Source organism: Choristoneura fumiferana, chromosome 14 (assembly GCF_025370935.1).
Source record: "Choristoneura fumiferana chromosome 14, NRCan_CFum_1, whole genome shotgun sequence".
Taxonomy (NCBI): Eukaryota; Metazoa; Arthropoda; class Insecta; order Lepidoptera; family Tortricidae; genus Choristoneura; species Choristoneura fumiferana.
This window is the reverse complement of record NC_133485.1, coordinates 10,759,576-10,831,664: the sequence shown is the minus strand read 5'-3', so window position 1 is coordinate 10,831,664 and position 72,089 is coordinate 10,759,576. Positions and strand designations below refer to the sequence as shown.

General features: G+C 37.4%; 3 protein-coding genes across 6 annotated transcripts; 2 read left to right on the top strand and 1 right to left on the bottom strand.

The window, feature by feature from the left end:
* Positions 1-27,555: 27,555 nt before the first annotated feature.
* LOC141435121 (actin-related protein 3) lies at positions 27,556-30,154 on the top strand. The gene has a single exon (XM_074097696.1). The coding sequence runs from the start codon at positions 27,688-27,690 to the stop codon at positions 28,942-28,944; it is 1,257 nt and encodes a 418-aa protein (XP_073953797.1). The 5' UTR covers positions 27,556-27,687; the 3' UTR covers positions 28,945-30,154.
* Positions 30,155-34,894: 4,740 nt separating this feature from the next.
* LOC141435120 (leptin receptor gene-related protein-like) lies at positions 34,895-51,078 on the bottom strand. Of its 4 annotated transcripts, none has more exons than XM_074097691.1 (4): positions 50,973-51,078; positions 46,735-46,810; positions 36,361-36,547; positions 34,895-35,760 (listed from the first exon to the last, which is right to left on the bottom strand). In XM_074097691.1, exons 1-4 carry the CDS (start codon positions 51,061-51,063, stop codon positions 35,647-35,649), a joined length of 468 nt encoding a protein of 155 aa, XP_073953792.1. In that variant the 5' UTR covers positions 51,064-51,078; the 3' UTR covers positions 34,895-35,646. The 4 variants fall into 4 exon arrangements, with proteins under 4 accessions (XP_073953792.1, XP_073953795.1, XP_073953796.1 ...); XM_074097694.1 differs by lacking the exon at positions 50,973-51,078 and adding an exon at positions 47,751-47,911; XM_074097695.1 differs by lacking the exon at positions 50,973-51,078 and adding an exon at positions 47,517-47,545 and having other exon boundaries at positions 46,735-46,809.
* On the top strand, positions 49,844-55,223 carry LOC141435119 (DNA-directed RNA polymerases I, II, and III subunit RPABC1-like). Its single transcript, XM_074097690.1, has 6 exons — positions 49,844-50,104; positions 50,248-50,336; positions 51,608-51,786; positions 52,224-52,386; positions 54,024-54,102; positions 55,129-55,223. Exons 1-6 carry the CDS (start codon positions 50,048-50,050, stop codon positions 55,192-55,194), a joined length of 633 nt encoding a protein of 210 aa, XP_073953791.1. The 5' UTR covers positions 49,844-50,047; the 3' UTR covers positions 55,195-55,223.
* Positions 55,224-72,089: the final 16,866 nt, after the last annotated feature.

Genomic DNA, 72,089 nt, shown 5'->3' with positions numbered 1-72,089 from the left:
AAACAGAGTCTGGAGCAACGAATGTCACTGACGGATCGCGTTTTTTGGCTCTCGGTCGTTATTACATATTTATGTTACCCAGATAGTGAATAAGGAAGTAGAGGGTTTAATACGTAGAGTGTTTTGATTTGGAGTGTAAGCCGCTGTCACGTTGCGCGCCGAGCGGCGTCGCCCCGGCGCCATGTTGAAACGTGACGCCTGACGAGCACTCGTTGACGCTTCCCTATTTAAATTCGCCCTCTTTATTCACCAGCTATTTTATTTAAGAAACGGCGGATCTAATTTATTGGAGGACCTATTGTTGGTGCATTGTAATGGACGACGGCGTATATTTTTTTGTTCAACATTAACGAGGGCACAAGAGCGGGTAAGGAATTCTACGAAAGCTTCAATTGCATTTTTCACACGGCTGCCTCAAGCTCGTTTACAATTTTATTACGGGAAAAGAAAGCGACGAATTTTGTGACTTTTTAACTGAGTTAAAGACTCGCTTGTCGGCGACAGAAAGATGTTTTGCCCGTTTTTACACATTATACGAATCCTGAAACTTTTAATGCGAATCGCTTATTCTGTGTAAATAATTCAGGGTGGATAGCACTCGGAACTGATTGCTAGCAATTTAGACTGTTTCTTTGGTTACGGATAAAATCTATCTATATATATAATAATCAATTGCTGTTCGTTTCGGACCGACTTGACTAATTTTTGTTTTGAATTATTTGTGGAAGTAAAAAAAGGTGAAAAAAAGGTAAAAGGTTTAAAAGGTGAGTAAATATGAAAAAAAAATGAGGCGGAAAGAAGTTTGCTGGGTCAGCTAGATAAAATTAAATATAATAGCTAAGTATATTTATTATCGCTAACTTAGTACCAATTTTCGCGTGTTTCAGGACATGGAACTCAAGATACACAGTAATAAGTTTACGCTAAGCTACAAGGAAAACAGACTGTGTCGTGTCGGCACCCATGAACCCTTACTTACTTTTCAATACCTTTTCTATCATATTTTACTTATTTACTTTAAATTTAAATTCCAGTCCATTCTATTTTTACTTTGCACTGACTCTGGTCCATGATTCATTCATCTTCAATCCCAAACAGCAGGCTAAAGCTAAGTAGGTCATCTGTCTACCGTCAGTCCAAACATATTTCCTCGAAACAAACGTACGTAGGTACTTTTCTATTCCGAAATTGCTACTCATCGCAGACAGGGAAAGGGTGAACCGAAGGGATAATAAATTCCAGTCAAGGACGGTGATTTACTGCCCTCAAGTCAGATTATTTTCCTTGGTATGACTTACAGACGTTTAATTATGTTCTCTTTATGTTCTTTTGTTTATTATTCTGTGACAATGGCTTGAGCTCGAGAGCTTTCAAAGAGTAATTTGTTGGGATTGCTCGGTCTAGGCGGGCTCGTTACAGACATACTTAGATGTTTATCTAGAGTCTGTAGAGCACTTCGGGATCCTGAAGGTTAAATAAATTGAGAGTGGGTACAGTATCGGACATTTCATAAATAATTATACTGATCAACAATACGCGATTTCAAAAATTAAATAGGTATTTATTTATGACTGTTTGAAAATCAAATTAAATTCGCGGAGGTGCAAGTAAATCTTGATTCAGTTTTTTTTTTGCTTATTTTCTAATTAGGTTTGCGGCTGTTGTTCTTGTTCATTTTACTAACCGACTTCAAAAAAAAGAGGAGGTTATCAATTCGGTTGTATTATGAAATATACTTGTAGAAAACCAACAAAGTCAATATCACTAAAAGTAATGCTTATTATAAAGTTTAAAACTATCTTTCAATAACAATTAGTCAAAGTTTACCACACTCTCTAACCAGGTCAATCTAAGTAAAATAAAAACCCAATCAGATTCATATATCATTTGTTGATTAACTTACCACGTTGACAGTTCTCTGAACCAGTTAGAATTAGAACCGCAACTAAAGCGGTCACAAAAAACTTTTCCTTTCGTCCGCCTTAATCCTCAAAGCTGGCCAGTCCTAATTGATAGCTTATCATTAGCCCAGCCTACACAAAATTCACCCGATGCGTAAGGGTTGATTGTCATACAATAGTTTCGACGCACATCCGTTGTGAAAACAGTACAAAAGCGTCAAAGGAAAAGATTGAAATTAATACTCAAGAGAATACGCTTCTAATGGTCAGTGGCTGCGATTCACTCAGGGTCTTTCAAGTTCATTTTGACAAGATCAGTGGAGCCATCCAAACAACAAAGTTACTAGGTATTTTAACAGACTATGGCAAATAGCTTAAGTGCCTCCTTATTAAATTTAACTATGCTTCAAAAAAATATAACAAACAACATATAAGCAAAGTAAGAAAACATGTGCGTCACACACATAGACAAAACCGTCTTACATGTGTGGTTACGGATTTGAAAGGTACAATTCAAAGTTAAAGTCAACATATACAATATCTTAATATTAAATTTAGGCTACATCAAACCGAACTCATGATAATTCATGTCGAACTACCATCGGTTCGGAAAAAACCTCTATTGAGCAGAATCCAGTAAGAAAATTCAACAAGGTATAGTACAACTACAATGTTAATGTAATGGTCACTGGAGACTTGTCGGTTTTCTTCGTTTTCCTGAAAATTCAAATGAGAAAGAAAAAGAAAATCCATCTTTTATTTCGAGTTCCAAAAGACATTAAGTAAACTATTTTAACTGTAGTTCACAGATTGTTGTGATGTGATGTATTAATTTTCATGAAACACGCTCAAAATCCATGAAATTCCTCGGAAAATAAGAAGATTACTGTTCCTAAGAGGTCGACTGTAACCTTAAAGGATAATTGGTCGGCATTAGCGCTCCCGCCTGCCTCGGACGTTGACTTAGTGCGCCGACTCAGCAGCCCCGGCCTTCTGGAGCCTCGTCAGATTCCCTTACAATAGCCCTTAGCAGGAACCGTTGACAACACTTCAGTTGCGAAACTATTCGATATAGATTAACATTGTTTGAGGATTTTAGTTGCGAATTGAGTTGTTAGTACGCACAGTTGTCCAGTTTTCGTAGTCAGTTTACAATCGATTTTAGAAATTGAGGTTTTATGTTTGTCTGTGCGTATATTTCCTTTTTAAGCCGTCTTAGCCTAGAGGTTCAACCAATGGCCTGCCAAGCATAAGATCGTGAGTATAAATCCCGGGCTCGCAGTTTTGACTTTATCCCATCTTCCTAAATCCCATTGACTCCTCCTACACAAACCGGGCACCCGCCGGCGAGGCCGGACGACCAGCACCCAGTAGGTAAAATGTAAAGAGAGGAAATGGAAGGGGTTGTGCCGGCTCGCCGAGTACGCCCTCCAAAGCCAGGGCGAAGCTGTGACGGTGAAGAACACCAACAGAATTTTCAATGTCAAAAAAAGTCTGACTTTATCAGAATTTACATTTGAAATTTGAACCTGCACAAGTGCACAATGTTTGCGAAGTTATTCAATAGTGTCGTGAGTTCTCAGCGCACTGTGTCCACGCGGGAAATACAGCCTCAGCTCTAACTATCATTCTGATAGCAGGCCTGTGCCCAGCTGAGAACCGTATATAGGCCTAGAAGAAGAATATAGGTATGATATGGCATTACGTTACAATAAAGCACTGTACAAAGAAAAGCAGTTTGAATCACAATCACTTTCGCGGCATCTTTCTCCCAAATCCCGCTTTATATAGATAGGTCCAAGACAAAAAATACCAGTCCACCCAAAGCCACTCACTACATCACAACTCTCAATTACATTGAGCACACTTTGCCTTATTAATTATTAAAATAAACAGTCCGTTTCGGCATGTTTCGTGTACCTACTCAGCGCCAATTATTTTCCCATCATGTTTGTTGAGGCAGTATTTTGAATTCGGTCCCAGGAGAAAGTGGTAAAGCTAAATGAATTAGGATGGGCTACAGACTTAATGTTCTTATTATTTTAGGTCCTAAGCTAGCATTCGCTATTGATTTAGCTTAGAAATTTATTACGGTTTCTGTTACCTACACTTAAATTATACATAATATTAGTTATTGCCCGCACCGCAACTTAGTCTTAGATAATTATCGCAATAATTACGGACCGATTGTCTATAGTGTCTTCATAACGCGGGTAATAGATATACCTACCTCGTGCGTCTTTTTTTGCGTCATGTAGGTTGTGTTATCAGAACACAAGAAATTTAACAAAAATATATTTTTATTAGGTATATACTTGAATGTTATATTTTTGAGTAACAACTGAATAATTATCATTTCATTTATTTATTTGAAGGCGAAGTCGCGGACAGAATCTAGAAACACCATAAATATAGTTTGATTGGCCATATTATATGAATTTTCATAGATAAGTTGAAACTCATGCGATCTCGACTTATTTTGTTACATACACTTGTAGGTTCTACGTGTAGACTAAGTACTTCTGCATCCTAATTAAAAGACACGCTCTAATTTTATCAGCCCCTATTTAATAAAAGTTACAAGGGCTACACAATTCTACATAATTGTCACTTTTTTGTATGAGAAAATTCACAATTAAGTATGTAGAACTAGCTTTTGCCCGCGGCTTCGTCCGCGTGGAATTCGCGCTGTTCCCTCGGGGACTGTGCATTTTTCGGGATAAAAAGTGCCACTTTCTGGCACGTAAACTATCTCTATGCCAAAAATCACGTCAATCCGTCGCTCCGTTTCGACGTGAAAGACGGACAAACATACAAACACACACACTCACATTTATAATATTAGTATGTATTGTAGCACTTGTAACTTTTATTAAATAGGGGCCCGTAGGTAGATATCTGTTTTGAAGCTCATAAATACTTATATTTTTTTAAAAACATCTTCATCACATATCCACATGCATCGAAAATTAAAAAATAGATATTGATCAATTGAATAACAAATTTCATATTAAGGAGATTTAGTAGTCACCAACCCTGAGTTTATGAAATTTAAGCCTACATACCTAACATCGCAGTTATATACGAGTATATCCAGTAACATCATTTCATATTAATTCGATACTGGACTGATATATCTATAAAAATATCATTTTCACGATATCAAACACACTTCACAAGTTTACCATTAGTAACAAATATATGGAATCCACTATGTCATAAAATTCCAAGGCGCGCTCCATGCAGTCTAATATTTATTACATTTATTTATGTTTAAGCTGTCTTGCCTCCTGGCGTCTAGATGAAAAACGTAATTCACTCATAAATAAGTTACCCGTATCCAAGGCAAAAACTTGTTAAAACAGAAGATAATATAAAGTTAATGACGCAGACAAGAAGAAAAGCAAATTACGTGGTTATTTGTTTCATAAAACCTAAGGGAAATCTCAGGGGATAGGTATTTAGTGAAAATCCGGGCGCTGTTTTTACGAGGCAGTATTTTTTGGAGCGAGCCCGACGTTTGTTCATCTTCCATATTTCGTGTCCTTCATAACAATTTTCTTTTATATTTTCACTTTGAATCCTTGTGCTTGCTGCGTGCATGTAAAACTTAGATGTGCACCTGTATTATTGGGTAAATAATCCTTAAACACCATTACGAGGTACAATCAACGAAACTGAATCGCGTACCAGGGTGGAACAGTTTTGCTACTAATTTCACAATTGACTTTACACACATCTGCCAAAAAATTATAACGAAATTGGTTATGAAAAGGTACCATCAACCAAATAAGTGGTCTACCAATTTTTAAACAAGTTCCTATCAAATGAATATGTCGCTAAAGTCGAACTTTGAAGTTGACAGACACGTCTAATGGCATTATTGTTTTATGACATGCAAACGATTATCAGCTTTAGGGTGGTAGACCACATATTTGGCTGATGGTACCACCCAGAGGCCATATTGCAATGAAATAACAAATTTCGCATACAAAAACTGTCATTTGGTTACGGTTGAAACATTAGGCAACACGGCCTTTGGTTCGCCATTCAATTTCTTCGACTGTAATCACACCTAATATTACACAAAAATCCTCATGATAGTCGATTGTCATGGGAGCTGGATCTTTTTGTGATTGTATACTACAATTCATACGAGGGTACTCAACAGGGCATACATTCCGTCATTATGTACTATTTACCTGGCTGTCTACTCAACCGACATTTAAGAATGAACACGTTAATTCCATCAATATATAAACAATCACCACCTTGATAGGTGTAGATGGTGCACTGGCTGATCATTATTCGTTATAAAAATGACACGACGAAAGAGAAAATTTATAAAATTACCGACTGCCAATGTTGTAACCATTAAGTAAGGAACCGAGAGGCGGCGAATTCTAACTTCCACTTATCCGTTAGGACAAGATTGCAAACTCAATACGCAGGAAAACTTTGAATAATTAAATTCTAGAATTTAATTAGGGCAAAATTAAATCTTCTTGAAAACAAATATACCTACCTATTCCACGCTAACAAATCCGTGGATAAGATTTGTTGACATGTACAGTAGTACATTCTGATGTATATGGATGATGTTATCAAATTCAGATTAAATAACTATACGTAGTAAAATAAATGATAGACTTCTTTAGACAGACTACCTCTATAAGCAAGTTTTGAAAAAAAAAGTTAACCCTTTAACCGCCATTGTCTGAATTATGAAACAAAAATTATCCAGCTCATTTCGCCGCAGTCTTATAATTAAGAAAAATGTCATATAGTTTCGGTGTAGGTGGCTATACGGGCACGTATGAATGAAAACGTATTGGCGGTTAAAAGGTTAATAAGTACACGCTTTTTGAACAATGTACTGTCAGTGTCCAAACAACAATACAAACAGCTCACCACACACCACAAGATTTGACCGAAACAATCAAACATTGTAAGATAAAATCTTGTTATAAATTCTCTAAAGCGTGAAAACCTAGGTTCTACTAGAGCCTTACATTAGAATCTTTAAATATCCCATTACTAAAATGTACATAGCACACCAAAACACTTTTAACTCTGACTCTACATCATAATAAGCCCCTTTTCTAAGCATTCACAAACACATTTACGAGAGTAATAAAGACATCAACGCCTACTCTCTATTTATACCTCGTTAAGTTCCCTAGGAGAAACATAGTTATGTACATTATACCAGCCGTAAAGCATAATTAAATATTTTGCTACATAAAGTATAACTAAGCATTAAGAGTAGAGGTTAATTAAGGCTTAGGTCTGCGGAGATAACTGAAGCTTAGATTTGGTTTATGAAATTGTGCAGAAGTGGATACCTAGTCCAGCAGAGATAGAGAATATAAATTACGTGTATTTAATAAGTATTGCACTTTTAAATAAATGCTGATTTGCAATGCAAATGCATAGGGATTTAATTCAGGAGTTGATATTAACGTCTACTTTAAAGAACATAAATAGACGAATCGATTCGTGATTTAAACGTATTTGGACTGTATTTTTGTTCATGTAGTTTTGATTTAATATTAAAGTTGGTTCAGAATTGAATTTAAAATGAAAACTTAAAGGTTTTGTTTCATGTTAAACCGTACTTAAGACAAATAATGTAACTATTTATCGATGACAATCAACATCGACAGTAAACATTAGTCAGACTGAGGGAGGAAGTATAGTTTAACAGCCTATATTCCATATTTTGTAACAAATTTCTAGTGAAAACAAACTCACCTATAACGAGATGTCGCGTACACCGCCATCCGAGTCAATCACAAGTCATGCTGCTTATAACATCACAAACGTAGTACACGCCGGGCGCGTCGGCCCGCCGGTCAACTGTTTTGCGTCACTTACCAAGTCCACTGTTCTCCCAATTAGTAACCAAAGTATTGGTGCAAATATTTATAGGTTATCACGGGTTTCGGCGGGGCATTTGAAAAAGGTACCGAAGCGGGCGGCCCCGCCGCGCGCGCCTCCACACTAATCAGTAATCGTTGCCGGGAAGGGAGGCTGCGTCGCCCCCCCCCCTTGCGCCTTCCCCGCAAGCGTAGCGTACCATAGGGGTGTAGACGCTGAAAAAGGTAGAAAACGGGGTGCAGTTTGGGTGATGCTGGGAGTGCTTACATGCGGAGGCTTTGGTGAGTTGGCGGAGCGTGGAAATTAAGAAATAATTATGTCTACTTGATTGATTCAGGCATGTTTTGGGGTAAGCTCCATATTAATTATCATACGCATAGAATAGTTCATTTAAATAATATCTTACATACAATGTCCACGTGAATTTATGGCACATTATCGCCTTCTAGTGAAATAAATTGTAAAACGTCAAGACTAACTGCCATTTCGGTTTTCTAGTTTTTTTTAGCGTACAACGGCAAAACCTACAGACACTGGCAAATTGTCCTTCAATGGACTGACCCATATTTTATTATTATTAATAATAATAATAACTGCCATTAAAATTTGTCTAGGTTTTTTTAATAGATCAAGCTACTCTACTATGATCTGAGGTTATTACTAAGAGTTCGAATAAGTCTTTTCAGATATGGCTGTTTAAAAATGGTTCATAATGGTTTTGCCAAGAAAGATCGACAGCAATCTATTTTCATGAAACCAATTAACATAATCGTAATTGGAGAGGCAGACTATTTGAAGTTTTAAGAAAATTATGCAGATAACCCTTGAATAAGTTCTACCATTCACAAAATTACCAGGACCTTAACCGTCATCTTCATTATGACAGCCCTCGTAACACAGGCTCTCCGTCTACCACGTACTTAATCACCTCTTAATCTATGACCGTAATAGGAGGAGCCGAATTTTCAGGGGTGACACACTCTTATTAAATATTCATTCTCGAATTGTAAATTAGTGAATTCTGGGAGATAACAGGGTGCTTGGGTGATAAGGGAACCGTAGAATTACCGGGTTAACCGAGCGGAGATCGGGTTGAGTCCCCTAGGTACTGCCGGATGATGAGGACTTGTAAACAAAGCGCACAGTCTAACAAGGTCTGTACGAGGTGTTATAAGATTAATACTGAATATTCCAGCAAGTGATCCGACAAGCTTGAACAAATGCCATAGTAAATAAGGTAAATGTACGAGTGCTCGGTACTGTCGCAATAGTTCGCATCTTTAATTTTATGTCATTAGCAATAGAGTTGACAGCAGGGTGTCATCTATAAGCGTGTCGGGCGCAAGGACGTTTACCTTATTTCACCAAAAAATTTCATCGAATAAATTGTAGTACCTACACTTGTCAATGTCAATGAAAATCCTTAAAAAACTTCTACAAGGGTATTCAATCGAAGTTACACAACTGTGTAAAATAATCTGGATTCATTTTATACCGCTGTGATTTTATTAGTGTTTTTCTTTAATTATGACCTCCGTTCTGACTAATCGATATGTGATCAATTTCAAATGTGTAATGAAAATATATTGTAAAGTCTTATTAGAAAATGTGGGTAATAAAGTACCAAGAAAATTGAATGGTCATTTCATTCATTGTAAGTTATTATTTTTTTATTCCATAGATATTTGCGGCAGCTTTTTTTATTAAGCATCTGTTTTTTTATAATAATAAGGGCAAGCAATTCACTATATCTATGTCCATTTTGGAATCACAAGTTGTTTGTCAAGCTGTGGCAGCTCGCGTGTATCAGCCATTATGTTACAAGCACGACCGACAAATCAAACGACGTTGGTTACTTCACCGATTAAAATTTATAGGGATTTTTTTGGAATCGGAATTTTAAAAGAAAAAGAAAGAAAGAAAGAAAATACATTTATTTAACGCCATAAAAACAAACATAGAACAAAACGAACATAATGATACATAATGACTAAACAGATCCCCAATCCAATATGAGTTATAACTGTTGACTTTAGGAAAATGACTAATCGATATTGATCAATTTCAAACCATTTAAAGAAATGTGGGTAATAAAGTACCAAAAAAATTGAATGGTCATTTCATTAATTGTAAGTTATTATTTTTTTATTCCATTTATCTTATAATCACTATATCTATGTCCATTTTGAAATTGTCAAGCTGTGGCAGCTCGTGTGTACCAGCCATTATGTTACAAGCACGACCGACAAATCATACGACGTTGGTTACTTCACCGAAATAGGGATTTTTTTGGAATCGGAATTTTAAAAGAAAAAGAAAGAAAGAAAGAAAATACATTTATTTAACGCCATAAAAACAAACATAGAACAAATACGAAACATACATGACGCTAAACAGATCCCCAATCCAATATGAGTTATAACTGTTGACTTTAGGAAAATGACGGTTTATCAACCATTTTGAATGTCGTTCAATGAAAAAAATACATGATTTCAATTATCAGCCCATTAATTTCTTCGCTAAACATTGGCTCTATATACATTTTTGTAACTAACTATGTAATGGAATCTAAGGTAACTAATTTAACCATCTTCCAAGGGTCGTAGCGTAATGAAAATTGGCAGCTGTATGTAGTTCTGATGACAATACAATAATATGTTACTGTCAAACTGATCTGATGATGGAGCCGGAAGATATGAACTGGAACTTCATGATGGAAAATCGTATCATAGCTATTTTGGACTTTGATGACGATTAGGTTTCAAGGTCTAATGATGAAGCCGAAAGATAGGCACTGCCATTCCATGATGGAATATCGTATCATAGTCGTGTTTGCACTTGTGAGAAAGGCCACGTAATAAGCTGACAGATAAAACACCATGCAATACAGACGCACTGGCGGAGATGGAGAGGATGCGGGCTCATTAGCCTACTTAAAATAAATGTATAAATGTTAAAAATATTTCGCTATTAAAGATCAAAAAGTATAAAATAAATTAATAGTTTAAAAAACACTAGAAAAACACTCTTTTATAAATGCACGTAAAAACAAAAAAATAATTATGGATCGTTCAAGTTGTCTCTATTTCTGGGCTGAAGTGTAAACTATGTGCTTTTAATTATAATATTTGATTGTAAAAGCGTGTGGCGCTGGAACAGGAAATACTTTCTTGCTAACAAATATTTTTCAACAAGTTAAACAAGAACGTCTTTCCTGTTCCAGCGCCCCACGCTTTTACAATCAAATATTATAATTATAAGCACATAGTTTACACTTCAGCCCAGAAATAGAGACAACTTGAACGATCCATAATTTATTTTTTGTTTTTACGTGCATTTATAAAAGCGTGTTTTTCTAGTGTTTTTTAATTATAAGTATATATAGGATATGGGAAATTCAGGAGTTGTCAAACATCATATTAGTCTATGAAGAGAAGAATATCATTGTTGGAAATAATAGGTAAAAATATGTACCTAAACTTTTACCGAAACCATCCTAAATCCATACTAATCCATATAAAATGCGAAAGTGTGTGTGTGTTGTATGTTTGTGTGTATGTTTGTACGTCTTTCACGTCAAAACGGAGCGACGGATTGACTTGATTTTTGGCATAGAGATAGTTTATGGGCCAGAGAGTGACATAGGCTACTTTTTATTCCGGAAAAATGCACACGCGCGATAACCGAATTTCACGGGCAAAAGCTAGTAACAAATATTAATCTGCAGCTCATCAATTTCTATAAAGCATCTTAATGTAAGTACATTGTGAAACTTGAAAATTGTTGAACAAAGTTAATCAACGCCGCGCGTGCGCGCTGACGTAGCAGAAAGTGCCGACCTTCAGATGTTTTAAAATACACCGACGCGCCGCGTTCCAATCTGGACATTTAGATGACCAACGTGATCCCCAACTAACAACAAATTGCCAAGTGCGAGGTGGACTCGAGCTAGGGTTGCGTGATTTGAAATCGAGAAAAAAAATGTGGAAGTGCTTCGTAGCATTTTTACAGTAAATTATGTTATTTGGTGCGGATCAGTGATTTTTGGATCTTTAACTGGAAGTACCCCAATTTTGATATTACCCACGATTTTCAAATGAACTTTAAAATGTTGCATATTTTGATTACTTGAACTTTATTCAATTTAATGGTAGGAAAGAATAAACACTCATGTTACGACAAAATTTTAGGTGGTTTATAAAAAAGTGAAATCGTTTGTCTGAAAAGTGTTGAAGTTTTTTTGTGGTAAGACTTATATATTACCTTCATTAAAAGTCAAAAGTCAGTTACCACCGTTCTTGCTGTAGCTTTACTTGCGTGCTATCGCGCTACGGTTTATGATAACTCATTATGTACCGACGTAGCCTGTCGCAGCAGCTGTTGCTGCTCTTTATTATTAATCTGCTCAAGTTGTAGGTACGAGTTTTGCAAGTTAACGAAGAGTTCTGCTTAAGACAATGAGAACCGTAATAGAGCTATTACGCTGTACAGTAACGAACACACAACAGGATTTTTAAAGTAATTTTGTAGCATAATCATAATTGGCCTATTTCATCTGTAAAAAGATGGTTTAAGCAGCGTTTGGGAAAAGGAGTCAGAGAATCGGGACTATTGAACTTACCTTAGTTGAGGGTATGTTGCATATGGCAACATGTGATTCGACGACCTGACCGTGAAGCGTGTTCCGAGACATTAGCGCGCTGCTCTCCCTCCTACGTCGCTGGGCACGACTGGACTTATTGCCTGCTTATTCAACACCATTAAGCGGTCGTAGCAGTCGCTCCTGAATCGAATTAACAAGCCACGTGCGTAAATGCCGCACAACAATACGTAATACTGACTTTTTACTGAATATACTGAATATAAACAAACTATTTATTAAATAGGGTTCTTAAAAGAAATATGAAATAATAATATCCCATTAGCGTTCCCTAAAGTATTCATAAACTTCGCTCAAATAATTTGAAACAAAACCTCCACTTGTCTGAATTAGGTCAACGTACAAAAAATCGGCTGAAAACCTGAGCCGCTGCATCAAAATTTCACCTCTGAAGCCTACCGGCGACACAGTTGCATGCCGACACTAGGGTTTCCTTCCCCCCTTTAGTGTTGCCATATGGTTCAATTTCTGAAATTCTTATTAATATTATAAATGCGACGGTGATTTTGTTTTGCTTTCACGTATTTCTACTATACCGCCATGTAATAAATAAGCCATGGAAATTTGTATGTTATTTAACACGCATTGACCTAAAAACAATGGCTGCTCTCTGAACTGGTATTCCTAATCTTAGAGAGAGGTAAGCCCAGGGCTAGGTAAGACCAGAACCAAGCGTCCTGACAAGTCCGTAATAATTATTTTGTGGTCCCTGACCATGGTCTCATTAACCTCTTCACCGCCAGAATCATCAAGTCGTGACAGCCAATGGAATGGCTCACATGCCATGGTCATCTATACATAACCAACATTCAACTCGAAATTAATCCTTCTGGAATGAAAGTAAAAATCAAGTTGATTTGTTGCTGGTTTTTCTGTGGCTTACAGCGCACGTTCGTTTGTTTTGTGGCGGTGAAGACGTTAACAGTTTTTAATTTATTCACGGTTAATTTCAAAGAGTCTACCTGCCTATTGCATGCAGCTACATCGATATCGACGATACGATACCCATAGCTATTATAATGTCGCGGGCTATGAAGTCGCTGGTGAGCAAAGTGATTGTTTATGGTTCAAAATATTTGTGGCGTTTATTGACTTGAGCCAGCTCTACAGTCGCTCCTGGCCTGGCCCTGTACTACAAAATACAAAATTCAGACTTCGTAGGTATTTGCCACCCCGCTGGCGCTATATTATTCAATACGAGAGTGAGAGGGATGGTACTATACATACTTCGATTTTCGAATTTCGTAGTAGCCCCCAGAGTATGATTCCAGGTAGACTACTTTTCACAGAAATGTGGTAGCGTTGTGCAAGCCTGGCAACACTACCCCCCTCGCCAGGGAGCGTCATTGTGCTGTCACAGGTGAGGTGAGAGCAGACGGGTCGCGGAGGCCTATTCTGCGCGGGACAACGACCGCGAAAAGTGCTTTGAAAAATAGACTGTCATTAATTTTACAGCGCTTTATGCCTCGTTTTAGTTTTAATCCTTTAAGTTTAAGTATAACGAAAATATTCTTAATGTAATCTCTAGTTGAGATTTTAGTTTTTTTTGTTTATTTCAGGTTTCGGCTACTTTTTATTTTTTGTTTTTATTGTGACTGGCAAAACGAGATTGCCCAGACATTGTAAGGCATAGCGAACAGTTATGTCACTTGTTTCCTAACTCAATTGGCCAAGTTTTTTTCAGAGTAAGTAACTAAAAATCAAATTTTAAATAAAAATAAATCTAAAAACCGCACCGACATCGGTTCGTCCGTGTGAAAAGCTACGATGCGACAGACGACAGACACACACACACAGAGATAACTTATAACACTCTTCTTTTTGCGTCGAGGTTAAAATAGGTATTTAATAAAAATACTTGAGTTACGTTTTGAAATCATGATTTTTATACTTAGTTAAATATCATTAGCGGGACTTACCACGCTTAACTTATACTCATAACCGCGGCCACCTGTAGGTAATGTGGTCGAAACGTCGAGGTAAATATTACTCGTGTGTTTAGCGTGAAAGTCCCGTTTATGATATTTAACTATGAATGAAAATCACGAAAGTTAAAACATTACTAGCTTTTGCCCGCGACTTCGCCCGCGTGGAATTCGGTTATCGCGCGCTGTTTCCTCGGGAACTGTGCATTTTTTCCGGGATAAAAGTAGCCTATGCACTCTCTGGCCCATAAACTATCTCTATGCCAAAAATCACGTCGATCCGTCGCTCCGTTTCGACGTGATAGACGGACAAACACACACACTTTCGCATTTATAATATTAGTATGAATGGATAATATATTTATGTTAAATAGTGTCAAATACCCTATATTATTATGATTGATATACAAAGAAAAAGTAATAAACAAAAGTGAAGTACTTAAGATAAATAATTATTTATTAATTGTTAATATATCAGTATAGGAAAGCGTCTCCTGTCCTCAAAGGTAGTCTGCAAAGTTTGAAACCTGCCGTCGTCGACACCATTGAACAGGGAAATTGGCGTTCAAGTATAATTTTATCGATAACTATTAACAAAGTTAGCACGTCACAACAAACTTCATGTAGTTGTTGTCAAACAATAACTAAATATACGCTGGAATAATATGAGTTATTTTTGAATCAGTGTACTTAGCAAGGCAATAGCTATATCACATTATTGCTATTTGTATTTACAAATATAGGGTATAATACAACAGAAAACAGTAAATAACAATCCCATCAAAACATAAATGTGAAATAAGAGCCAAGTTCAATATTATGATTGTTGATTGTTGCCTTGATTGTTGACTTTAACGACAAAAGAAGTGAGGCCTAAATGGGTGCCAAGTTCAATGGTCAGATCTGAGATTTATTTATAACAATATAAAATATGCCGCCGCGTGGAATAAGGAATTTAACAAAATACCAATATACCGGCCGCGCCCGCGCCCCGGCACGGCCGGTATATTGGTATTTTGTTAAATTCCTTATTCTTTTACCTTATAAAACATTTAAACAAATATAACTTAAAAATAATCAGTCTCACACTATCTGTCTCTGCCTACGTCGTCTGAAATATCAACCCACATACCGGCTGCCACAGTTTACAGTTCAAGAAATAGAATATTACAGCCATTGATTGTGTAACTGTACCTACTCTTTGCAGAAGAGTCCCAAATTGAAGAATAAATAAGTATTTCCCATCCCATCAAAATCTGGAGCACAACAAACAAATAGCTCCTAATTTTGTGGTACATTGACAACTGATAAACTTTCAAGCACTTTGTTGTTCGCAACAACAAATTTGTCATTACTCGAAGATCTTAGGAATAATTAGGCGTAAGAAAGATGGACGTACGAACTGAAATCATTATTAATCGTTGCCGTAACTTTGTTCGGTAAACAACTAACTCGACCTCATCAATCACAATGCCTCACGCAGATTCGGAGGCAGTCACTTTTGTATGGTAAGTATCGATAGCTTTGAGTTTATTTCTTGTTGGTAACTAGTTCGAAAATGGTTATGCATCTTTTCTGTCGCTGTAGGTAATAATTTCTAATAATTTATTGAATCAGGCATATTACTTTGCGGCAGACCATATCAATCAACAATAATCAATTACTTTGCTCACCCGCGACCTTACGCTAGCTACGTCTATGCAGCAAATGTGTGTTCATGCAGTTCCCTCACCTCACTGTAAGAACACACATAATTCACACCAACTCAACTATCACCGCCACCAGACTACACATACTTGTTTCGAACTCAACCAGAGTTCATCATCATAGCAACACAACCGTACACCACACTGTAAGAACACACACAAATCACACAAACCCAACTGTCACCACCACCACATTATACTTACTGACGCGTTTCGAACTCAACCAGAGTTCATAACTTCATACTCAGAGCAACACAACCCAGTGGCGTAGCAAAAAATTTGCCGCCCTCTTATTTCGGACTTCAAAAACTAAGATGTGAAAGGGGATTCCCTAATTTCGTCACAGTATAAGTATTTAATGGAAAAGTCCTGCTCATTATAACCGGTTTGAATCGTAGGTGCGACAAAACTGTGAAACAACCGTTAACCACAATCGCGTTGCTCACTGAAGGCTTGTGTGCCCAGGAGTGGGGCGTTAATAGACCGAAGATAACCCAATGGTAGAACCATCTCTGTAGGTAGAACCTTTATATCAATTCCTCCCCAAGCCACGAGCGACTTCGTCTTGAGTTACCACTAAGCATAGTGCCAACAAAATCCATTTTTCCGGGCATGTAAGTCCGGTTCAATTATGACATTATTTCTCTTCGCCGACATGTGTTGTAGTGATGAGCCTACGGGCTCGAACAATCCATCATGGCCGCCGTCAGAAATGATTACGATAATAAATGGTACGGAAATGCTATGGCTAATGAAATTGCAGCTTCCGGCTGTTTCTCAGAGCGCTTTATACAAATTTTCTTTGATTAACAGGAAGTTGCATTAGTAGTTAAAATACCAAATTGTCTCCACTTAAAAAAATGTTTATTCTGTAACTAAGCCACAAAAAGGTCTATAACATGTCACTTTTTATGCTACCAGCGCTTTCGGAAAGACCAACATTGCCAAGAAGAATGCCACGAAACTTGGCGGAAGGTAATTTTCTCAAAACAAAATACATTAGCTAATACCTTAATTACAATTATCTTAAATATGAAAACTAGCATGACAAACATTGATTCTTACTAGGTACCTATAGTTTAGGTTAGTTTTTTTACAGTTCATCCGCACAATCAGCATTTCTAAAAACCGATGACACACTCGGATCTATCTCATTTTTATTTACGTATTTCTATATGACCAGCTGTTAATTGCGACTTACTCGTACCTAGTCTGCAAATTTTAATAATTCGTTTATCGTGCGCACTCAGAAACTATAAAATTTTCCCGCAATGAAAATGATCCTGGTTCGTTCTCAAAATCAAAAACCAAAAAGCCTTTATTGCTGAGAACGGATTATTTACAATATTTGCTTTAATAAGTTAGTCACTTCCAGCGTGTCCTTGTGACAACAAAGGCCTCCTCCAGTTCTTTCCAATTGTTTCTAACGGTCCTGCAACTTTTTTCAGGTCATCTGCCCATCTTTTTCTTTCTCGGCCTCTTTTTCTTTTTGCATTATAACGTGGAGTCCAGTCTGTAATCAATGTCGACCATTTTTCTACCTTATCTCGCATTATATGACCGGTCCATTTCCACTTCAGCATCCTTGTCTTTTTGTTGACATCCTCGACCCTGGTTATCTTCCTGATATCAATTGCTCGCTTTCTGTGCCGCAGGTTGTAACCTAGCATGCTTCTCTCCATTCCTCTCTGACAGCTCACTAGTTCATCCTATATAGCGCTAAATAATGTGTGTATGTAATCATTATCTAAATTTCATCACGATTGACTGAGTAACTTTAAGCGAGAAAGCGTAACAAACAAAAAGAACCCGCTCGCTTTTTGCCTTTTATAATATAAACTAGTTAGGATTAGGACATACCACGATATAGAAAAGTGTATACGTTGCAATACGAGTATATCATAGAACACCAACATCTCACTACAGTTTATTTAAACAAAACACCCTCCATAAACCAACCATGATTTCACCAGCGTTCTCAGCGGAAGTGAGCCTTTATGGCAATAGCCGTTGGCCGTTACTGCACATTGTTCATACTCGCCATTTTAATCAATTCACCCCGCCCCTCCCCGTGCCAACAAACATCTATAAACAGGGGAACATCTAACGTTCTTCAGAGCTCTACATACACTGGCCAGGTTATGAGCATGCCACGTTTAAGCTGCCATTTTATTTAAGGCAGCCTGCCAATGAACAGGCACGAGATAACGGCCGATGTTCGGAAAACTAGCGCAGCAAGGCAATTAAACAGAAACTGCGGTATTACGATACCCCGGTATAACGCCTTTTTCGTGGGAGCACGGGCAACTAGGCAATGAAACTGGAGTTTGATTGCCCGTAGAAAGCAAATTCACACGATTGAAAGATGGAAGCGGAAGATTCTGGAAAGTATATATACAATACAGTCATGAAACCAGTCAGAAAACGCAAACAATATCCTTACATCTTATACCTCAGCATACATCAATTCAATGGTGCGTGTGAAGTTCCCAATTAGGACTACTAGGCCCATGTAGAAAATAAAGAATTTTATTAACAAAAAAGTAAAACCGACTCCAAAAAATAACAAAATAACAAAAAATGGAACCGACTACAAAACCCTTGAAAATATTTTTCTAGGTAAGTACATACTAGCTCGAAGTCGGTGCCTCAGCACAAGCCAGCAGGAGTGGGACAATAGTCGTCTACCTCACCTACATACTATGGGTTGAAAGCATTCCTAGACGAACTAAAAAAAAAAATTCAAATCGGTTCATAAATAACGGAGTTCTGAGGTAACAAACATAAAAAAAAAAAAAAAATACGACCGAATTGATAACCTCCTTTTTTTAAGTCGGTTAAAAAAAGAAGGACATTAATTCACGACAGAACATGCACAAAAAAATAAAGAAATAGGAAATACGTATCACGAAATGGTTCCTAATCAGTAAAACGTCGCCCTTACGGACGGGCGCTCGCTGGTCTTCTTTTGGGACCATCAGGACTATAATATTCGGGACTTGGTACACTTAACACTTTAAAAAAATGTAGGAGCTACAGCCCAGCCTAGCTTCATGGCCTCATGGCCTGTGCTTAGCAGTTGAACGTCAATGATAAAGAACGGTAAGAGGAACATGAGCGGCACCTACGCCTTCCGATGCAACACATCTTACATAAGTAGGTAGTTAATGTAGGTACCTATACAAGCTTTGTTATAGTGTCATCATTGACTTCGCATAATAATTTAGGCAACCCGATGGGATGATTGACTTGTTACGGCACTATATTTAAAAATATACAGGATTTCAATTTGTTTAAAGTCTGTTTTAAAAATTATCTCCTAGATAAAGCAGACTTTTTTTTCAGTAGGCTTATAGTTCTGTCATTTTGTTATTGTTTTCATAATTTGAATGCACTGCGTTCTGATAGTGACTATAAAGAGAATTAGACTTAAAGCTAAACTTGTTATTGATATTGTTTTATAATTTATTGTTGACATTGAAAAAAATTGTATTTAATTTTTTTAATTTTTTTTTTTACTTGTTTTGGTCATTAATTTAATTTCTCAGTGTGAAATGTGTGTGTCATTAGAAAAGATGAATTATTTAAGATTATTAAATGATTGCAATGCTCTTGCAGGGTCCATGTTATACTTAACTGTGTCTATTGTAAGATCTGTACATGTCCCTACGTGAAAGCAATAAAGATTTTGAATTTTGAATAATACTGATACCAATTTCTTCTTCCCATTCTTCTGGGCAATGATGGTCTTACCGAAAGCTCTAATAGTATAAAAAAGTGACATGTAAAGGAGCCTTTTGCGGTCTACTTGCTGAATAACCGTTTTGATTTGTTTTTTTTTTTATTTCATGCTCATGCTCGTCATTTACAAAACAAAGTACGCTATCGAGCACTCAGCAGGAAGGAACTCGACCATACAATTAACTACCCCGCTAACACATTTTATCGCACGGACTGCTATCGATTTTGCAAGATATTTTGGTTGAACTAAAACGAGATCCAAGCGAGCTGGATTAACGGGCGAGACGGCCATTTTCTAATATAGCATTGTCTGCATCGCAAAAGGAACAGAACCCATCCATAACGAACAAGCAATTCTACGGCTCCTTCGAGAGCTTTAAGAAGTCCGTTGCGAGCTTTCATCTCGGATTGACTTCTTACATCAATCAGATCATTCCGAAATACCATTTAAAAGCGGTGAAAAATTGTGCAGAATACGATATCCATACTTCCGTACTAATAAGCAAAAGTAACTCTATCTGCCTGTCAGTCTGTCTGTCTGTTGCCTCTTCACGCTTAATCCGATTTAGATGAATGGTAAGGAGATAGTTTGAGACCCTATGATGAGTCTAGGATAGTTTTGAATCCGGAAAAATGCTTAATTCTGAACTAGCTTTTGGAAAACGAGGTCGCGAGCAAAAGCTAGTAATTACATAATTTATTTCAGCTCAGGGCGTGACCATTATTTATTATCATCAGTTCGTCTGTACGATGGAACACTGTTCGTATGACGTCTTTTCGTTGTCCTGTTTTATAAATATGTATGGTTAAATAGTCATCAGCATCACAAAATTACTTAAGAATATTTCAACCAACTGTTGGAAATTCAACTGAATACCCTTGTTAAAGTTTTTCAAGTTTAATTAAGATCGACAAATTCGCAGTACATTTCCGAAATACTCAGATTAGTAGATTTATGATAAGTAGGAGTCGTGTATGATACTATTGTCTTATCATTACATTACCAACCATTCATGAGACTGTCTTATCATTACCAAACATCCGCTCCGATCTAATTATCATTTCGATACTTAACTTGTTTTGTTTTGCAGTGTTTGTATGCTATCGGCGTCCGGTGGTTAAGACCCTTAACTTAACTGGTCCGACTCTGGAAGTTTCGATCCATGGGGGCCTAAGTTTGGACCTCACAACTCGACGACCTTCAGTTAATGACTTTGTAAAGCAGAGGTCGAACGCTAAGCTATTTCATTGAATTGAAAACCGATAGTGGTTAGTTTCGAAATTCCGAGATTGTGTAGGTAGTAATTTCCCATGTGTAGCAGGATCCTTTTTAGGGTTCTGTAATGCGAGTCACAAAACTGAACTGAACTTAGTGAACTTGAGTGAGGTTCACCTGCGACAAATAGATAGGTACTGTCTGTCTGCCCGTCTATCATAGCAAATTTGCTCCCAATACACTCAACCGATTAAGTTGAAATTTGGCATAGGTAAATACATTTTTTGAGCTTATGTTTTGCAAATAAATAAATGTTGTATTTAGGGGCAAACCTGCAAAATGCGAACTGTAACATGTGACAGGTACCCACATTATTATTATGCACCCCCATTTCCCTTTCAAGAAACACTAAGTACATTCTAGTTTCATTTGAAGACCAAGTCACGACCGAACTCGAGTGAACTAAAATGCCTTCACAAATCACAAAGACGAGAGGTTGTGAATAACTACAATTAAAGCATAAAATTATACCGGTAAGTAGTTAACTAAAACGTCATTTACACCGCACGATGAATTATGTGTGGTGCGAATAAAACGTAAATAATCGGAATCTAATATATAAGTATATATATACCTACCTAAGCTATAGTGGGGTAAATGGGATCAACATAATAAGTAGATTGATGCCTGTGTGTACAGTCGAGTATCTGAATACGCTTCTACGCCGTTAACAATAGAGTCGTGTTCAGATATTTTTGATCATGTTATTGCCCACAAGTTTATGAACTCGACTGTACATCGGTTAGACTAACTGAAAATTATTATATTTTTGGGTGACAGCTGTCACAGGGCTCCAAATTCAATTAAATTCAGAAAAGGATGGCTCCATCTATTTTTTTTATTTATACGCTCATTCTGGCTGACGCCTGGAGCGTTTACACCTGCTGTGCTGAGCAGGCAAAGTTGCATTTTTGTTAGTAAAGTTTTTCTCGATTATTCCATAAAAATTGAATGAAAATTAAAAATGTGGTCTGATAGAACTATTCGTGATAGACTTTTATTTTCTTTAAAAACCGTTAATAAACATTTGTTCGTTTTTAAAGAGTATAAAAGTCTATTACAAAATATTATTGGAGTAGACACATTAACTTATATATTATTAAGAACAGTTCTATCAGGCTTATTGTTATTCGTAGAAATATTTTATTCGTAGATCAGACCACATTTTTAATTTTCATTAATTTTTTATGGAATAATCGAGAAAAACTAACAAAAAAGCAACGTTGCCAGCTCAGCAGGTATAAACGCTCTTAACAGTTGCTACAGTTCACAACTCAACGATTAATTATGGCAGAGTACCTTTAACACTCTTAGGATGATGTTGGAACGATATTTCTCGCACTATGTAAATAAGACTCAGACCCGTAAAGGTACGCAGTACGCAGGTGGTACGCGGCGGAAAACACGAAGTACCTACCGTTACGTAAGCATGTCGTAATAAGACATATTTTAATTGCTTCTCATAAGGAAGGCAATAAATTTTGTCGGCGGGAAACAAAGGATTTCTTGCCGTTTACCAATACGCGTATAAAACCTGTCCTAAATATTTCTCGGAGAAGAAAAGGTAGCGATCCCATTTTCTCTTACAAAGACAATTCTTCAAGCAAAGGGCACCTGTAAAGTTACTTTTTTATTTCGAAAAAATGAAACACTCTTTATGATAGTTAATACCTATCCATCCGTTCCATTCATAATTTATTACTTATTACTTTAAGTATGCCAAGGGCATATCATTTCACTTGTCTGAAGTGACAGAAGTGTCCTAATATCCTCCACTTGAGTCTTTATTTTTAGAAATCATAATAAATTTGAAAAATTCTGTCCTTTTGTCTTTCTATTGTAGAGTCGACTCTTGTTTCTGATGTCCTATCAATCTTTCAAAGATCAAATGGAAGAGATCCCTTTGAGGGATAAGTTCGTGTTCGTGTCTTTCTCTTGTTAACTGTTTTTCACGTCAAAGTCAAAGTCAAAACAACCAATGCCACTGCTGGGCACAGGCCTCCTCTCAAAATGAGAGGGCTTGGGCCGTAGTTCCCACTTCACACGCGGGCCGCATGCGGATTAGGAACTTCACACACACCATTAAATTGCTTCGCAGGTGCGTAGGTTTCCTCGCGATGTTTTCCCTCATCGTAAAAGCTTATGATAAATTTCAAATGTAATTTCGCACATGAATTTCGAAAAACTCAGAGGTTCGAGCTGGGGTTTGAACTCACAATCTTCTGCTTGAAAGGCAACAGCTCAAACTAAGTGATCACTAAGTCATACATAAGTGATCACTTTTGTACCTTGTCTCTTTAACGTCGTGTTTGAAAAGCCATACAAAATTGCGTAACGACTGAAAGCGACAAGGTACAGAAATAATCACTTATTTATGACGTTGACTGTAAAATACAAACAATAGGTACACCGTAAATATTAACAAGACCAAAATAATTATTAAACAAATACTTACATTTTTTTGTGACTCGTAACCGAATTGCTGTCATAGGCAAAATTGCACGTTCATTAAATATACGTTATGCACGAGTCTGAGACTTAACTAGGTACCTACAGTTGGTAATGAAGAGGCAAAAATAATGCAGAATAATTCAAAGTCTCGCTGTAGGGACTGCAATTCAGGGTTTCCATGCATTTTTACTAATACAAAACTATTTACATAATATAAATTATATTATCCATCCATCCATCCCAGCCTACTTACGTCCAACTGCTGGGCACAGGCCCCCTCTCAGAATGAGAGGGCTTGGGCCGTAGTTCCCACGCGGGCCCAGTGCGGATTGGGAACTTCACACATACAATTTAATTGCTTCACAGGTGTGTGCAGGTTTCCTCGCGATGTTTTCCTTCACCGTAAAGCTCGTGGTTAATTTCAAATGTAATCAAATGACAGATTTCGCATACAAAAACTGTAATTTGATTGCGATCGCCAGCGTAGAACAGAAACGTTAGACAATATGACTTCTTACGTTTTTTACATAGTAATTTGTGACTTCACATTACTGAGGCTGACAGACCAGGTACTTAATAAAAAAAACCACTAGGTAACTAAAGAAAATAAATGATCGTACGTTAGCCAACAGTAGCAACCCTGCAAGTAACTCCTCGGGCGCAGAGGGCATGAGGAACAATGGTTGCACTCCGCTATTAGCTGCAGACTCTCCCCATTGCCTTACCCTCATACCTACCCACATGCCTAAGTAAAACAAGAACGCTGATTCTATATATTTTATTATGGTTGGTTCATTAATTAAATTTTAATTAAATTTATTTAAATTTATCTTTCATAAAAATACAATTTAATAAACTTATGGGCTACACATATTAAAAGGGACAAATAAGAAAAAACACACATTACCCAGACAGAACTAGGAAAATCCCTGTGTTTCAGGGGTAATGTAGAAGGGCATAGTATTAAATGCTTAATCTGTCATCTCCCAGGATAACAGGATCAAAGGAATTTGGGCACAAATTTGTGCCTCTGGGAGAGGACAGGTTAATAGGCTTACTAATGGTGTTTCAAAGAATGTTTTTGCTGCTTGAGTAGATTTTTTCGAAAATAGTTATTTGTGTCACAAGGGAGCAAAATGGTGTATTTACGGCGAGGGCGTACATTGAATCCAGAATGTAGCGAAGGATTCTTCAATAATTCTAGCGAGGGATTCTCAAGTAGAATCCTGAGCGTAATGGAGGATTCAAGTGTTAACGCCCAAGATGAAAATAATTTTGCTCCCGAGTGGCTCATACAACTTTTCACACCGAGCATTAAGAAACTTGAAAAAAAAACTACATATTATTATAGTACATTGTGTCTTAAGGGCGGTAAATAAGGAATTACGAACGAGAGTCTATTAGAAGCCCGAAGTCGAAGACTGAGGGCTTTAATGAGTCGATGTTCGTAATTCTAGCACCGCCCGTACGACATACAATGTTTTACATCACCGTTGCGAGTAAAATTTTATATTTGTAAAAGAAAAAATATAATTATTCCCAAATATTGGCGATACCTTAGGCTGTGCTCTTGGCAGCGCCGCCCTCTACCTCCGTCAGCATGTGCCGCAGCGTGCGTGTTCATGTAGACCATGTATGTAGTCCTGCACCAGGAGCGCGCGCACGGGCACGCGGCACGGCGCAGCGCCATCAGTACGGGCACTGACTCATTTACCGACCTTGGGCTTCATGACAAGAAAATGTGTACGCGCAATGACTCATTTACCGACCACGGGTTTTATGACAAGCACATTAAAGTCGAGGGTTTTATTTGGGGGGTTGCAACCAAGGTAGCCTGCATGTTATGACACTGTTTACAAGCAAGTGTGATGAAAAAGAACAACCAGCATAGAAAATAGCGTGGCTTTACATTTATCAACTTCAAAAAATGGAATTTGCTCTATGGGGACTTTTGGGGGCGAACGATCGATCTAGCTTGGTCTTATCTCTGAGAAAATGCGCGTTTTTAGGGTTCCGGAGCCAAAATGGCAAAAACGGAACCCTTATTATAGTTTCGCCATGTCTGTCTGTCTGTCTGTCTGTCTGTCTGTCCATCCGCGGCTTTGCTCAGGGACTATCAATGCTAGAAAGCTGTAATTTTGCACGGATATAAATGTAAACTTTGCCGACAAATTGGTATACTTAATAAAAATATTCAAAAAAAATTTTTTTTAGGGTACCTCCCATAGACGTAAAGTGGGGGTGATTTTTTTTTTCTCATCCAACCCTATAGTGTGGGGTATCGTTGGATAGGTCTTTTTACCTAAAGGTAAAACTATTAGGGGTTTTGCTAAGACGATTTTTCGATTCAGTGATGAGTTTGCGAAATATTCAACTTTAAAGTGCAAATTTTCATCAAAATCGAGCGTCCCCCCCTCTAAAATCTTGAAAAAATTCAGGATGGTAGTAAGTAAATATATCAAACTTTCAAGGAAAACTATAGCGGCCAAGTTTGCTTGAGAATTATTAGTAGTTTATGAGTAAATAGCAGCCTAAGGTATAAAATATACCTAAACTTGGAAGATTCCGTTTAAAATACGAACCTCAGAAAAATATTACTTACTTAAATTTTTCGTAATGGCTACGGAACGCTATTTTGGGCGTGTCCGACACGCTCTTGGCCGGTTTTTGGTCATTAAAATTAAATGAGGTACTTAAGTAAGTAAAATTTATTCAAAAAGTGGTTTTTATTTTGGTTATGTCAGGTTTGTTTACTTCATGTTTAGTTGTACTTTTACTGTAAAACAAAAAGATAAATCTATTTTAATGGTTTCTTTTAATAATAGTAAAATTATATAATTGTTCTTATATCGCCAGTAATAAATTAAATATCGTTTTCAGATCAAAATGAGTATTATTTTGAAGATCGGTTTTGTGAGTATCACTAAGTATACAATTTCAACCACAAACGTTTCATAAGGAAAATTGTTGGTATCTGCTGGACATTTCCGGGATGTAGAGGAATTAAGAACAAAACAGGGACAGTGTTCAATAATTCAAGCTCGAATCATAACACAAAACATCTATTACTAAAATTGGGTAAACAAATTGCTTTGTTAATGACAAATTCATATGAGTATGACAGAAGACCGAGCCTACATTATTTCTACTTTTGGATTTGGAGTAGATCTTGGATTTATTTTAAATAGATTTAGGAGTGGATCTTAGAATACCGGCGTGAAATTATAGTAGTTTTGCTACGGTGTTCCGACCGGTGAGTGGGAGATCCGGAGGCCCAACTCCCCTCTACCCTCCCCCCCCCCACTCCCCTCCCCACTCCCCCTCTTCCTCTCCCCTTTATTCGGGCAACCTTAGCTAGCAATGCACCCGCAGTCCTAATAATGCTGTAGGTGTCCTTGTGCGGCGGTGATCACATACTATCAGGTGACCCGATGAAAGGTGAAATGTTGAGGTAGAAAGAGATGCTAGATCTAGAAGGAAACTGGCGCTTGACCGCAAGCGATGTTGGCTGCTTTCAGCTAAGTAGCTGAATCGCTCGGAAAGGTATAAAGGAGCCGAAAGACGCATGATTATGGATGTTATACTCAATATGCATTTGTAGGTACTTCCTATTAATGAATTATAAAATAACTAAATAAAAGATTTCGAGATTATTTTTTTTAAAGGAGCATTAGGCTGCGTTTCCACCAGAGATATGAGAGGATGCATTGCGAGGAATCTGTTTGTCTTAAACCAATAGAAATGCTTACCCTATCACCTATCCTCGCCTTGCACAACACAGCTCTAGTGGAAACAGCTGAGCGGAGCGAGGATATGTAAATGATGCGTTTCTATTATATTGGTTCATGAGAAACACATTCCTCGCAACACATGAACACATCCTTTTACATTTCTGGTGGCAACGCAGCCTAAATCTTTTGCGAATTATTTTAGGATCCGGCGTTTTATTGTACTGCTCAAACAGTGTCGTTGATACAAAGTTCGCTCATTGGTTCAATGTTGACACTAATCTTATCTGTGTGATTCATTCTTACGTCAAAAAATACCTAAGCTGAGCAATATTTTGCCGAAGTCCGCACCCTTTTCAATCTACATCTAAAAAGTTCTTTGATTTCTGCTACAAATATATAATTAAAATAGTGTGAAAATGGGCGATCATTTGCCTGCTTGTGTCATTGATGTTGGAACCGGCTACACCAAGCTGGGGTTCGCCGGCAATAAGGAGCCTCAGTTTATCATTCCGTCAGCCATAGCGATAAAGGAAACGGCGAAAGTTGGCGATCAGAGTACCAGGCGCATGACGAAAGCAGTGGAGGACTTAGATTTCTTTATTGGCGATGAAGCATTTGAAGCCACGGGTTACTCTGTTAAGTACCCCGTTCGCCACGGACTCGTAGAGGACTGGGACCTCATGGAGCGATACATAGAGCAATGCATCTTCAAATACCTGCGCGCTGAACCAGAAGATCACCATTTCCTGCTCACCGAGCCACCGCTAAACACGCCTGAGAATCGTGAATACTTGGCCGAGATTATGTTCGAGTCATTCAATGTACCAGGCTTGTATATAGCGGTGCAGGCTGTGCTTGCGCTCGCAGCGTCGTGGAAGTCGCGTGTGTCGGCCGAGCGCACTTTTACTGGCATCGTTGTTGACAGTGGTGATGGTGTCACCCATATAGTGCCAGTAGCTGAGGGCTACGTCATTGGTTCATGTATCAAACACATTCCCATTGCTGGTAGAAACATAACATCTTTCATCCAGTCCCTCCTCCGCGAGCGCGAGGTCGGCATCCCGCCGGAACAAAGCTTAGAAACTGCTAAGGCTATAAAAGAAAGGTACAGCTACATTTGTCCTGACATTGCCAAAGAGTTTGCCAAATATGACAGCGACCCAGCTAAATGGATGAAGAAATATACAGGTATTAATGCTATCACTAAGAACCCATTTAGTGTTGATGTTGGATATGAAAGATTCTTGGGACCAGAGATTTTCTTCCATCCAGAGTTCTCTAATGCGGACTTTACTGTACCACTCAATGAGATGGTTGATGAGGTTATACAGAACTGTCCAATTGATGTCAGGAGAGGTTTGTACGGCAACATTGTTTTGTCTGGAGGGTCTACAATGTTCCGTGATTTTGGAAGAAGACTGCAGCGCGACATTAAGCGCACTGTTGATGCAAGACTGAAACTCTCTACAATGCTCTCTGAGGGCCGAATCACACCAAAGCCCATTGATGTGCAAGTTATTTCCCACAACATGCAGAGATATGCTGTCTGGTTTGGCGGCAGCATGCTGGGTTCTACCCCAGAATTCTATCAAGTGTGCCACACGAAGCAAGACTACATGGAATATGGCCCGAGTATCTGCAGGCATAACCCTGTCTTCGGCACCATGACATAATGTCTGAATAAAGTTAACTTCCCAAAAATAGTCTTTATACATAGCAAGTGACTAAAATTCACTACTCACAAATCTGTAAGATACCCATAATCAACCTTGTTACTTTAATATTAGCACTTACCAGATCTATTTTAAGTCTTACGTAGCCTCATAAGGCCCACATCAAATTTTGATTATACAGATTTGAAAGTTACATGTCAGTAAAAGTTGACATTTACTTTGATGTATGTCCTAATTAAGACATTGGGCCTTATGAAGATAGATAGGAAGACTGGCACTATGTCTCAAAGCATCTAGAATGGCTATACTCAATCTACAGTCTGTTGACAAGCCAGTGGCCTGCTGCACGATCGCTGCAACTAATTTGTGGCCTATACAAAAAAAAAATTTAGTATGACTGATCTAGAACAGTCTCATGTCTTTGATATCCTTGCTATGTAAGTGACTGCCCTGGCAATAAAATAATGTAATGTATTATCAAGTTAATGTATTGTCAATTTTATTTGCTACTTACTAAGTCTTATGTTTAATTATTTTAAGTATTAATTTTTGATAATTAAATGAAATTATTATGACTTTATACAGGAACAGGAAATTAAGCATATTTTAGACATAGTCAAATTAAGATTTTTTCCTTATTTAATCATATCCAGTTTGAAGTTATCAAGATAAATATTGAATGAAGTAATTGAGTTAAGTAATAAATTGTATCCACTATAAAACACTATATTACTATAAAACTTGTTAGTTTTCAGTTTATAATTGTGTCTTAAGCTTAAGACTAGCAATCCATAAAGAATAAAAAAGAAGTTAACCAACTTCACTTCAGACTAGAAACTAACTTCTCTTTTCTTTTAGCCAAGCAACAACAATGGATTATATGACTTCTGTGATAATGAATTTTCATTTCAGTTTCCTTGTTACTTTTCGATTTTATTTATCTTGATAAATATCAAACATAACTAGCATTTTCAGCCCTTTGATTGTGTCATACTTATTATTTGAAGAGCTAAGCAAATAAAAAGCATTTAATAATGCATTCCAACTTTGTGAGATGTAATAAAATCTAAATTTGAGACTTATTATTTACTGTTTAATTTTGTAAAAAATAAATAGTAGAGGTTTATCAGACTGCTAGCGCTAGAACGCTGTAATTTTGCATGATTATAAATGTTAACCATGGTGACAAAAGGGTAAAATATTTTTTTAATCATGTTTTTTTTTATATATTTCTGATTTTTGTAGCTTTCCACACTTCAGTCTATAAAAGCGGAACCCTTATAGATACTATCACTGTTGTCCGTCCGTCCATCTACCCAGGCCTTTTTTCTATAAGTAGAGAAAAACGGCTGAACCGTATTTGATAAAACATGTCTAAGACCCATCGCTTGAAAACTTGCTTCAAATAAAATAAACCGCATTCAAATCGGATCACCCCTCTTTTTGCGTCGGGGGTTAAAAACTGTAATTAAAATGTATAAAATAAATACTCAGGTCTACCCCTTTGAAAAGTGAAAAAATCAAACATCTAATTAAGTCAAGGCAATCAAAAGAAGCAGTCATTAAAAAAGTTGTCCTATGAACTTGAAATTTGGTATTATGTAGTGTTGTGTATTATGGTAGCATAATCAATCAATCTCAAATCTTACATTAATTTATATCTTTAATGTAAGCAGTGCGAGGCAATAATTTTAGGTAGACAGGCTTAAAATGATGGCCCTGCACTGCTTACGTATTATTTGCGTAAGAACAGGGCTCAGCCTTTCTACATAAGTACTTACTCTTTGGCTCAGCCAACACTGGATATTCATAATACCTACAAATTTCTACGGAACCCTCGGTGCGTGACGCCGACTCGCACTTGGCTGGTTTTTACATTTAGATACAAAATCCCACTTCCCACTAATATTATAAATATGAAAGTTTGTAAGTCTGTTTGTTTGTTACTTCATCAAGTCTAAACCGCTAAACCGATTTAAATTCGGTATAGGTACAGATAGTTTGAGTCCCGGGGAAGGACATAGAATAGTTTTTATCTCGGAAAATTGCATAGTTCCTGCGGGAATTGCGGGCAACAGCTACAAGTAAATATATAAAATTTACATCAACTAAAGTCCACGAGATGCCCAGCGCTCTGAATGTGTCGAGTTCAATGCCAGTTATAATTTTATTATACTTAATTACTTACCAGACTGTCTCTGTATTCAAGTCATTCAAAACATAGGGCATAGAATTTTTGCAGTGTGATTATAATTAAGAGGTGATCCCAGTTATAAAGCCCGTCCGTAATTATAAGCGAAGCTGCCTTGCGACTGCGTTATTGCTTGCTAACGTACTGTGCGATGCTATTATAGTACGCAATAACTACATATATACAAGTAGGTAACTTTTGTTCCTTTGAAAAAGTTGTGGGTGAATCGTGAGATGAAGAAATAACGCATTCTTAAGTACCTATTCAAGTCAATGCACGTAAAAAGAGCTCTGGGTGGCTAGTGGAGGGGATACGTTTGCGCATCTGTCAACTAACAAGCCAATGGCGTGACGGCCGCGCGTGCGCCTCCCGCGTCCCCCACTGCTCCGCCGCCAATTTGGTCCGTATTTCGCTCACTGCGCAGATATAATTACGCTCACTGCGCAGATATATCACCAGCTCTTTTTACGTGCGTTGATTTGTACGTACGTAGGGTAGGTACGTACCTACCTGACACCAAAGGCACGTCCAAGATTTGGGGAGGGGGTCACCAGTTTTAAAAGGGGTAGGTATTCAACTTAATGATACGTTGTCAAACTCCAATCCTTCATATTCATATCATAATTATAACCAATAGTTTCTCTAACTAATCACTGGCTAATGTCCTCGTAGCCATAAAAACGATATGGAAGAAGTCCACTTCTGAACAAAGGCCTCCCCCGTAGAACGTCACAATGAATGACAACTCGCCACTTGCATCCACCGGTTGCACGCAGCTCTCACGATGTCATCAGTCCACCTGGTGGGAGGCCTGTCAAAGCTTCGTCTTCCGGTTCGTGGTCGCCACTCGAGGACCTTTCTCTCCCTCAACGGTCGTCTGTCCTTCGAGAGATGTGGCCCCCATAGCCACCTCAGTTCTTCGACGAATCTCCGTAAGCATTCCAGATTCTATCGCGCAAATAAACTCCAAACATAGCTCGTTGCGAAAAAAAAGATAGGTACATGTGTAACTATGATTTTGTTATCGCAGAACTAGGTACTTTATAGTACATTGTTTCTTAAGGACGGTAAGTGAGGAATTACGATTCTATTAGAAGCCCGAAGTCGAAGACTAAGGGCTTTAATCAGTCGATGTTCGTAATTCCTGTACCGCCCGTGCGAATACAATGTTTTTCATCAAATTTGCGAGTAAAATTGTATATAAATTTGGGAAAGAATAAATATTGCTTTTACAAAAATTGGCGATACTTTAGGCTGCGCTCTTGGGCAGCGCTACCAAGCTCCCCCGCGGCGTGCGCATGCAGTGCTTGGCGTTCTTTTGGTGCGCGGCGTGCTGTAGCCGTAGTACGCTCAATGACTCATTCACCGACCTTGGGTTTCATGGCAAGAACAAAAGTTTGATGGGTTTATTTGGGGGGTTGCAATCAAGGTAGCCTGCATGTTACGGCACTGTTTATGAGCAAGTGTGATGAAAAACATAAAATAGATCGCTTTGATAGCTCGGGCTAGAGGTTAAATGTTCCTGACGAGGCCTTATTTCAACGCACTTCGGAATCTCAGTTTCTCACCACTACATTATGCTATGTTTTTGTAGGTACATTGTTATACATTTTATCTACATGCATATCATAACTGCCCTATTATTATTCAAAGTCAAAGTCAAAGTCAAAATACAGGCCATATCTGAACATATTATAGAAAACTTATGATATGCATGTAGATAAAGTTATGTATGCGGCTATACATAATTAGGCATTATGCACCAGCCACATAACTAACTATTATGGTTTGGGAACGTTAATGTTAATATTAAAAAAATACCGCCATTTTCTAGAAAGATTCTTCAAAGTACTGTATTATTTATCGCAAGAACGGCAGCACTGGTTTGGCTATATCATTTCACTCAGAAATTCGATATGCAGAAATATATATATATAGGCCGATCGTAAAATCCGCCAGATCACGAAATTCCTAGGCATATCGTGAAATGCCGCCATTTCATGAATTGGCTAAGGACATCCGCCATATCGTTCAAATCTCACCGTTTAACGATTTGCCTAGTGACGTTTAGGCAGATCATGAAATTCCTAGGCATATCATGAAGCGCCGCCATTTCATGATTTGGCCAGTTTAGGCAGATCATGAAATTCCTAGGCATATCATGAAACGCCGCCAAATCGGTTCTGGCACTTCGCCGGCCGCTGCCGCGGCACGCTCGCTTCGCTCGCTCGGCTCGTGCGTCGTGATCACAATTAAAACTAACCACTCCTCGCTTCGCTCGTCGTACCTAAATTTTTCTATATAAATAAGTAACAAGTAGTGAATACTTTATTTATCAACAAAATACTAACCTCTAAAATACGGGCAGACGTCCATGGTTTTTTTCACATTGTGCACAGAATACGTTTGATTCACATAAAAAGAACGGAGCTGATGTTTAAAAGCTTCTTTTGCACTTCTATTTTGAATTCAATCACTAGTTTCGGTTTAAAGATCATTTTGTTGCGACGCCGACATTTTTCACGTGCTAAACAAACACGACCGGTCAGCTGGTCGCGGCCGCCATTGCATACGCAGCGCCACCAGTGCCATAAAAGAAACTATTTACGATGTGCCGGTATAGAGCTAGGAATATCGACGAATGCGTTGCTCTAATCGATCTGCCGTATTATTTCTCAGGCACATCGTGATATGCCTGGCCAACGTTTAGGCATATCATGAAATGGCGGCGTTTCACGATATGCCTAGGAATTTCGTGATCTGGCGGATTTTACGATCGCCGCCGACATATATATTATACCACACCAGACTTGCTCAAAGCATAAAAAATGAACACGCCACAGACTAATAAGAGATACCTACGCGGCAAGTAACATCTTGCATCCACGGAGGATTTTAATTTATCCTACTAATAATAATAAGTAGGTAATATTATAAATCAGAAAGTTTGTGAAGATGTTAGTTACTATGTTACAATAAAACAACAAAATGTTAATTTAAAGCAGTTAATAATAATATATAATGTGACCTGGTTCTAATTCTATATTTACAACATTTACATTTCAGGAATGTAAAAATAAAAAAGTATCAACAGAGTGCCTGAACTTTTTACATAATAATTTCGTGTTGATTTTATACAATTTTAAGTATTCAAAATAAACCTTCTAACTTATCTGATAACATTATGAAATTATATTATTAGGTATATTACTAATTTGTTAACTATAACGAGTGGTATACATTATTATGTACCTACCTGTTGTGTTTTTGTATGAGTTGAGTACACGTAATAAAATTCACAGCAGTTAGTAGTTTTTAATGAACAATAATTACGTAGCGCAATGGAATTCAAATGGTTTTTCTTTTTACGTTATTTATTATGAATAGTTTAAACAAAAAATAAAACATTGTTTAGCATATGAAAATTTTGTTTCAAAAAACTGATTGAAATTGATGAATGTGACGTTTTGTTAAGATATTTTGTAATAACATAGCTGCTCCAAAGCGCTATTAGTAAAAAGCCAGCTAATGTTAATTTCTTATTTACCAGACTTTCGTTGCAAAGCGCATCGCATAAGTTATTTAAGGCATGTTCATAACAATTTACTGAACATAAAAATCTGAATACCTATATTAATAATCCTGACAGAACTTTGGTGGTTATTTCAATAAAATCAAAAATTTTAACAGAAATAAAAATATAATGTAAATAAACTGTGGTGTAAACTTACACTAAAATTCCTTAACCTATAATAATCAAACTGAGATTGTATAATGCTCTTTCAGGGTGCTTACACTAAGGCAATCGTTTGATTAGTCAAAAAGAAAAGGCAGCCAACAAGAGAAACCAAAAGGGACCTTTATGATGATGACCCCAATGACTGCATTTACGTTTTTTACATGTATAATATAAGATTTACGATCATCCATCACATTACGATGACCATCGAAATACGACTAACAGGATGCATTATGTTCAGACCATATAAAAAAGACAGGCAATAGGCAGGTTTATTGAGAGATAGAAAGAAGTAACTGATTAGCACGAAAGCCATGGCCAAGCTCCCTTAAAACATGGCCGTTTAATTCAAGCAAGTTAAGAGTATGGTCATTTAAATCTATTTCCACTTCCACTGATGATTGCGCCATCCCTGATCGAGCAATAAATGTAACATTGAGATACGTATTGGTAAACGACACAAACTTTTCAAAAACAAATATTGTCTGATTACAGCATCATCAACACAAGTTATGGTGATTAATGAAGAATCCTCAAAGCACTAAGGTGTCTGACAGCTTTTGCACATTAAAAATAAATCCTTTCTCTTTAGAAGGGAAAGCTCTGTGCATTATCCCTTAATCACCTACAACCTTTTATTAAAATCAGTTATACTTTTCAGACTTATAAGCAAAGACAAAACCAAAAATCTTATGTACCTATGATACAATACTCATTTTGCCCTAACCATTGTCCCTTCAGCAGCGTTACAACAGTGGAGTTTCTAGATCTCTCACCACATTGCATAATCCGAGTCTTCCATGTCAAAGATTGTGAAGAAGCCGAGGATTGTCAGGTATACTATGACATTGCCCGCTATGGTTAAGTAACATGCGCCTGCAGCAATCTGTAATTGGAAGACATCACTTTAAACTTTTGGTGTATTCATTCAGATATAATTTATGTATGACCCGTTTACTCTGCACAGTATTACAAAATATTTAATAATGGATAATAAATAATCCATCCCAGCCTATATACGTCCCACTGCTGGGCACAGGCCTCCTCTCAGAACAAGAGGGCTTGGCCCATAGTTCCCACGCGGGCCCAGTGCGGATTGGGAACTTCACACGCAACATTGAATTGCTTCGCAGGTTTGTGAAGGTTTCCTGACGATGTTTTCCTTCACCGCAAAGCTCGTGGTAAATTTCAAATGTAATTCCGCACATGAATTTCGAAAAACTAACAATATTTTAACAATATTTTTTAAATTGTCATTGAATTGGAAGATGTTTAACTTATGTAGTTGCGACGATGGCACCACAACGCCAATGTTGGCGTGTGCAAGCGATTAAGATTTTCGGTTGGTTGGTCTAATTGCCTATTGAAGCAGTGCAGTTCGTAGGACAGGAGGTGCGGTTTCAAATACCATCTGGCGATCAGATATTTTTTAGATTTCATTGAGCAAGCGTATTTATATTACAATTTTTAAATATTGAATACTTACCGTACCCACATGTGCTAGCACAATGGGTAGACCGAAAGAACTGACAATCAAGCCCATGGTCAAAAAGACAGCAGTCTCCATGCAAGGGGAGTTGCCACCACCGGAGCTGTCGCTGTGTCTCCGAGCAATCATGGTAGGTATGGGACACAACACGTAAAACAGGACTACAAAGAATGGCCACCATAATCTGAAAAATACAAAAGGTTGAATGAAAGAACAAATAATTAAACTAGTTATTAACTGAATAGAAGAAAACTGTTTTTTCTTTATCAGCTAATTTAAGGGCAACACACACAGAGAGCGGGCGCGGTCGGGTCGTGTCCGCCGCGGGAGCCGCGCGGTTCGTTGTATTCACACAGAGCGCGGGTCGGACCCGCGACGGGCCCGCGGCGGCTATCAATGTTGCCAGTTTAGTGACTTTATCCCTAGAAGTGACGGCTTTTGCTTAAATCTTAGCGACCAAAAAAAGTTTTGATTAAAAAAATGGTTTATCTGGCGACTTTTGGAGTACAAATGAAAACAGTAATAAGAATAAGAATAATTTTATTTTCTCAAACATGCTCGGCAATGTATGCGTTAATGTCACGAAATGGAGACATGAAGATTCTCATTTATGGCTCCCTACCACCTCTCTACATAACTTCTTGGCCTAGGCCATGAAGTATGTATGAAAATCCATTATTGTCCGCTGCTCTAACTTTTTAATTTTACTTACTAACATTAAACTGACAAAGAAAAAATTACGAACAGCCAACCACCACTACTCTATAAGCATTTGCGATACTGCGATGCGATGCCATGCGAAGCGATGGGATACGATGCGAAGCGATGCGATGCGATGCGAAGCGATGCCAAGCGATGCCAAGCGATGCCAAGCGATGCCACGCGATGCCAAGCGATGCCAAGCGATGCCAAGCGATGCCAAGCGATGCCAAGCGATGCCAAGCGATGCGATGCGATGCGAAGCGAAGCGAAGCGATGCGATGCGAAGCGATGCGATACGATGCGAAGCGATGCGATGCGATGCGAAGCGATGTGAAGCGATGCGAAGCGATGCGAAGCGATGCGAAGCGATGCGAAGCGATGCGAAGCGATGCGAAGCGATGCGAAGCGATGCGAAGCGATGCGAAGCGATGCGAAGCGATGCGAAGCGATGCGAAGCGATGCGAAGCGATGCGAAGCGATGCGAAGCGATGCGAAGCGATGCGAAGCGATGCGAAGCGATGCGATGCGAAGAGATGCGATGCGAAGCGATGCGAAGCGATGCGAAGCGATGCGAAGCGATGCGAAGCGATGCGAAGCGATGCGAGGCGATGCGAAGCGATGCGAGGCGATGCGAAGCGATGCGAAGCGATGCGAAGCGATGCGAAGCGATGCGAAGCGATGCGAAGCGATGCGAAGCGATGCGAAGCGATGCGAAGCGATGCGAAGCGATGCCAAGCGATGCGATGCGATACGAAGCGATGCAATGCGATGCGATGCGATACGATGCGATGCGATGCGATGCGATGCGATGCGAAGCGATGCGAAGCGATGCGAAGCGATGCGAAGCGATGCGAAGCGATGCGATGGATGGATGGATGGATGGATGGATGGATGGATGGATGGATGGATGGATGGATGGATGAAATATTTCCTCACATTGTTTGAGAAAAGCACTATACAAGCCTCGGCCAGAACAGGGATTGCTGAACTCGTCCCTTACTTCATGGCTTCAGGCAATTATACAGTGCCGCGAGATATATGTGGTTAACAAAAAAGTAAAACCGACTCCAAAAAAAATAAAAAAATAAAATAAATGGAACCGACTACAAAACCCTTCAAAATATTTTCCTAGGTGTACCTACTAGCTCGAAGTCGGTGCCTCAGCACGAGCCAGCATAAATAATTGAAATAAAAAAAACCGACACGCTCTTGCCCGGTTCTTGTTTATTACTTCATCACGTCTAAACCACTGAACCGATTTAGATGAAATTTGGTATACATATAGTTGTAGTCACAGAGATGGACATAGGATAGTTTTATCCCGGAAAATTTGTATAGTTTCTGCGGGATACATTGTATACCGAATTTCATCTAAATCGGTTCAGCGATTTTGACGTGATGATGATGGCTGATGAAGTAATAAAGAAACACACTTACAAACTTTCGCATTCATAATATTAGTGGGATGGGATTAAAAGTAAGTGTTTTTGTATATTATGTATGTTGTTCGACAGTCAACGTCATAAATAAGTGATCACTTTTTAGGTATAGGTACCTTATCGCTTTCAGTCGTTACACAATTTCGTATGGCTTATCAAACATGACGTTAAAGTGCCAAGGTACAAAAGTGATCACTTATTTATTACGTTAAATGTACCTACACGATATGTCATTAATTAATTATAATATTTATCTAATTAGTTATCAACATTTTTTTTTCACGTAACCCAACCTTTCAGACCGCCAGTGCCCTGTCACTACCAGATTATTGTATTGTTACACAATTTACATAAGTATTCCAAATTTCAAGTCAATCTGACTACTGGAAGTGGTCAAAATATACTTGCAGAATTTGACTACAGACGGACAGACAGACAACGGGACATGTGAAACTAAATAAAAGGTTGTAAAAAGTAGACTTTATGTTATTCCAGCTATCTACGTACCAAATTTCATTCAAATGCCGTTTTAGTGTGAAGGAGTAACAAACAAACAAACACACACACACGCACACACACACACACACACACACACACACACACACACACACACACACGCACACAAACTTTCGCATTTATAATATTTACTTATATATAGTACTTGTCAATTTAATTAGCTGTACATGGCTGACAATTATATTTTTATTAGAAAGTTAACAGTGTGGATTTTACTTTATTATTTAAATTTATGTAATGGTTAAGTTACAGAAATACGTTACTTTAACTTCCCTTAAAAAAAAGCCTGGGTGCCGGTAGCCCAGTAACACACTGTAGATAGGCAATGCTAATATATCGATACTGTGGAGTCAAAGTTATCGATACTATCAAAAATTCGATATATCGTTGCAACCCTACCTGTCAAAGGACGCCGCGTGCGAAGGTAAAGCCATAAATCGCACGCGGCATCCTTTGACAGAGGCGGCGCGTGTCAAAGCGGCGGCGCGATACAAACACCGGCCATTTGCCGCTCGGCACGGCTGCCAAATTAGGGGTTTTCCCTCAAATTTAGGGGGTAAATAACTGGGATGGGGTATTTTTAAGGATTGTTGGGAAGTTTTGCTTTTTATATTTATTTTGTATTTCTTATATTTCACATTATTTCTTGATAAAAAAAATAAAAATACAAAATTATTGGGCCTGGGGTAACCCGATCTAGCCAGTCAAATTTGATGACTCAGCATGACCCAGCAGGATCGTGAGGTAGACGACTATTGTTCCATACCTGCTGGCTCGTGCTGAGTCACCGACTTCGAGCTTTCAAGGGTTTTGCGGTCGGTTCCATTTTTTGTTATTTTTTTTGGAGTCGGTTTTACTTTCTTCTTAAAAAAATATTTTTATACGTATTAACCTGTTGAACCTAATAAGATTTTGCATTACCTGCAGCAACGCATGCTAAAATGTGGTATAGTAGTTAGGTTATATTAACATATATATGTTTTATCCAATATAGCTTCCATCGAAAATAGCCTAGTGTGTATTTCTTTTCAGACTGTTCCATATGGGTATCAAATGAAAGGGCTCGAAAAATAGAATCTTCACACGAAAAAAAATCAAATCCAATGTCGCTGCCATCACAAAAGCAAATGTAATCGTCTGGACCATAGTTCAAAAACGGAACCCGTATAGTTTCGCCATGTCTGTCTATCTGTCTGTCCGTCCGCGGCTTTGCTCAGGGACTATCAATGCTAGAAAGCTGTAATTTTGCACGGATATATAATGAAAACTATCCCGACAAAATGATACTTGTACAATGAAAATTTAAAAAAAAAAAAAACATTTTGTGGGTACCTCCCATAGACGTAAAGTAGAGATTTTTTGTATGTAAGTAAGTAAAATAATGTAAAATTAAAAAAAAATCTGGATGGTAAGTATATCAAACTTACAATCCTGCCTGATGTCATTATACGACATGTTGCTGTGTGTGTAATCATTCACTTCATTCTTGTGGCACTACCTATACTAACATGTTTTAGGGGGATTTCCAATTAATTATAGCAATTTTAGGGGTTTTTAACTTAAGTTTTAGGGATAAATATTTTTGAGAGTTGGTAACTCTGCGCTCGGCCCGCGCGCTGTTTGTGACGACGGGCGACGGCGCGGGCCCGCGCACGACCCGCGCCCGCGCCCGCGTTCTGTGTGAAGGCTTCCATATACCGCCATGCAAATACGCCCGTCGCGGGCCCGCGCACGACCCGCGCCCGCTCTCTGTGTGTGTTGCCCTTTAAGTAACAGCACAGGAGGGACAGATCTTATTTGCATCAATTTTTAAAAGTAAGAAAATAATGCAAAATAATCTAAAGGATAAGATTAATTTTAATTATGATAATCCAATATATTTTCTATGAGATGTGGACCGCAATTTCCTTCAATGAGATGGTGATCATGATTAGGGTTGCCAGGCGTCCGGATAAAGCCGGACATAGTTAGGCTTTTTAACCGACTTCAAAAAAGGTGGAGGTTCTATGTTCCAGTGTTTGTATTTTTCAGTGCGTGTCCGGCCAAATTAAACGGTGTCCGGCTTTTGTTAGGCTTTTACATTTTGACCAGTCACATGGTCGTTGGAGCGAGCGACGGCGCGTCGTCGTTTCTGCCCCGCACCGTACGCCTGTCTGTTGCCTCTTCACCCTCAAACCGCTGAACCGATTTAGATGAAATTTGGTATAAATATAGTTTATGACTCTGGGAAGGACACACAACGCGAGCGAAGCCTTAATAATTTAGGGCGTCCGGCATTTTTGCCTAAAAGTACTTACGGCTAAACTCTGGCAACCCTAACCATGATCAATAAAGTTAATGGATAGACTAAACAAATTGCGAGTGGGTAGGTATTAAACTTTTGTAGCTTTGCCTACCCTCATTCTTGAGTGTTGTCTGCATACAAATTCGCTACTGTTTGATTTGTTCTCAGACAGCCAACACTCAAGCCGAATTGACAATATGGTAATTACTAATTAATTTCATTTCATGCAACCAGTATTACATTGCTGGGCCATGAAGGTTATGAGTTATAGTGAATGTGCTTCTATACACTCAAAGCGGATATTGGACGTCGTTTCTGTAAAGAAATATTCCAGTTACCTATGAGACAATCTAAACTATTTTGAACATGAAACTACCGTGAGACTCACTCATATTAAATGATATTGTAACGGATAACTCACGTCGTAGAGCGGTGGGCGCGTAGTGTGAGTGTTGCGGCAGCCGCCGAGTCGCGTGCTCCTGAGAAGAAGGGCTACGAAATAGCCCGAAACATGTCGAGCTAAACTCGGTTTAAGACGTGAGTTATGCGTTACAATATCATTTAATGTAAACTATGATAGACATTTTAGTGTTTCTTAATTTCAGCTGTTTCGCCAATCTCGGTAGGCAATGGCGTTCTGATGTACAAAAAAAAAATGGTGTCTCGCGTGTTCGTGTGTAGCACTTGAAGGCATTAGGTATTCACAGTTGATGACAGACAAGAAAAGACAGAGGAGTGGCTTATTGTGTTGATTTCACAGATCGCCACATTGCCCCGTGTGCTTGATCTCTTGATTGACGGACGCACTTATCTCTCGATAAGTGCGACCGTTGGTGGCGAGAGTGCATTCAGGCGACGCGCAAGAATTCTCATGACTTATAAAAATATCTTGAACTTTTTAAAGAAAACAAAGCTATCAGTTGAAAACGGAGGTGCACGAGTACCCGGCTATGATCTGGTTCCGACGGTTTCGACATAACGGGTAAGCAATTTAAAAAAAACCAACTGTTTCATAGGAAAATGTTTATTTAACTTTGTATTTAGATCAACTTATAATTTTAACAAATCGTCGTATCCCCGAAAACTGCCCCTATGATCATAAGGCTTTTTTCTTTTATTTCATTTTTACATTCTACATTAAATTAGGCATCTTTGAGTGTAATAATTGTCTTTATAAGTTGAAAACTTTTCTTGATATTCAATTTTATTAAAAGGCCACTATTTCCTGGCGGCAAAATTTGACGTAAATAAAAGCCACTATCGCCATTAGGGCTATTCTTTGAGGCGCGAACCGCGCGCGTGCGGTGCGGGGTGGGGGCACAAGCGCCGCTCATTCATTACTCCGCGGACTGCGATTGTGAGCTCTATAGTCTTGCGTATTGGAAGTATTACGACTTTAAATAGGTAGTGACTAGTATATAACATTTGTATGGCTAGTTTTCGTGTCACATTGGATATTTTTCATATAAATTTTAACTACCAGCGTTAAGAACTCCACCTATAATGAAACGTCGAGCTCGGAAAATAGTGCATTTAGTCGTAAAATATAATGTAGTTGAGAAAAGAAAAGTCATAAAACAGTTGACAATAGGTAGTAAATTACAACATACACACATATTTTGAGATCGAGTAATAAATAATTACTTCCTTATATCTTTTTATAATTGCTGGGCTATAATAGAACGTATTTTTAATTTACACTGTCATAATCTTCGTAAAACGCAGAACAAGGCCCTTGTGCTGATTGTAGCATTTTTCTGCGGAATCGAAAAAAAGCTAATGTATGGAAGAGAAGAAGCCATAATGGCATTTGTGTCTTTATTCTACGACTAAATAATTATTTTGCTTTAATTAATGTGTTTAAGTGTTATAAAATTAGGTTTATTGGTGAATTTGAACAGTAAACGAAAGTAATTTCGGTTTTCGATGTGTTTTCATCAAATTAAAATTAAAAATAACACTTAATTTTATTTAAACTATATGAGTCCTAAAGTACATAGAGGCTTTTTTATGATTTTCATTTTATCATTTAACAAAGATTTTACTATAAATAAGACTTTAAATTTACCTTTCTGTAGGCTGTTTTTGTATCCACAATTTATATGAAAGAAAGCAAACCTATTGAGTCTCCAATGCCACCGGATTGTAAACAAGAGATCGAGTTTTTACCTTCAAATTAAATCAGAAGTAATTTTAGAATTCAACAATAATGTGAATTTGCCCGAGCTCGTTATAAGTATAGAAGAAACAGAACAAAACAATTTTAAGACCGAATAGTATAATCGGCCACTATGTTTAGCGTTTGTGGACTATGAAAAAGCCTTCGATGTAATCGAGACCTGGGCTGTAATGCAGTCTCTTCAGCGGTGCCATATTGATTATAGATACATCGAGGTGTTATAGAGTTTGTACAGCAACGCCACTATGACGATCCGGTTGTAGGACGAGAGCACACAACCAATCCAACTGCAGCGAGGTGTGAGACAGGGAGACGTTATTTCTCCGAAACTGTTCACAAATGCGTTGAAGGAAGTTTTCAAGCTCTTGGACTGGAACAGGTTCGGCATCAATATCAACGGCGAGTACATCACCCATCTTCGTTTTGCGGATGATATAGTCATAATGGCAGAGTCGCTGGAGGAGCTCAATACTATGCTCAGTGACCTTAGTATCATCTCCCAACAGGTGGATCTTAAAATGAACATGGACAAGACTAAAATCATGTCAAATGTCCATGTCACACCCGTGCCGGTTATCGATGGTAACGATACACTAAGTTGCTGACCACTATGTTTATCTTTGACAAGTTGTCCAATTGGGTAGGTTCAACTTTGACAAAGAGATCACCCGAAGAATCCAACTCGGATGGGCAGCGTTCGGGAAAATTCGTAATATCATCTCGTCCAATATTTCGCAGTGCCTGAAGACTAGAGTCTTCGACCAGTGTGTGTTGCCAGTGACGACTTATGGCGCTGAGACGTGGTCCTTGGCTGTTGGCCTTTTAGAGAGGCTCAGAGTCACGCAACGAGCTATGGAGAGAGCTATGCTTGGAGTTTCTTTGCGCGATAGAATCCGGAATACGGAAATTCGTCCAAGAACTAAAGTCACCGACATAGCTGGAAAAATAATGCAAGTTGAAGTGGCAATGGGCGGGTCACATCGCTCGAAGAACAGATAACCGTTGGGGGAGATAAGTCCCCGAGTGGCGACCACGAACCGGAAGACGAAGCGTTGGCAGGCCTCCCATCAGGTGGATGCAAGAGTTATCGTTCATTGTGGCGGTCTAAGGGGGAGGCCTTTGTTCAACAGTGAACGTCTTCCGGCTGATGATGATGTTACTAAAGTTCATTATCACTGATCTCAAATTAGCGCAGACATGAGGCTCATCGGCATCGCCTGCGACGCGGATTTTTGTCGTCAGAGCCTTCGTCATCGCAGAAGAGTGGCTTACCTGTCGGTATTCTACAGGCTACATTTCGGAGAATGTGCTTCGGAATTGCACGACCTTATTCCACCTGCTCCTTTCTTCCACAGGTCGACCAGAAGTAGGCGGGGTCTCCACCCTTACGTTGTCAGTATTACAAAAATCCGCACAAAGCGTTTTCGCTCTTCCTTCATCAACCGCACAACAAAAGAGTGGAATTCCCTGCCTGCGACTGTGTTTCCTGAACACTACAATTTGGCCGCTTTCAAGTCCAGGGTGAATGAGCATTTACTAGACAAGCGTGCTCCATCGTACGTAGGCTTCATCCTCGCTTTCCATCAGGCGTGATTGAGTGATTGTGGCCAAACGCAAGCCTATACTGTATAAAAAAAACAATGTTTTAAGATTAATACGAAAAGAACAGTGCATTGAGATTTTTATGGTCTGAGAGGCGATTTAACTGTTTTTTTTTAAATATTGCTACTTACACTTAATTTCTTGCTTACTTTCTTTTATACTTATTTGAGATTTAAGAAGCAATTATATTTTTGTGTTTTTCTATATTCCTAAAGTTAATTATCTGATCTAAAGATTAACAAGAGAAGAAGAGTGTTTTTCTTATTAATTACCTATTATAATATTTTTTAATGCCTGAGAGGTAATTTAATTGTTTTTTTTAATAGTGTTACTATTTTCTTAAAATAACTCGGATTTTGTTAAAGATTTTATATCTTTAATTTTTTTTGTTTATTTTAATATTCAAATTGTACATTTTCTTTAAAAACTAATTATTTTCTTGAGCGATGAAAATGGTTAACCAGCATTTTTTTAATTGAGAAATGACTTAATGGCGATTGCGACCTCAACATTTCCGACGAAAAAGGCCACAACATTCCTAAGAACCAAAGTTTGGTGCTTTCGAGGGTAAATACAACGGAGAATAAGGAATTAAGGGACATAATTATTTTAAATTCTATTATTATTACCAATTTTTTTTCTAGACCAACCACAGGATGTTAATTCATGATACTAAAACAAAAAAAATATCAATATCTTTGTTATTATTTTTAATAAACACAAAAAGCTGCTCCTGAAAAGTTGCTGTTTTGCAATTACGCCACTATTCGTGGGATACGACGAAATTTTAGTCTTTATTTCTCATTTATTAATAATTTTTATACTAACTAGTCATTGAGATCCATTTCTTTAAGTATTCATTTGTTAAATTTTTAATCTCAAGTGCAATAATCAAACTTCAAATTCAGCAGATTGTGATTTAAAAACACAAGTCACACTGCCTCACCCTGCACCGCTTAGCCCTTCCGAGTGGTGGATTTTAAATTTCGTTATTTCACTATTTAGGAATAACAACATCATTACCATCATTAAAGATAATCTCAGTCTAGATTACATACTCAACATGGCTTATATAATTATTAATTATCAAAAAATTCTGAACTTAGGGTAAGCAAGCCAAAAGTCCAGGGCCTTGCGCTTGCAGGGGTCTCTCAAAAAAACCTAAGAAGGCTCACTAGTCTCTGCATTTCTTGTCAATATCAGATATACACCCATTGTGGATACACATACTTTGCCTCAAGATCTACCTATGGCACTTGCCACAGCAAAGGCAGTCATGCCACTGTCCAGCATGTGCGAGAACAAAGCACAATATTTTTTGGATACTTGGCTTGGCACAGTTTTTTTATCTTAGTTCTAACTGTTCAACACCCAGCAGAGACCTGGCATGAACTGACAGTCTGGAAAGGATTGCAATAGGAACTGGGAAGAACCTGCACATTAGCATTCCAGGTGATGCACACCTGATCTACTGGTTATCATTACATTATGTTACTTTAAGCAAAATAAGTAGGATACTACAATATTTATTTGTGATATTATTTGAGACAAAAGAGGCTAGAGTGCAGGTTTTTTTACCATTTGAAAGGTTAAAGGAGGTTATATAATAAAATTCTGGTTTCTTATGTGGTTAGAAATGAGACACTTACTTATATTGTGGTAAGGCACACGCTAAGATAACTAATGTCATTCCAATTGAGCCAGCAAAAGCCAATGATATCAACCTGTAATAACATAAGAATGATTATTTATTATATAGGGAAATCAACTAATTCTTGAGCACACGGACACCCAAGGAAAAGCAATTCAGTTGGGCTAGTATAGATGTTAATTTCATGCTTGACTGACAATTATATCCTTTTCTGCCCGATTTAGTTGGTTGGGCCCACTCAACAAAAATCAATAATAAATCATTTTTACCATTTTGGCTATGGAAGAATTTTTGCAGTAATAATTACTGTTAACTGTTGACAAGCTCCACTTTAATTAGTAATGTAACATAGGACCATACAGCGTGCCCTTTTATGTAATACACATGTGTAATAACATTAATGGCAAAGCAAATTGTAACCTAAGGAAATTTTGTAAATTATCTGGTAAGCTGTAATCATTTAAATTTCCTCTGCAAGGTCATTTACTTTGTTTACCTATTATTTTTATCATGATATTAATACCCACAGGTAAATTAGCTTCCACATAACAATTTATTAAGTCAACAAAACGCATTAATAATAAATTTGATAACAAAACTAGCTTTCATTGTCAGTGGTAACAAAACAAATAGAAAAAGAAAGATACAAGTTGTTTTTATCCAGATGGCATCGTTTTACGTTAGTAGTAATAGTAATGCACGTACGAAGGCAGTGTAGGTACGAAATCTGATAGCAAAATATATACAATGGATTGCTCCACATAGCAAATACTGCGTTACTCCCGTTTTATCATAAATACTTTGGTGTTGAAAATAAATATTAGCTCGACTTACCCTGTGATCCGTGATGAACATGGAAAAAGAGAAATAAATAAATTATAAAATAATGGTTAAGCTAAGTCCATATATTTGTAAATAAGAACTGTGAGTCACTCGAATGAGAATCAGTGTGACTTTTATGTACTATAAAACTGCAATTTCAGGAGATTATATCGAAGTAAATCATAAATTTACCTTTAAGTCCTGCCATTGTTTTAAACAATAGTTGTTTTGAGTCACTGTAAAGTGTTTTACTGTGTGTCTTTTTAATAAACTTTCGCTACAAGTAAACTGCACGAAGGAAAAACTATAATAATTGTGACATAGACAAGCATGAGACATGAAGTGAAGACAAGATAATGCAAGATGAAATAATGAAGTTTATCAAATCCATAGAGACTGAGTTGAGACTTTAGTCTTTAGAGGCCAAATAAAAACAAAAGATAGTTTGGTAATTGATTCTTTGGGGTGTCTTAATGAATATTAATAATATTTGAACCCAATAAACCCATTTCATTATTTTGTAAAAACATGCTTTCTTCCAACGAACGGATTTAATTTATCTAGCAACGTGAGCGTTTTTTCCCGTGCGCCAAAAACGATGTGAGTTTTACAAATTTTTTTCTGGTCTTATCTATGGTAGAGTACTAATTATCAGTGTTGCAAAGGTAAAGTGCTGAGGAAGGAAGAGCCACATTCGCTACTTTTCGGGTTAAAAAACTTTACCGTATTTCACGCCGCCTCTATCTTACAATTCTTACAGCACTGAGAAAGCGGATGTCTGAAAATTTGTACTATATTTGATAAGCTAAAGGTGACTGACTTATAAAAATCAAACAATTTGAGTTTGAATTACTTGTGTACAAGTTACAGAGTTGCAAATTGAATATTAACAACTAAATGACTCATTAAGAATAATCAAAAATGAACTAGTGCTCACGCAACTTTATAAATAAATACATAAATAACAGAGCTCCGACAAAAATGACTGGATGCAGTGTTTTTGGGTTTAAAAAAAGGTCTGACACAATATTAGTATGAATTGTCTTAATAGATTGATTGTTTGCAAAAGATTGCGTAGAAGAAAAGGTTAGCTAAGAATACCTTTTGAAAAAACTAGATTCCGTAGTTATTTTTAACGTTTGAGTGTTTTTTTTTGAGTCAGTTTTCCAACTAACGCTTTTTAGTCATTCATTCATATTCTATGCTTAGGTACTTATATTTAGCATGGCTGGATATTTTGACCCTTGCACGTAGTGTCGTATATACCTTTCGACTCTTGTACGTTTTTTACCTTGATACATTTAGCTAAACACGTGTTCACATTAGTTATTATACTTTATAATAATAATAATTGTAAACTTTATTGCCATGCCAGTTACATTAAAATAAAAAAAACAAAAACAAAAACTATGACGCTTGTTTGATTGGACCCGAATACATTTTAACTCCTGTCCATTTTAACCGCTGCACATTTTGACGTTTGTGCTTTTTGCCACGTAGACAGCCGGTCCGTAATTGTGACACAAATAACTATTTCACACCTCTCATTAAGTAAAGTAACTTTTACTCCCTGACGGGGGGGATCAAAGTGCAACTTTTCTGTTCAGCTTTACTAAGTGTTTTTTATGCAAATTCAACTGATGATTGTAAAACCAAACCATTTTGCTCCCTTGTGACGCAAATAAGTCAAATAACTATTTTCGCTTCTTCAACTGATTTTAAATATTTGTAATGGATGAAATTTTTAAAAGTGGCTGTTTTTTTTATCTGTAGGAATAAGTTTACTCTTTAAGTATCGATGAAGCTATACTTTCAAGTGAATTGAATTTCGTTTACTCGAAAATGTAAAAGAATATCAGATTTTTCTGTAGGACCGATTAATTATAAAAAATAAAATAGTTTTTATTTCCGCCAAAATGAACTACTACGCCTGAATACGGTTTTTGACTTGGTCCTCGTCCTCGTGAACGAACGAAAAAAAACCTAACTAAGATAATTAAAATGCAACCAACATAATAAAATGGCCTATTCCACTTAAATAGCTAAATTTTTGTTCAGGGACTTGGCAACACTCGTTCGGCATGTTTGACAGATTGTTTGTTCTGTTGCTGCAGGGCTACTACGAAACTCTAAACACGAAGTTCGTGTCGTGCGGTCTCTCTGACACCTATACTATTTAATACGAGAGCAAGAGGGACGGTATGATACTAACTTCGAGTTGCGAGTTTCGTAGTAGCCTTGCTGGTTCTGTCATGTCAGTCAATTGTCTGCCTGGGTGTCGGTCGTCACCTCAGCTGTGTATGTGTGTGTGTGTGTGTGTTTGTTGGTTGGTCGGTCGGGTGCGTGCTGGCTCGCTCTGGCTGTGTTGTGTGATTGTGACTGTAGCTGTTTGACGACATTATTCTCATTTAGGGACTGTTTATTTATTACTGCTTGTTCAGTTTAAATAGGAATTTAAAAACATTGTATATTCCACGAAGACTTAAAAAATGGACGACGATGCGGAAACTTACAAGTTGTGGCGTATAAGAAAGACTGTAATGCAAGTAAGTTCATAGGTTAGAATTGATGTTTTCGACGACAGTAAATAAAACTTGCGGCTTTGGAAGCGATGTATGAACAATTTACAAATGAATAGTCAAAATAAATTTACAGTTTGTTACTCTGATTTTATTTTCGTGCGTTACAGCTATGCCATGACCGAGGATACTTGGTCACGCAAGATGAATTAGACCAAACTCTTGACCAGTTCAAGGAACAATTTGGTGACAAACCGAGGTAAGTAATTTAAATACACTACGAAAATTACAAATAACAACCGGCACAAAAAAGAATTTATAAAAAAATTACATGTTGAAGTTAATGTAAATTAAAATGTATTCAACCTATATCAAAAAATACCACATGGATGTGTTTTTCCCTCTACAACTCTTTATGAATCACCATTTTTGTAAAGTATGTAATAAATAAGACTGTAGACCTTATTATTATTTATAGTACCTTCTGCAATGTGAACAGAATAAGGATGATTGAGACAGATAGTTAGATAGTGTGTATATAATATAAATAAATAAATTGTTAAATGGTGGCGTAAATGTGATTTCGAAACAATGGGTGGATGTAGAAGATATTAGGCAAATAGATTATGCTCTGGCTTGAGACAATACTTTTTATCTCAAAAAATTGCATCCCATCTAATAGTAATTATCATACTTTCTGCTGACCGAAAATATGCGACCCACAAGTCAAAAAATACGCTTGTCTGGTTTCAACCTGAGATTTGAACAGATATTCATATATTTCATACATAATAATATCTGCCCCTTAAGCTTTGTAGTCAAGTCCGCTAACCACTCTGCTATCTGGCTGTTGAAATATTAATACTTATAAATATAATCTATCTATACTGGTTACCACAGTGTATCTTCACATTTTCTGATATAGTTCTTTCCAAAAGGTTTTCTTTTATTTTTGCATCTATAATTTGTAATACTGTAGGCTGCATTTTGAAGAATAAAATTGATCAATTTAGTATCAAACAGAATCCTTGTCTAAATAATAAGATTAATAAGTACAAAACTTATAGGTTATCAGCTGACTTTGTCATCTTCTAATGACATGCCAATCTGCTGATATTAGAACCTGCCAGTTATTTACTAGTTGAAACCTCTTAGGTCAAAACTTTTCATAGAATTGTTAAAGTGGTCAAAGAAAGAAAGAAAAAAACACATTTATTGCCCATAAAAAGAAATACATTATTCATGACAAGGTACATATACATTCAGCTGTATATGACAAAAGGTTAAAATGGTGGAGTTACTGTTAATTACTGACATTAGAATTGTGGCAAAAAGTCTAAAAAAATTAATGATATACATACCTAAGAATAGCTAACAATACTGTTTTTTTTTTTTTACCAAACATTAGCTATCAAGCTGTTTTTATTAAAACTGTCTACTTTTCATTGGCAAAATTATCCTTTAATGGACAATGCCCGTTAAAAAAACTAAAAAGACATGCACCTTATTCATAAACAAATATTTTCACAGTGAAAAACGCCCGGCCCGCAGCGATCTTATAGTATTAGTAGCCCACAATGATGACCCTACAGACCAGATGTTTGTGTTCTTCCCGGACGAACCCAAAATTGGAATTAAGACCATCAAGACTTATTGTACTAGGATGCAAGAAGAAAATATCCACAGAGCTATTGTTGTAGTACAAGCAGGTAAGAACTTCAAGCGGTTTGAATAAATATGGTAAAATTTGACTATAAATTTATTTTACGTACAAATAGAAAATTCAGAATAGTAAATGAACTATTAAAATTCCATTATGGTTTATTAATTATTAGTATTTATTGGATTCATTTGGTCATAATATATTAATGTATCTGCCTAATTAGTTGGCTAGTCATAATTTAAAAAAAATATAATAGTCCAAGCCCTTGTATAGCCCCATATAGCTAAGGTGGTGGTGGTATAGATAAGGGGGATGGGTTTAATAACAGGGTATATCTTTATTAATTTAATGTTTTTAACTGACAAGAAAAATCAACAAGTCCAATTTTTTTGATAATCTTAAATCTTAACTGATTCAATAATTTTATTTTTTTATAAATCTAATCTCATCCCCAAAATAATATCAGTAAAACTTCTATTTCAGGCATGACACCATCAGCTAAGCAGTCACTGGTAGACATGGCTCCGAAGTATATTCTGGAACAGTTCCTGGAATCCGAGCTGCTGATCAACATCACCGAGCATGAGCTGGTGCCCGAACACATTGTCCTCACTCCTGATGAGAAACAGGAGCTGCTTTGTCGATAGTATCCTTTCTAAACCACAATTTGAAAAAAAATTAAAAAAAAAAACAAATTCAAACTAGTAGGTAGAAAATGATTTCCAGGGTTTTTGAAGTTTGTTCCATTTTTTGTAATAAAAATTGTTTTTGGTAGTTTTTAGTGATTTGTAGCCAAAGTGCATCTCAAAACGATTCCATTAGCTCAAACACAGCATAGTTATATCATTTTATAACAGAGTACCGGTACCTACGGTCTTCTTTATCAGGGTCCAGTTCACCAAATAATACTTTCTGAATATAAATACTTGACTTGATATTAAAAATGCCAAAATCGCTATAGGTGTGCTTCAAAAATTCGAAAAATGTTATAGAGTAACAAACATAAAAAAAATACACTCGAATTGAGGACCTCCTTTTTTGAAGTTGGTTAAAAAGACAGTAATATCTACATAAATTAACCTAGTAATTTGACTGAAAGTTTGAGTTTTTCGAAATTCATATGCTAAACATGTCATAAGCTTTTCGCTGATGGAAACCATTGTGACGACAGCAGCATTTATAAACCTGTGAAACAATTCTACTTTGTGTGTAGTTCCTAATCTGTACTAGGCCTGCGTTAGAGAACTCCGACCCAAACCTCATTCTGAGAGGAGGCATTGACATGATGTTGAGGTTATTTTGTTACTTTGTTACTATTATATACTATTCTGTTACTACCCAGGGCTCAGATGTGCTAAAATTACCTTGATATTATCAAGGAGTCCTATGTGACAACACATGGACTTCCTATTGCTGATAATGATGATGATGATAATGACTTCCATATTTTGGCTCAATAGAGCAATAGGAATAGCATTGTATATTGTAGCATTGGTATGCAATAGCATTGTGTGGGGTCACGTGTACACAATACAAAGACTATTGTACGCCACAATAGTAAGGGATACAAAAAACAGGTGTTTACACAGAGAGAAAATTACAAAGTAACTAAAAAAACCTAAAATGAACGATGCTTGAAAGTGGGTCCGGAGCAGTAACGTTTCCTGTGCTCTGTGCTGGGGTAGCATTTGCAAACAATAGGCGATTTTATCGCTTCAGAGTGTACAGTCAACGTTATAAATAAGTTATCATTTCTGTACCTTGTCGCTTTCAGTTGTTACACAATTTCCTATGGCTTTTTAAACCATGATGTTAGTGACAAGGTACAAAAGTGATCACTTATTTATGACGTTGACTGTTCCTACTGACGGATAGGGTGTAAATTAGTTCATCATCATCATCCCAGCCGTAGGATGTTGGACACATGCCTCCCCCATAGAACTCCAGATCATTTTTGAGGTTTATAAAGGAGGGCGAAACGAGTTGGCGAGCGCAGTATAGGATGTAAAAGTAGCCAAGAAGATGCTATTGCCTGTCTATCTGGTATTTTCCCTTAGTCGGTTTCTACGGCGCCTACGGGAAGAGAGGGGGAGGTAACATTCTTACGCCGACGGCCCACGGCACAAATAAATTAGTTACTGCCCGCAAATTGTAACTTTTCTTATGACTCATACTATCCAAGCAATTACATACACACTTGACAACCTGAATGTCCTGAGAAGACATTGTAATTTTATATTATAGCCTATTAAAAAAAACCATTGATCCTTGACTCTTGCACAGTAAACTGAAAGAGAATATGCTAATGAGAATACAGGCAGGTGACCCCGTTGCGAGGTACTTCGGATTGAAGAGAGGACAGGTAACTATATTGTATTTCGAGCCAAATTATGAAAAGTGTAAACAGAGACGCCATTTATCCGACCACTGACATTCAATGATGTGAAAACCTAGAACCTATTGCAAAATAATTAATCTGTTCAGTAAATCGATTAATTTATTAATTGAATAGATCAAAGTATTTTTGTCTATTTCATTATTTACAATAATTGATTTCATTCCAAAGACTGTTTATTCAATTATAAAAGCAGTATCTATTTTTTAATTTTAAGGAATGTAAATAAAAATCGCTTATTCATCCTCATCCGCGCATTAATAGATTTTTAAAATGTCAAATTTTCCACCACCTCTACGCTAGTCAGTGCTACTACAGATTATACACATGTTTCAATCAAGAAATAACTTCAGATTTTGACGAAGATTTTTCAAATGAAAAATAAATATTGAAATCAAGTGAATTTTGGTGAAAAAAGTGATTAGACATCTAGTTAATGACACGAATTATAGATAAATGTGTTATTGATTCGATCCAGTGGGTTTTTATACAATAATTTTGATGAAATCGGTTTGTTTACGCTTTTAATAAATTGGATAGGCATAATGTATATCAGAATGACCTGAAAGGTCGAATCTCTACTATAAAATACCACAACAACCACACTATACTTACATATTAACTTACCAGGCTAATTATTGCCATAAACGTGTAACTTTCACCCTTAAAAGAGAAACTTGTGCATCAAGCAAATAGGAAATCTGTTCCTTTACAGTGCTTTATAGCTAGCGCAATCAGGCAGACAGGACAGATGAGTGTTTATGTCCATCAGCGGACACAAGTATGAGAATAGTCATTCCCTTACGACAATATTATGATTTTGGGGCTTTCAAGAAAAGGGCTTATCCTTTCTTTAAAGGATGGCAACAGACCAATGACTATTGGAATTGTTGGCACTCACTCTCGTTCTTGCACTTATACATAAAACTTGATTAATGAAATGGACCAATGAAAATTGATGGGCCCAATTTTTATTTCAAATGTCTGTTGCAGGTAGTGAAAATTATAAGATCCTCGGAGACTGCTGGAAGATACATTTCCTATAGATTAGTTTGTTAACTAAGTTTTAATTAAATATTTTTTTACAACATCTGTTTTATTTGATACCTTCAACGAGTCCCTATTATAATAATAATGGTATTTAATGGAATGGTATTTATTGTATGGGCCAAGTTGCCCGAAATAAATGAATTTATTATTATAATTATTGTTTTTGATTTTATAAGGTAGGTGTATGTACCATCAGCCAAATCAGTAGTCTATCAATTTTTAAACAAGTCCATATCACATGAATATGTTGCTAAAGTCGAACTTTCAAGTTGACAGACACGTACGTCTATTGGCGTTATTGTTTTGTGACATGCAAACGATTATCAACTTTAGGGTGGTAGATCACCATATTTGGCTGGTGGTACACGAAAAATCGGGTCGGTATTATCCGAGCCGGTAAACAGTGTCACCCTGTTAGGTTTTCTTACCTATAACAAATTCAATTACTTATCTCCTTTTTACGACCTCTCAAATCTATATACTTCTATAAGCGATATACTAATTTTATTATACAGCCACGTCGTAAATGTAAGTAATCCACACTGCAGGTTAAATTATGTTAGCTTTTAAACTTCAGGACCGTTTCATTGTGACTTGCTAAGGCTTAGACTAAGGTATCCGGCAGGATACTTAACATGATAATTTTATCGTGGACATTGTATTCGCCCTTTCACATTCCACCTGTGACACTTTTGTCCGCGATGTCCGCCATAATAGATGGTGTGTGCTAAGTCCACGGCAGAAAGCATGCGCATAAGCAGGAAACATACAAACGAACTAGGTTTTCGGTCTCGATAAGTAGTTCAGCTATTCAGCAATAGATGGCGCTACTAAACATGCAATGCTTGAAAATTTATTTATTTATTTCGGGGAGCCAGAAAACGGATAGGGGTTTTCGATCTAGCTTGGTCTTATCTTATTATCAGGGGAATAGAATGTTCGAGTTCGGTAACCTACCGTGCTAATACACCACCAACGGTACCGACACAGGTGTAAAGTGAATTTTGTAAAATTCTTTCGAGATATGAACTTCTTATCTGCAACGGGTGCGTGTGGGCGCAAATTATGATCTGACATCACTGCAAAATGCGCTGTAGAGTGATGGAGCTAAAATACTATTTCGTGAAATAATGATAACACATTTACCTACTTTATATAAGTACTAGCTGTTGTCCGCGACTCCGTCCGCGTAGTAATAGTTTATCGCTATCCCGCGGGAACTATACAATTTTCCGGGATAAAAATATCCTACCTATATCCTTATCCGGGACTCGAACTATCTGTATACCGAATTGCATCTTCACAAACTTTCACATTTATAATATTAGTAGGATAGGAAGCAATAGGAAGTAGGCTGTAGTGCCATGTAATGCTTATTCAGTTGACATAAAGAATGCTTGGAGCAAGAAGATTGGGTTTTAGTGGCTCATCCCATCCATCCATGTCCATACTAATATTATAAATGCGAAAGTGTGTGTGTGTTTGTGTATATGTTTGTCCGTCTTTCACGTCGAAACGGAGCTACGGATTGACGTGATTTTCGGCATAGAGATAGTTTATGGGCCAGAGAGTAACATAAGCTACTTTTTATCCCGGAAAAATGCACAATTTCCGAGGGAACAGCGCGCGATAACCGAATTCCACGCGGGCGAAGCCGCGGGCAAAAGCTAGTTATCCTATATAAAGCACCCAAACACAGCGGGGCACAGGTTTCCTATCAGAATGAGAGAGCTTGAGCTGTACTTCCCATGCCGGCCCAGTGCGCATTAGAAACTTCACACGATGATTTTTATATAGGAAAATGAAATGATTTTAGTGGTTATCAATTAGTAGGTAAGTATGAGTTAAGTATGAGTTCTTATATGTACCTAATACCTAGGCTGGATTAGGTATGGTTCCATCCTTGCCATTTAAGTTTATTGTTCCGTATAAAGTTCAAGATCTGGATGACCTCCGCAACCCACCAATGCGATGGCCCGTTATTATGACCATACTACAATGGGACTTTAAAATCTCCGTGAACGGCAAAATGGGTATTTCAAGAATGCCTTCTGTCTTAGTAACAATATGTAACTTGGGCACGCGATCTGTAGTACGTAACCATGGGTATCTACCGTATAAAATAATAGGTGCCAGCATGCTGTAATGCCTGACTCAGTGCCATGGGAAGTGTTGACGAAAGGGGCAGAGACGTAGTGTGGCTACGTTTATCAGTTCAAGAGTTGCGCAAGTACCTACGTGGCTACAACGCATTTTGTGGTAGCGCTAGCGACAGAGCAGTGTGATAACCGCCTTAAGCAGAGGTATACCGACGTGTTTCGAACTAATTCGTAGTTCCTTGTCAAGGAGAGTTCCAACGGAAAGTCAACCGTGAACTGCGCGCCAGCGCTCTTGCAGCTCGGCTACTCAGCGCCGTGCTACAGCCACGTAATTGCGCAACTCTTATCCCTGTCTCTCTTGTCGGACACGGAGAGACAGAGCACTGATAAAGGTAGACTTCCGACTAGAGCGGCTCTATCGCAACGGCCGCAGCGTCAGAGTCGCTGCGTCAGTGTCGCAGCGGCTCTGACGCAGATTGGCTTCCGAGCAGTGCGACTCCGGTGTCAGTTTGTTGTTATTCCATGATTTCCATTCAAAATAACCTCAAAACCACGTGCGATGTCATGCAGCGATTGCGCGGCAGGTCTTGCGACAACATGGCGACAGTGACGCTGCGTTCGAACGGTAGTTCATACGTTTCCGTACTGCATAATACCTTGATAATACTACCTCTATCGCCGCGTTACTGTTGCAGCGATACAGACACACATACATACACACATAGCGGTCAAACTTATAACACCCTCTTTTGCGTCGGGGTTAAAAAGAAGGATAATAAGAAGCCTACAAGTAGTAAATGAGAAATGACTTACCTACACGAAATACCGTTCTGACATCCCATAAAAATTACTTACGAGGGTGTTAGTGTCACAGATGTCTGAAGAATTAAGTACATGTTGATATACCTACCTACTTACTGAGTTTTACGTTTTTTTTCAAAATTTTCAAACCCACTCATCATTTTCAAACATTTTTTTAGGTGTTAGATGGCCGGACGTTCGCTTTTAATGAAAATTTGCATTTTTCTCAAACATGACATGAAAATAATATTGACGTTGTGTTACAAATAATAGGCCGGGAAGTATCGCGCTGCAGGCGCTGCGACTCGGCCACAGAATATGGCTCGGCTGCCTGCGCGCGGTCACTCTAGCGGCCTACAAAGAGATTTCTTACAACTTTGCCGGGCGCTGGCCGGCAGTGCGACCGTCTTTTGTTTCAACGCTCGCTCTGCGAGGGTGACACTCTTTCCCGGCCCGGATAATACCGGGATGGAAATACCGACCCTGTTTTTCGTGTACACCCCTCTGCGACACGGCCTACGCCAGTAGCACCCGCCCCGCAGCCGCCGCGCCAGCAGCCAGCGCAACATGCGCGCACACAACAGGGCGACGAGACTAGCGTCCCACCAGCTTGATTTCTTGTTTTTTTTTATTTATTTGATTCCATGTCATGTTTGAGAAAAGCACATACAAGTGCCGTCCTAGCATCCCTATCTTGTCTGACAGACATGGCGAAAATAAGGGTTCCATTTTTGCCACTTTGGCTATGGAACCCTAAAAACCATGTTTGTACAATGTTTATTAAGACAGGCAGGACCGATACCTACCTACTTAATAATGCAATTTCAACCTCTCATGATTCATCATTCCGTCCTCGTCTCATCTGGAATTCACATAGAAATGCAAGAATCTCGTTTAAAATTGAAAAAAGTAGTGTCATATTGATAAGACTCGCATGCACGACAATTCAAGCAGAGCTAAGATTGCCCGCACGCGCGAATCGCGCTACTTCACACGACTTGTGCACACGTTGCTCGGTGCACGTCGCAAAAATTCACGCAATTGCGGTAACAATAGCAATTAAGTCGCCGCTAACCCAAACAAGTAAAACCTCTTTGGCTCGGCGCTGGCTGAAGTAGCGTCGTAAATAAAAAAAAAGTAATGGGAATCGGGAATGCGCGGGAAACGTTAATCGGCTATTTTTTTAACTTTTTTATTCCTTGTTTTGCGGATTTGTGAATAAACTTTACGCAAATATTCAATGGAAAACTCAAACTTTCGTGCTTTGTGACTGTGGATTCGGTTATTTCAAATGGAAACTTACAAAGGTATGTATGAAAACTCAAACTCGCAGTTATTTTTCAGCTTGCGTTTGTTCGTGTTTCCATGATGCATTTTGCACTACGAATGAAAATAAATCTGTGGCATTTTAAAGTTAGTATAAATGTATGTAGATATGATGGGAAATATTAAGAAACTTTATGTTTTGTAAATGACTCGTAAATAGAATAAGAAATATACAAGTTGTATTTTCCGTGGTCATAACACATAAACAACGACTTGGAGTCATATGCACTCATCAAACTATAGTTCCTTCGAATGTAATTAAAAAACGAGATGCCGTAATTAAGAAACTGCCAAAGAATACATATTCGCTTAGGTGAACCATTTCCTTCATAACTCACGTTTATAATTGATAACGTTCTCGCAGCAAGTGTCGTAATTTTCCTTGTCAGGCAACGCGATGACACCGTTAATTTTTCTATGAAAGGTTTCGCAGTGGATCATAAATTCATAATTCAGTTGATTCAATTGGTAAGCTCGTTTGTGGTGTGCGTGCCGCGGCTCTGTCTTCTGTCTGTGTGACTTGCGAGGGTCTCTATCTGCTGATAGAGACCCTCGCAAGTCCAGCCTTCCTTCTTACGATTCCGGGGGGTATTATGTACGTATTATAGCCACTGATAAAAACGAAGACAGAGCCCGTCTCTATCAGCAGATAGAGACCCTCGCAAGTCCAGCCTTCTGGCTGAAAGATGCCATGTTCCGACGATTCCCGGGGGTATTATGTAGGTATTATAGCCACCGATAAAAACAGGCCGTCTCTATCAGCAGATAGAGACCCTCGCAAGTCCAGCCTTCTGGCTGAAAGATGCCATGTTCCGACGATTCCGGGGGGTATTATGTAGGTATTATAGCCACTGATAAAAACGAAGACAGAGCCCGTCTCTATTAGCAGATAGAGACCCTCGCAAGTCCAGCCTTCTGGCTGAAAGATGCCATGTTCCGACGATTCCCGGGGTATTATGTAGGTATTATAGCCACCGATAAAAACAAAGACAGAGGCCGTCTCTATCAGCAGATAGAGACCCTCGCAAGTCCAGCCTTCTGGCTGAAAGATGCCATGTTCCGACGATTCCCGGGGGTATTATGTAGGTATTATAGCCACTGATAAAAACGAAGACAGAGTCACAATGAGATGACACAACGGGGTTGCCACGTTTTGTCGCCTGAATAGATTTACTATTGTTAATTATATGCGTGTTTCAGTAGAATAAATTTGTTGGGCCGGTTGACTAAAATAAATGGGTTATTATTATTAATAATATATACTCAGCGGCACAAAATTTGGCCCACTCTACATACAAAATTACCTATTACTGCATACATTTGAGGTTCAGATTTTTGCCGCTCAGTATATTTTTCACAAGTTTTTAATTAACTTACAAAGTTTGTAGATACGTACCTATGTATGAAAATGTATGTATGTAAATACTTTATTGTACAAAAAAAATAATACATTAAAGAAAACAAAAGAGTAAAAAGGCGAACTTAAAAAAATAACTTTGTGTCGGATTGACCTGAAATTTGATGTGGGTATTATGCAGTCTTTTTGGATGACCATGCAAATAAGTAGGTACTAACAGCCAGCTAAATAGCTTTTTTTTACAGTTTTTCAGCTTCAAATGGTAAATAGGTAGATACTGAAGGTACCTACCAACGGTAACGGTAACAAGGTAATAAAACTTTTGAGTTAAAGTATAGCTTGAATGGATAGTAATTAATTAATGTTTGGCTACAAACAGTTAGGTACATTATTTAGTACCGAATGTACGCATGAAGTATTTTGACTCCCGTAACTGAGTAAAAGAGTTATCTTCTAACAAATCTACGATCGCGCATATGATTTTTAGGGCCCGTTATAAAGTTAATAGTTAACCTAAAACACGGGTGCATGGTAGTATAAATTAAGCATCGTTAAATATTCAAATACTTAAATGGAAGTTTTTAATAGAATCAGGTGTTACATTGCGGATAGGTTCAACTTTAACTTTACCTGCTCAGTCACTTTCCGCCGTCCTTATGTACTTATGGGTATTGTTGTGGAAGCGAAGGGGGGTGGATTACCTACTATGATGATGATGAAGATAGGTACTGGTTTTTTAAAATTTTAAAATTTATGACGGTAGAAGCATTCTACACTTACTACTGAACGTAGATATAGTTAGTGTTTAGTATTGTAACTAAGGGACCCCATAAGTACATCCCTGTATTTTTATTATTATTATTTTATGTATTTTTTTTCTTTGATTGTATAATATAGTTTTTAAGTATTTTATTTGTAATTATATTATTATGAAAAAAAGACTTTCTGCCAAGTTTCTTGCGACGCATTCTTCTAGGCAATGATGGTCTTACCGAAAGCGCTGGTAGTTTAAAAAATGACGTGTACAAGTGCCCATTGCGGCCTATTTACTGAATAAATCATTTGAATTTTGAATTTGAATTTGGTCAGCAACGTGGCGTTTTAAAAATATAGGCATTAACACAATTGGCTGTCAAAGAGTTGTTTCCAATTGATTTCGGTGGAAACATCAATAATATGTAGGTATCAATAGAGAATTATTATAAAAATATTGAATTATAGGTAGGTACCTACCTATTTAACTTCATCCTTTTTCCTTCGAGAGTTAAAGTAGTAGATAAATAAGATTCATAATTTAAACAAATAGCCTACCTACATCAACATTATGAACCAGATAGCACATTTTAGTACACTTAGGGGCTGTTTCACCATCCATTGATTAGTGTTAACTGACGGTTGAATGTGATGCCATCTCTATTTGTTTTGTTCGAATAGACGGAGACGGCATCACATTTAACTGTCAGTTAACACTAATCAATGGATGGTGAAACAGCACCTTAAACTAGTTTGCTAAAATGTCGTTTGCAACTCTAAACAAACAATCGGTTGTTTTTTTCATTGAACCTACAAAAAAACGTAGAAAACCGAGTCGTCCCGAGCGACATTAACAATCTGGTTGTAAAGTTATATACTGTATGAGATATTTAAAAAAAGACTTAATGAAATTTATGCAATTCTTACTGTGTAGGTACCTACGTAATTATATATTCAAGAAGCAAATTAAGTAGGTATGTGGTTGACTGCGGTCTCTGCTTAACAAGATGTTCGATAAAAAACCGGCCAAGTGCGAGTCGAACTCGCGCACCGGGGTTCCGTATAAATATTTTTATTATATGATGTAACTATAAATTTACGGTTTTCGGAATTTTTCCCTTATCTGTGCTATAAGACGTTGCTTCGTACTAAACTTTTGATTCCCTTGCGAGTTTCGAAAATTTGCGGCTTTTGGTTGCTTTGGCTTAGAAGTTTGATGTTTTCACAGCTCGAAGGGACAGTAGACCTGAGTATTTGATATAAATTTCAGCTTGATACCTCCATACGTTACTGAGAAAAAGGGTCTTGACAGACGGACGGACTGAAGGACAACAAAGTGATCCTACAAGGGTTCCGTTTTTTCCTTTCGAGGTACGGAACCCTAAAAGTGCTACCGAATACCTACTTATGGCTCCTACGGTAACTGTCGCCCTTGCGACATTCTCTCCTATTGGTAAACTAATGTTTTAGCATAAACCAATCACAACAAATCCCTCAACGCCTTGAGGCTTATTGCTACTGTGATAGGTAGATTAAATACCTATGGCTCTCCCACGCAACCATTTTAAAATAGAATAATAGATTGATTTAGGCGTTAAGTAGGTACTTTGCGGAGGTCTATATCAATGAATAAACACTTAAAAGTTGCGTTCATAAACCACCATATCAATGAACTAAATATTTTTACCTTGCTGCACCGCTTGGTAACGGAGTTGTTAATTTTAAAATAGATAGATACATACCTACACGAGAAAGTTTGTACAGTCGCGTTCATAAACTTGTGAGCAAAAATTTGATGAAAAATATCTGAACACGAGTAAGTGAGTAGCGATGAAACCTTTAAAGTATTTTATGAAAATTTTCTATATATGAATGGAAAAAGACAATGATTCAAGGTTAATAATTATTTCAAACTAGCTTATGAACAATTATCATAAGAATCAGGTCTCACTTAACTCATGTCTCAAAATTACACTCAATATAGAATTGATTACTTATGGACGAAAAAGTAACATTAGTATTAGTAATTATTAATTTTTATAAGTTTAAACAAGCAACCTGCAACAAGCAACCTTCTCTCTTTAGGTACTCCTTATAGTGTCTATTTGAAAACATAGTACCGTAAACTGCTTCAACTTTGCCCTCTGGCCCCAACATTGCCTGAGTTGATTTAGAGTTGATAACTTAGCACTCTTATAGGTTTTAAACTTTTATCTACACGGGAATTATTATTACGGGGGGATAAAGGTTTTAAAACCTAAAGGGTGCTAAGTTATCGACTCTAAATCGAATCAGGCAATGTTGGGGCCAGAGGGCAAAGTTGAAACAGTTTACGGTATTAAAATAAGAAACAAATAACGCAGCTTAAAGTAGGTACTAAACGTGTCATAACAACAGATTAGATAGATAGATACTCGTAAACTTACAGTAAAAATGGCCGGGCCCGGTTTGCAATTTCTACTGCGTAGAAGCGAGTTCAGGTATTTTTGATCAAATTTTTGCTCACAAGTTTATAAACTCGGCTGTACCTACCTAATGAACATAATATGGATGTTTGTTCCTCTTTCACGCTAAAATGGCTGGGATTTGGATCAAATTTATCACTTAGATATTTTATAATGCCTTATGGATTGAGACATAATAGTTATTTATGTGGCTGGTGCATAATGAGAGGCATCAAAGTACGAGCCGAAGGCGAGTTTCATAATAAGATCACACGAGTGTTTTAATGCCTAATTATGTATAGCCGCATACATTACTTTATCTACATGCATATCATAAGTTTTCTATAATATGTTCAGATATGCATTGTTAAAAAAAGTATTACCGATACTTTAATGTAAACATTAAGATGAACTGTACTTTAATGTGAACATTAAGATGCACCCGCAGATACCAGGTTTCTTAATAAATGCCATTTGATAGTCGTTTCTGAACATATAATAGGAAGTTATGATATGCATGTAGATAAAATACTTTTTAAGCGGCAAAATTGCATATTTCAAACGGGATATTGATAAACGCATTCTTCGTTGACGAAATTGCGGGCAACGATGTATATAGTTCTACTTATAAATATAAAACAGATGAAATACCTGACACGTCCTTGTGGTAATATCATCTAATGGAAGCGGATGGTCAAAATGCCACTTGATAATGTCAAGATTCCTAATCTCATTATTGATTTATACATAATTATCGCTGATCTTTAATTATCATAATTATTTTACTTAATAAATTAATAAAAAACTCAAGTGAATAGTTCATTTAATATTTAGCACGACCTAAATTCTTATTTTAAATCATTATCTCATGAATAATCACAGTAGGTAGATTGAATACGCCAACTGCCTTATATAAATACTATGTATATTTTTCAAACCTGTTTTTTTTTAGTTTCAGAGCCAGTTACGAGAGAACATAAAATGTTTTCCTCAAACGATGAAACTTTTCAAAATAATATGTATCCATGGATATCAATGGTCTATGTAGGTATATGACTGTATTGTTCGTAAAATATATCTCGGTAGCTGTCATTTTAAGTGCTTACAGCTTGCCTATAAAGAGTAGAAATTTAAAAGTGGCAACACTGTAGTGTCCTCCTTTTTTTTTGCTCCCTGGTTTGAAAGGGATGACACTACAGTGTTGCCACTTTTTAATTTCTATTCTTTATGGGCAAGCTGTACATCCAATGATAATGTTTCCCTAAGGAAACGATATGATATGTTACTAAAAACAAAATTAAACTTCAGTTCAGTGCTTGAAATGCTCATATTACTTACTGATGTTATGTTCCCTGCAAACACATTTAACGGAACGATTATCTTGAACGTGCTCTAAATAATTATGTAAAAACCGGTCAGGTGTTGTGTTATGATTTTGATTTTGAGAATCCCATTAAATTGAATGCGTTCATGTTCGTATTTTTGGCGGCGTAATAATGGAATAACAGGGTTACGAAATTCAAGCTGTTTATATTCCGTTACAATGGTGGACAAACATTGCATACTTACATTTGGTATGTCTGATGACAAGATTCAGGAGTAGGTTTATTTAGTCTGTGTAAATTCAACAAAAGCCGTGTTTTATAAAATTAAGACTGCTCATAAATAGGCACACGACTAAGGTTTAAGCAATAGACAAGTAGTACAAGTACTCAATTAGGGATTTTTGTAAACATTCTATAAATTAACCTAAATTGTTAAACTGTTTAACAGCGCCATCTAGTTCATTTCTTGTGAACACCTAACAAAATCGCCACCTCTCTCAAACGATTATACCTAGACCGTAAGGTGTCCATACACTTCTGCAGGCCATTGTACCTACTTAAGTGGCAGAATAGGTGATACATCGCTCTCACTCGTAAGATCCGAAGAGATCTTGGGTTCGGCCCTCTGAATGTGATTTTTTGATATAAAATTTGGTGAGGGACGGCAAATAAAAAAACCCAAGAGGCCAAGAGCGTGTGGGACACGCCCGAAGTAGGGTTCCGTAGCCATTACGAAAAAATTAACTAATATTTTTCTAAACATTTCGTATTTTATACGGAATCTTCCATGGTTTAGGTATATTTTATACCTTAAGGTTGCTATTTACTCTTAAACTACTAATAATTCTCAAGCAAACTTAGCCGTTATAGTTTTTCTTGTTTTACCACCCACCGGTTTAGATTTTAGAGGGGGGGGGGACGCTCGATTTTAATGAAAATTTGCACTTTAAAGTTGAATATTTCGCAAACAAATCACTGAATCGAAAAATCGTCGTAGCAAGCTCCAACCCCTTTTAAAAGACCTATCCAACGATACCCCATACTATAACATTACCATACCTACCACCATTTTACCGGCATAGTTTACAGTTTTCTAGCATTGATAGTCCCTGAGCAAAGCCGCGGATGGACAGACAGACAGACAGACATGGCGAAACTATAAGGGTTCCGTTTTTGCCATTTTGGCTCCGGAACCCTAAAAAGCTGAGAAGTTTCCTTCCACTCAATGTTGTACTGAAACTACGCTCAAATCCTCTCTTTATGAAAAAAGGTAAGTACCTGTCCATCAGTCACCACTGGGACTTAAAAAAGACTGGAGATAGATGCTCGCTTTCATTTCACTCATGCCAACGTTTCTTGATAGTTCCGTAAGGTCCGAAGGTGGGTATACTTAAGCAGTCAAGAGTGTCAAAAGTAGGTAGATGGGTGGACGTGGAATAAACATAAGAAATATGAAATTGATTTTAAAAATAAGTTAGGTTCGTACGTAAGGCCGTCTGAACCTGCGATAGGTCGGTCACGGAATTCAAGTTAGAAAGTTAAAAGTTCGTGATACTGTTTAATATTGCTATAAATATTTAAATCAGACCGGTCGTAGCATCGTATCGAAATAATAATTAATTATTTGAAAAGTTTCGATTTATAAGAAATTTAAATTCGAAAAAGGTACTAACGTGTTTTGGAACGTGATACTGTGGTGATATCTAATCATTGATTAGGTATGTTTTTAACGGTATATTAAATGATTTATGAATCATTACTACGCCCTCGGAAGAGAGATCGCAGCGCGTTTAAGTTTTAAATGCCGTAAAACTAGTATTTTTAAGCGTTGGAGGTGAAACATCAAACAAAAATAAATTACAAAATTAAGTTGCTTGCTCAGGGACATATTCTAGTGCAATTATTCATAAGATTTGGACTAGATATGTCCCTGAGCAAGTATATATTATACATATATGTATGTATGATTATATACTTGTTGCTATTAGTTGTTTACAAATAGGTACTTAAAAAAAGTTTGTTACTAGCCGGTGAATAACACATCAGTCTACGGTATATATACCCACGCCCACATATATCTAAATTCATCGTAATATATATATTACGATGAATTTAGATATATGTGGGCGTAAATTATAAACGAATAACAATGATGTGAAATCGTAGATCAAACTGGCAGTTTACGTGAAATTTATTTAATTTGGCAAATCGTTATGACAGGTTGATGACTCTATCAGTTTCTACAATCATTGTTGTAAAATAGATTTACGTTAGCAAAATCAAATCCGTGATTTGGAAGTTAACGGAAGTGTTCGAGGCATGTAGGTACGAAGTACGAACACGGTTTAATTCGAGTAATAAATCACGACGCCTTAATCTATCAAGCGGAAGATCATGTGAAAATTTTAAGTTTTCGTAGTCAATTATTATCATTTATCAGTTCACAAGTGTTCATTAATAGTTGTTTTTCATTATTTAGTCGGTTGATGGCTATTGGTTTCACGTTCAAAGGCTAGCGGCATCGGTTAGATCTAACGTAGATAAACTGAAAATGTGAGCGATTCCTCTGTGAGTTGACACAAAAATGAATTAAATAACGTGGAAGAATCCGTCATGAACGGACTCCTTATAGCTATTGGAAGTGTAGATGTTAGCAACATTAGCAAGTGTGTATGCTTTTTCTAGTCCTAATTTTAAATATTCTATTGCGGCACAGATTGAAATATGCGAGGTCGCGGTACTAAAATCGAAAATTAGTTCACTCCGAGGACGATCTCAATGGTATGAAAGAATAAAAATATGATATAAATACACCTCACGAAGGAACAATGAAGGTCGTTTATTATTATGAATTTCAAGCTGAAAATGGAACTGCAGTCATCAAATGTTGCATTTACTGTTTATAGCAAATCAGACCCTTGCTAATTAGCAGCCAATCGTAAATCATGGTTGTCTTGCATAAATATATACATGTATTCATAGGGTGTGTCGCTAATTGCAATCTTATGTCACTAACTTTATCTAATATTTAAATTAATTTAATTTTCAACGAATTGTCGTTGCATCATCGTCATCATCGATACATGATATATTTGCTGAGTGGGTTAAAATTACGTCCAGAGTCAGAGCTGTAAGTTTTCCCTTAGAAAATATTTATTTAGAGGCTTTGCAACCTTTGAAAGAGAACAAAACACAAGTTAAGATGAGACGTACCTACGTAGGTAGTTAGATTTAATGAAACAGTTAAAAAAGTTTTTTTGGGTAAAGTTCACTCAACTCGTGTTCAAGGCAAATTCATAGTTCATGTTATATAAAGTAACGGTCTAAAAGCTGAATCGAGTAAGTCATTCCACATAACTTTACCTATGTGACTTTTATGTTAATACCATACTCAAAAGTCTCTCTCACTGCAATCGAAACATCAGACATAATTACGCCTAATGTGTTTAACATGTTTGGAGTCTTCAACCATTCACCAGGCGACCCAGGCATCAACAGCGTTCATCGTTCACATAGCAGTAAATTATAACAATTACAACGATGATAGTTTTTATCGTCGAACGCCCTGCTACTACGAAATTCGAAAATCGAAGTTCGTATCGTACACCGTCCCGCCGACGCTTATTTTATTTAATACGAGAGAGTGAGAGGAACGTTACGATGCGAACTTCATTTCGTAGTAGCCCTGCTGGTCAATGGTTGAAGAGTACCTAGGTATTTTAGTTTCTGATGTATATGTCGGCGGCCGATCGTAAAATCCGCCAGATCACGAAATTCCTAGGCATGTCGTGAAATGGCGCCATTTCATGAATTGGTTTAACGATATACCTTGTGACGTTTAGGCAGATCATGAAATTCCTAGGAATATCATGAAACGCCGCTATATCGGTTCTGGCACTTCGCCGGCCGCTCGGCTCGTGCGTTGTGGTCCCAATTCATACTAGCCACTCCTCGCTTCGCTCGTCGTACCTAATTTTTTCTTTTTTTCGGCATATTACGATGTTCCCGATAAAGAGCTAGGATCATCGAAGAATGCGTTGCTCTAATCGATCTGCCGTATTGTTTCTCAGGCACATCGTGATATGCCTGGCCAAATTTTAGGCATATCATGTAGTGTAGTGCATCGGGTATGCTCGCAGACAGGCGCATACCGACTGTTTTAGGTCAATAAAACGAAACAGAACAGCGTCCTTGATGCTCCGTGTGCGTGACAGCGCCAACGGCCTGGTGCGTTTGGTGTTGAAGTCTCCTGCTTGCGTTTTTTGGAAACACTGGGATTCAGTACATATGGAATCCAGAGGCTCTGTATATAACATAATGTAAATCTAGTGTTAACTAATACAGAATAAGGTACTGTAAACTAACACTTATGGACATGGTCTGAATTAAATGTTTTGAATTTGAATTTGAAATGGTAAATTTCACGATATGCCTAGGAATTTCGTGGTCTGGCGGATTTTAGGATCGACCGCCGACATATACATCGAGGTTGATGAATACAGTGGTAAATTCTAATAAAATGATTAATACAGTTAGGGACACTTCAATCTGTCAATCATGTTTATTTGCTTATTAAGCTATTAAGGTGTAATAGCCGCGTGTCATCATTTTATTATTAATCGCTTTTTATGTCAATATTTACGGTTTCTTGATTTACTTTGCTAATACGATGATTATTATAAAGTAATACTACATGTCATCGTGTCTAACGATTAAAATACTTAAATTATATTGAACAATTGCTCCCGAATTTGATTTACATCAATCTTGATGTTACCGTTTTTTTGAAACGCAATTATTGTACAAAGTTAAGTTTCCTGCGTTTGCCTAATGACAGGTTTGCGCATGAACTGTAATTACATGTTTCTTTTATTCGTGTTAATTTTGGGTTTTGAGGGCTCATTATTCAGATATATTACCGAATAGATTTTTTTTACTTGGTTAATTATTACAACTTTATCAGGTCTTCGGTCTATATCAGCAATCATTACTATATCCATCCCATCCCAGCCTATATACGTCCCACTTCTGGGAAAAGGCCTCCTCTCAGAACAAGAGGGCTTGGCCCATAGTTCCCACGCGGGCCCAGTGCGGATTGGGAACTTCACACGCACCATTGAATTGCTTCGCAGATTTGTGCAGGTTTCCTCACGATGTTTCCTTCATCGCAAAGCTCGTGGTAAATTTCAAATGTAATTCCGCACATGAATTTGAACCCACGACCCTCTGCTTGAGAGGCGATAGGTCAAACCACTAGGCCCCCACGGCTCATCATCATTACTATATATTGTATCCCAATCTCGGTTTACAAAATTGCAGTTTTAATAATTTAACAATAATTTAGTATTATGACGGAGTGATTGTGACCGTCAATGCACAAACTTTCGTAAGTAGGTATCGTTTGAGACATGCTTTCGTCTAACAAGGCGACTAATGTTACTTTATCGTGCTTGTGAACTTAATCATGCATGATCAATCAGTCAATTATACCTCAAGGAATGGCCAAGAAGTCCTTTGTTCTTCTTGCTACTTTAATCAAAACTAAAATTGAATAAATTACAATCTCATGCAAAACTCTATAATAGTTTAGGTAGGTACAATTTTAAATAGGTATTTAATATTTATAATGTTAAAAAATGGATTAATATTGAATTGGCTGCTTTATCTTACTTAAGCAGTACAGTCAACGTCATAAATAAGTGATCATTTCTGTACCTTGTCGCTTTCAGTCGTGACACAATTTCGTATGGCTTTTCAAACATGACGTTAAAATGACAAGGAATTAAAGTGATCACTTATTTATGACGTTGACTGTACCTAGGTACGTTACGCTACCATAAAATATCTGAGGCTCAACTTTTGTAATCTTTACAAGAATCATTCCAATATGGTGAAAAATGGTGCTGAACAATAATGAATATCGAAATTTAATTTGAGTTGACAAATACCTACAAATATATAGACTTCCGCTTGCAAACTGGTATTTTCACAGATGTGGTTTAAAAAATCGTCCCTCGGTAGGTGAGCGTGATCAAAGACCTATCCAAACCTATCTGAATAAAATAAAGTTCAAAATTTTTCCGCAACCATAGATCATAATCGATACCACTCAATACTTTTACCGTCAATAGCGTCACAGTATCGACGACGAAACCGCGATATTTGGTAAATAACCATAATGCCATGCGAAGGCGAAGCGACGTCCCGGATGTTTATCAGAGCATCCAACGCCTAATGACAGCGACGTGATTGAGCATTGAACACCGGCTTTGAGATAAAAGATGGCTGAAGCGATACTTTCTTTCTCTACCACAAAATTAAACATTAAAATAAAACGACAAGAAGGTAAGAAAGGTATTCAAGTTTGGACAATAAAGAAGCTAATTAGGATCATACATCCTTATTTTCTAATTACGCATATTGTTATAGATTTTTGATGCTTCTAAAATTACGAATTAATGCAACTATTTGAACAGTGGATTGGACTTTATGAAAAGCAAGTTGCAAAATATGTAATGCACTAGGTAAAGCTAATGATCTATGTCATAATTTACACATCAACACTTTGTGTTACGTGATAATATCTTTAGCACAGTGACATTTGAACATTTTTTGTATGACATTCTAAAGTGTTTAGCGAGCCCTTTCTATTCTACGAAACTTCGACACCCATCACTTATTCATTGCCTACGGCCCAGCGATCCCACTGTATTTAACGTCAATCATAGGTCTTATGGTTTTCTGGTCATAGCGTTCACCACCGTTGTTATTTCAAGAATAGAGACATCTAGATTTGGAT

Coding starts and splice junctions, on each gene's coding strand:
- LOC141435120 (XM_074097691.1), bottom strand. CDS start 51,063: ATGCAGCCTACAGTATTACAAATTATAGATGCAAAAATAAAAGAAAAC. Junction 46,811..50,972: donor AAATGTGAAGATACACTGTG/GTAACCAGTATA, acceptor TATGTTATTACA/GGTTGATATCATTGGCTTTT. Junction 36,548..46,734: donor TGTGCCTTACCACAATATAA/GTAAGTGTCTCA, acceptor TGTATTTTTCAG/ATTATGGTGGCCATTCTTTG.
- LOC141435119 (XM_074097690.1), top strand. CDS start 50,048: ATGGACGACGATGCGGAAACTTACAAGTTGTGGCGTATAAGAAAGACT. Junction 51,787..52,223: donor TATTGTTGTAGTACAAGCAG/GTAAGAACTTCA, acceptor CTTCTATTTCAG/GCATGACACCATCAGCTAAG. Junction 54,103..55,128: donor TCGGATTGAAGAGAGGACAG/GTAACTATATTG, acceptor TGTCTGTTGCAG/GTAGTGAAAATTATAAGATC.
- LOC141435121 (XM_074097696.1), top strand. CDS start 27,688: ATGGGCGATCATTTGCCTGCTTGTGTCATTGATGTTGGAACCGGCTAC.